At 53.2% G+C, this 69,356-nt stretch overlaps 3 protein-coding genes across 9 annotated transcripts in view; 2 read left to right on the top strand and 1 right to left on the bottom strand.

Moving 5' to 3' along the window:
- Positions 1-9,296: 9,296 nt before the first annotated feature.
- GRID2IP (Grid2 interacting protein) lies at positions 9,297-40,529 on the bottom strand. Its single transcript, XM_052635806.1, has 22 exons — positions 40,110-40,529; positions 32,754-32,908; positions 25,335-25,583; positions 25,028-25,113; positions 24,166-24,235; positions 23,582-23,676; positions 23,128-23,311; positions 20,403-20,557; positions 18,884-19,021; positions 18,528-18,625; positions 18,239-18,356; positions 17,129-17,487; positions 16,305-16,724; positions 14,088-14,175; positions 13,260-13,337; positions 12,247-12,443; positions 11,776-11,931; positions 11,564-11,650; positions 10,635-10,764; positions 10,422-10,540; positions 9,570-9,734; positions 9,297-9,368 (listed from the first exon to the last, which is right to left on the bottom strand). Exons 1-22 carry the CDS (start codon positions 40,521-40,523, stop codon positions 9,297-9,299), a joined length of 3,633 nt encoding a protein of 1,210 aa, XP_052491766.1. The 5' UTR covers positions 40,524-40,529.
- A 17,745-nt stretch (positions 40,530-58,274) lies between these two features.
- Positions 58,275-66,841, top strand: ZDHHC4 (zinc finger DHHC-type palmitoyltransferase 4). 7 transcript variants are annotated; one of them, XM_052635815.1, is made up of 8 exons: positions 58,275-58,336; positions 58,774-58,908; positions 59,527-59,653; positions 60,621-60,694; positions 61,879-62,057; positions 63,729-63,953; positions 64,787-65,031; positions 66,488-66,841. In XM_052635815.1, exons 2-8 carry the CDS (start codon positions 58,883-58,885, stop codon positions 66,776-66,778), a joined length of 1,167 nt encoding a protein of 388 aa, XP_052491775.1. In that variant the 5' UTR covers positions 58,275-58,336; positions 58,774-58,882; the 3' UTR covers positions 66,779-66,841. The 7 variants fall into 7 exon arrangements, with proteins under 7 accessions (XP_052491775.1, XP_052491778.1, XP_052491773.1 ...); XM_052635818.1 differs by having other exon boundaries at positions 58,774-58,941; positions 59,527-59,650; positions 63,729-63,854; XM_052635813.1 differs by having other exon boundaries at positions 58,774-58,941; positions 59,527-59,650.
- A 1,381-nt stretch (positions 66,842-68,222) lies between these two features.
- The window catches only part of INTS15 (integrator complex subunit 15), an 11,447-nt gene continuing 10,313 nt past the window's right edge, over positions 68,223-69,356 (top strand). Inside the window, exons 1-2 of the mRNA XM_052635808.1 lie at positions 68,223-68,447; positions 68,866-69,087. Of these exons, the coding sequence (XP_052491768.1) occupies positions 68,256-68,447; positions 68,866-69,087 (414 nt within the window). The 5' untranslated portion in view covers positions 68,223-68,255. The remainder of the gene's footprint in view (positions 68,448-68,865; positions 69,088-69,356) is intronic.

Raw genomic sequence — 69,356 nt, 5'->3', positions numbered from 1 at the left:
CAGTAATTTGGCTCCTGAACCAGCATTATTATTAGCGTTAATTATTAGTGTCCATTTACACAGCATTTTTCAGAAATATCACTTGGTATAAGAAAAAGCTAATCAAGATTTTGAGATGAATTTTTTTTTGCAATGAATTTCTTGAGCAAATGAGAAATGGGTCTATATTCTTGATACAGGTGTACATCTGCTAAGTTGTTAATATTTGGGGAGACTCTTAAATGGTCTGGGTAACTAATGTGTAAGTTACCAAAACTGCAAGTATTTTGCATTTCAAATACTTCCACTGACTGGTAAGTGCAAAAGTCTGAGACTACTCAATATTATTGGGGGCCACTTACTAGCAACCAGACCGTTGTTAAACCAAATGATTTGTATAGTGAGAAGTTGCCAGATTGTGTAAACATTTACATACAGCACGTACTTGTGTATTTTGGCAATGGCTGGGGTCCTGTCACTTATTCTTTGTTTTTTCTTCTGTAAGAGAAAAAGATTCAGAGCACACGACCGCTTATCATTCTTAGAGATAAATGTATAAAATGATATTCTATCAGAGCAATACGAAGTTAAACACTGAAAGTGCTTTGAAAATGCTGTCCTCTTTCCAGCTCTCCATCCATTTTGGGTAGAGTTCTGTGTGTATTTTTATCAGTACATACAGAGTAGACTTTGTGAGCTTTTTTTTTTTTTTTTTGCTAAAAAATCATGGCTTGTTGGATCGTATTGACTGAGTCATACCTAAGAGATTTGTAATTTCTTTTCACTCTTTTCTTGACCTTCTGAGATAGGCTTTCAGTCCTAAGTAAGCATTGTCCACACCTTCTGTACACATTTCAATTGGCTGTGTAATAGAACGACATGAAATTGTACTTCTTTTTCTCTTGTTTCTTGAGGTTTTTTGATGTGGAACATCTTAAACTCTTTACTGAGTTTGTAACAATATTGCTTCTGCTTTATGTTTCTTTTTTCTTTTTTTTTGGCCTGGAGGCATGTGGGATCTTAGCTCTGCAACCAGAGATCTAACCCCCACCCCCTACATTGGAAGGAGAAGTCTTAACCACTGGATGTCCAGGGAATCCCCCTCTTCTTCCTTTTGCATGTAAGTTTGTGGTGAAAACATGCATTTCTGAATGGGTATGAGGTCAGATCTGAGATTTATTTCTGCATATTATGTATCTGAACCCATGGCAAGACTATGTGTGGATACGCACACGTATGCAGATACACACATGGCATCTGGTCCCATCACTTCATGGCAAATAGATGGGGAAACAGTGGGAACAGTGTCAGACTTTATTTTCTTGGGCTCCAAAATCACTGCAGATGGTGACTGAAGCCATGAAATTAAAAGACACTTACTCCTTGGAAGGAAAGCTATGACCAACCTAGACAACATATTAAAAAGCAGAGATTTTACTTTGTCAACAAAGGTCCATCTAGTCAAGGCTATGGTTTTTCCAGTGGTCATGTATGGATGTGAGAGTTGAACTATAAAGAAAGCTGAGTGCTGAAGAATTGATGCTTTTGAACTGTGGAGAAGACTCTTGAGAGTCCCTTGGACTGCCAGGAGATCCAACCAGTCCATCCTAAAGGAGATCAGTCCTGGGTGATCCAAACTGAAACTCCAACACTTTGGCCACCTGATGCGAAGAGCTGACTTATTTGTAAAGACCCTGATGCTGGGAAAGATTGAAGGCAGGAGGAGAAGGGGATGACAGAGGATGAGATGGTTGGGTGGCATCACCGACTCAATGGACATGGGTTTGGGTGGACTCCGGGAGTTGGTGATGGACACGGAGGCCTGGTATGCTGTGGTTCATGGGGTCACAAAGAGTCAGTCACGACTGAGCGACTGAACTGAACTGAACTCTTGAATACTATAAAATTATTTGAAGAGAATGCTGCTGTTGACAAGTGCGCAATCATGTCCCACTCTTTGCAGTTTCATGGGCTATAGCCTGCCAGGCTCCTCTGCCCATGGACTTTTTCCAGGCAAGAATACTGGAGTGGGTTGCCATTCCCTACTCAGGGATTTTTCCTCACCCAGGGATCAAACCCACATCTCTTGAGGCTGCCGCTTTGGCAGACAGATTCTTTACCTCTAGCACCACCAAATGCCTTTACCAGTCAGGATGAATGATTGCTTAAAGACCCTTGATGATCTAAGGATAACTTTCTTATGAAGCAGATTCAGTGGCTGATAACAGACACTTAGAAATGGTAAAACAGATGAAATGGTTTACATTGGCAGGAAATCCAGTCTTTCTCTTGGGGTTCCCCTCCTTCTGGGGGAGCTTCTGGGGATCCATGAAGGATGTGGTCATGTGCTGGAAATCTGACACCTGGGCCCAGCTTTTATGCTCAGAGCCATCACTTCTGCCCTATTTGTGTTCTCTGAATCACTCGATAGAACACGCACATACAAGTCCTGCTGACACAAGTAAGGTCACCTGACGGTGACTGCCCAGAGCTCAGAGCAGGAGGGCAGGGCTTCCAGATGGGAGCTGTAATTCCACTTCAGAGGCTCTTCCTCAGGGCCCGGCGTACTTTCTGTTAGTGGGGGAGACCCCCAGCTCCACCCCAGAGGGCTCTCCCCTTCTTTACTTCCCAGGCTTTCTAGCTCCTAGGTGCGGGACATTGGGGTCAGCCATTTCCTTCTGTGGAAACCTCCCCACTAATTCTGCAAGGTTCACACACAACCAGTGCTTTTATTCAATGTTGGGGACGTCAGGACTCCAGTTAAAATCTCTTTAAAATATCTTCACTACCTCTTAGAGCACAATCCAGATAAAGATTTTGCTAACTTGTACAACCAAACAGACCCTTAAGCCAATGGTCTGCATCTTAGCACTTGGCTTCGTGGTGACATCCCAGTCCCTACGCCGCTGCCAGCAAACCCTGCGCGGGTCCTGCCTTTGCATGCATGCACGCTTGGTCATGTCCAACTCTGCGACCATTACAGACTGCAGCCCACCAGGCTCCTCCATCCATGGGCTTTTCCAGGCAAGAGTACTGGAGTGGCTTGCCATTGCCTTCTCTGGGGGATCTTCCTGACCCAAGGGTCCTGTGACCAAGTGGTCCATAATCTGGGTGAATTTCCTAAAACAAAGGGCATCTTCAAAATGATCAGCACTTTTCCATCCAGAAGCCAGAACTGCCAACTAGCCTCAAACACCTCCCTTGCTAACATTACTAATGAATCAAGTCCCTTTTGAGGGAGCACTCCCCTCCACTCCAGGGTAGTCTGAGTCAAGTGACCGAGATGCTTAATTTCAGCGGCTGCGAACTCCCAGCTGGGCTCCACCTGGCTCACAGAAATGATTTATTCGGCTCATAACTGATCATCTCCCTTAAAGTTTTGAATTGGTTGCCATCATTCCATTAGGACATTTGAAATAATCTGGATTTCTATCTTCCTTTGAGAAAGTCTGAAGACCAGGTAATGCAAGTCCTGCCTTCCCAAATGGAAGTCTACTGGCTGGAGGAGGCAGGGTCCCCCCCCCCCCCCAACACGTACGCAGACAGCGCACACCTGCCTTCTAGTCTCCCTGCGGCCCCCACCTGCTCCTCCACTTCAGTCACCTGTCACCCTTGGCCATGAGCTGTTTCCTTGCTCCTCCGCAGGCTGCGTTCCTCATCCAGCCTCTGTGGACCTTCCCTCCATAAACTTTGGCCTTAGGGCTTTGCAGCCACGTGGCCAAAATGTTTCACGGAAAGGAGCCGCTCCGTTTTCCTGAACAGCTTGGTCGCCCCCACCTTGATGTTATTTCGATTTAATTTAATGGGCGATTATCAAACCCTTGCTGGAGGCAAAGGCCAGAAGCAGCCGGGCTGATGGGAAGTCAGGCTGATGAATGGGTTATCAGTGAATAGACATCTGCTAGAAGCCGACTGAGCGACTTCACTTTCACTTTTCACTTTCATGCATAGGAGAAGGAAATGGCAACCCACTCCAGTGTTCTTGCCTGGAGAATCCCAGGGACTGGGGAGCCTGGTAGGCTGCCGTCTATGGGGTCACACAGAGTCGGACACGACGGAAGTGACTTAGCAGCAGCAGCAGCTGAAGCCTGGGTGTGTGAGAATTTGCCAAGGAGGGCAAACAGTGCCCGGTGCTTCTTAAACAAAGGTCAGTGAAGATAGGGATAACGAGCACTTCCTGTGGTTTCCTGGTCGGGGGGACGGCAGCTGCAGTGGATGATGGCAGAGAAAGCCAGGCTGACCGGTTCTGAGCGGTGGGTGGACGGTAAGGACGCAGAGGTGGCAAGTGTAGACAAGACGCTTCAACAGCTCTGCAAGATTTGGTCTAAAGGAGGGAGTGAGGGGACCCGAGCCACTGGGCGCTAGACTCTTCTTTGAGGGCTGCAGCTAGAGGGGTGTTTATTAGTGAGAGGGAAAGAGCCAGTGGAAAATGCTTCGTGGTCACATGTGCGTTGGAACCCCTGGGAGCTTGGGGAGGAGGGGATATGGCACAAAGAATTAGCGACAGACTGGAGTTGGGAGAAAGGCCTGGGCGGTATGGGATGAAGGTGAGGGCAGGGGCACCGAAGTGTGCAGACGGGGGAGGAGGGGAGAGAAGCTGCTCGCCCGAGCCCTTCCTCTCTGGAGCACCCACTGAACTCGGATCTCCGTGGCTTCCTTGGAACCAGCCCTGTTAGATCCATGGCACCTGATAAGGAGGCGACACGGGCTGAACTGCGTCTCCTTCCCCAGATGCCTGTGTGGAAGTCCTGGCCCCCAGCACCTCAGAAGGTGACTGCATTTGGACCTAAGTTCTTTAAGGAGGTATTGGGTTGGCCAATAAGTTCGTTGGTGTTTTTCCATAATAGCGTACAGAAAAACCTGTACAAACTGTTTGGCCAACCCAATATTTAAGCTTAACGGAATCATAAGGATGGAACTCTAATCCAGTGGGACTGGTGTCACTATAAGAAGAGACACCGGCAATGCCCAGAGCAAAGGCCACGTGAGGACCCTGAGGAGCGGCCACCTACGAGCCAAGGAGAGCAGGCTCGGGAGAAACCCAGCCTCCCGAGACATTGATCTTGGACTTCCAGCCTCCAGGGCTGGGAGAGGATAAATGTCTGCAGGAGACACAGGAGACACAGGCCTGATCCCTGGATCGGGAAAGTCCCCTGGAGAAGGAAATGACAACCCACTTCAGTATTCTTGCCTGGAGAATCCCGTGGACAGAGGAGCCTGGGGGCTATAGTCCATGGGATAGAAAAGAGCTGGGCACAAGCGAGCATGCATGCATGCATTCGTTCAAGCCACTCAGCTTAAGGTATTTTGCTGTGGCAGCCTGAGCCGACAGGAGCAGAATGGGCTGCGAAAAGAGGCAGGGCTGTCTTTCTGTTGAAGTTGCCAGCATCAGTGGCCCCTGGAACACTCATAGACGTTTTGCAAAATCACATAAGCACAACAAAGAGGTGGTTTCCACTCAGAGGATGGGCTTGGGATTTAGACAGACTTGACTTTCCATCCAGCAAGTCACGTAACCTTCCTGAGTTTCAGATGTTTTATTTGTAAAAAGAAGATAACAAAACCCACCTCAGAGGGTCACTGGGAACGTAAAGAGATATATATAGAAACATGGAGCACACTACCTAGTAACCATTATCGGATGTTATTAGAGAAGGTGGTATGTGATTGGGCCACTCTGTTTTCTAGTATTGTTGAGAGGGAAATCCATTCCTGCTTGTTACACTTCGTCATTTAGTGAGGAATGGGGGCAGGGAGTGGGGTATGGCACACAAATTGGCTCACATATAGGGCTTCGTGCTGACTCAGGTGAAGAATCACCGTGAAATATAACCCTGGGAAACCAAACTCAGAGAGGCCGACATCTGCACGCAGCATTGCGCCTGGCACATGGGAGGCAGTCAGGCCATACTGGCGAACGTGTTTGTGAATGAAGAGAATGCACTGAGGTTAAAACACTGAACATCTGTAACCATCTGTTGATTGGTTCACCCTCTTTGTGTTGCAAGTAACAGAAACCCATTCAAACCAGCCTAAGCCAAAAAACTAAAAGAAATTTTTTTTAAATTTACAAACAGTGGGAGGGGGGCAATTTGTCAGCTTGGAAACTGGAAAGTCAGGATGTCTGCTTCAGGCACAGTTGGATTCAAGGGCAAGATGGCCGGAGTGGTCTTCTCTCCTTTTCTTCTGTACTGGTTTACACCCAGGCACGTGCCTTCCACGTGGTGGTCCTGGCAGCTCCTTCCAGGATCCCACCCTCTATACACCCAATGATACATCCAGAAGAAAGGGGCTTCCTTTCCAAACACTTCTAACTTGAGTCTTGAATTGACTCTCAGCCGCCTGGCCAGAGTCCCAAGAACCAGTCTTATCCACTCAGCAACATTCCAAGGCCTGGGGGCAGAGGAGGGATAATTTCCCCAAGGAGAAATAGGGAGCTTCCCCCAGCAGAAGGGACACTGGCTGCTAGGCAGGCACAGATCGCCGTTGCCCCCAGACTGACAGCATCTGGAGAGGGGTCCGGTGACTCAAGGGTGACTAGGTGAGACAGAAGGACAAGCATGGTGCTTGGAGGACACACGAGCAGGGTGAGCAGAGCTCTGCTGGGTCTGGGGAGGGCAGGGCCCTCTGAGGAGCGCAAGGAGGCCGGGAGGCCCCCAGGACGCCTGGCCGTGGATGTACACAGCAGACTGATGGCGATGGGCTCTGACTCTACCCGACCCTGAGCCCACACCCTCTGCCGTGTGGTTTTGCAGCGTCTCTCATCAAGAGGGGCTTCCCTTGTGGCTCAGTTGGTAAAGAATCCACCTGCAATGCGGGAGACCTGGGTTCGCTCCCTGGGTTGGGGAGATCCCCTGGAGAAGGAAAAGGCTACCCACTCCAGTATTCTGGCCTGGAGAAGTCCATGGATTACATAATCCATGGGGTTGCAAAGAGTAGGACGCGACTGAGCGACTTTCACCCATCCACCCCCTCTCATGAAAAGGGGAGTCTATTTTCCCTCCCCTAGAATCTCTGGCTGGGCTCGTCACTTGCTTTGACAATAGAATGTGACAGAAGGGATGGTGTGACAGTTCTGAGGTTAGGCTTTCAGGGCTTTTCTCTGCCTTTGCTTCTTCTCCTGGGCCCTTGCCTTTATCATGTGAACTGTCCTGGGTATTTGGCTGGAGGATAAGGGACCACTCGAAGCCATCTCAATGGTCCCAGCCAAGGCCCCGGACGTGGAAAGAGCCCCGTGTGACTAGCAAAGCTGACCACTTACCCACAGACGACTGCAGACACATGAGTGAGTCCACTGGGCCCAGGTCAGATTAGAACTGCCCAGGTGACCCAGGGACTCAAGAGTGGTAGTGGCTGCTGTTTTAAGTCACTGTTTTGGGCCAGTTTGTTACACAGCATTGTGTGGGAAATAAGTAACAGCTACAAGGCATTACAGGCTCCCCTGGTAAAGAATTACAGGCTCAGATGGTAAAGAATCCGCCTGCAATGCAGGAGACCTAGGTTCGATCCCTGGGTCAGGAAGATCCCCTGGAGAAGGGAATGGCAACCCACTCCTGTATTTTTGCCTGGAAAATTCCATGGACAGAGGAGCCTGGTGGGCTACAGTCCATGGGCAAAGAGTGAGACGCAACTGAGCATGCACACACAACGCATTATGGGGAGAAAACCCAGCTAGCGATTGGCTTGTCCACCTGGGTCCCCTGGCATGGGGCTGGATATAGCTGGAGAGGTTTCTAGTTTGCAGGAAAAATGCCATACAGGGCCTGGAGGGTCATGCTCATTCATAGGCGGTGCAGTCTCTGCTCTCTACAGACCTCACACAGGGACTTTAATGGACCTTCCGACACGTTTCTCATAGACAAAGGCTTACGAAACTTATGAAATTTATCCAGCTTGAGCTGCTGGGCAGAAATGCCCTCCACGAGCCACCTCTGGGTGCATATCTCCCACCTGAATCACACAGTTTGGTTTAGACATTTCTATATGGTGGCTGTGAGTGGGACACAAAGAAAGAACATATGTGGGGCTGGTGGGTGACTGGGAAGAATTGAATGGGTCCCCAACACTGTCCAGGGGTAACACCAGCTACTCAGTCACGTGGGAGAAAGAACAGCCCAAAGGGTGGGCTCTAAAGCCAGTTCCAGGCTTCTCTGGAAGAAAGTCAGGGCAAGAGGTAGCTGGAAGCTGCCGACCCAGGGCTTGTCAACCAGAGAATGGAAAGGATGGAACAAAGAAAGGAAACCGATGCCCCCAGCACCCGCCCTGCTCCTAGCATCCAGGTAACTCCCCCCTGCATCCTGAGATACACATGTAAAACAGACTCTGGGACCCCAAATCTGTCCCAGACTGAATGCCTGAATGTGGCCTGTTCTAGGGATCACCACCACCCGCCCAGGAGAGAAGCCCGGCAACCGGCCATCAGGTCCTGTTTATCCATCACCTAAACACCTTTCTGTTCTCTCAGCCCCTACTTAACATCCCCCTCCTACTCCCAGACTTCCCACTTCCAAGTGACCACTTCTAAACTGGATTTCAGTTTCTCAGTGGGATAAAACCTCGATTCTGCAATCTACCATAAGGATCTTCTGAATCCTTGCCTGTATCTCTGCCCAGCTGCTCTCCAGCATGCCTGCCTCGGTTCTGGGCTGCAGTGGACTCAAGCTTCTTTCGGCTTTCGAGGCGGATTCTAGGTGCGCACGCCCCTCCCCCACCCCGCCCCAGGTCCCTGCACTTGGGGTTCCCCTTCCAGCCGGCCAGCCTTCTTCCAAGCAGCCCCAGGTGTGGCTTGTTCAAGGGCATCTGCCTCCGTCTCCACAGTCCGAGGTCTGCGGGCTCTGTGCTCCGTGAGAAAGTCTCCTGGGCGCGATCGGAGCCGGCTCAGGATAGGTTCAGACGTCCTTGCTTGGGGCCGGGCACGGTCAAGCCAAGTGGCTGCGCTAGTGCGCGGACACCGCCCTCGCTATCCCCACCTCCTCGGACCCTGAAGTCCTGAGGGCCGAGAGCGGGGCGGGACGGGCGGGACGGGGGTGAGGGGAACAAGGAAGCGCGGGAAGTCGGCGGGCGATTCACCCGTACCGGGGAGTCAGCGCGCAGGCTCCGGCCCCGCGCTCTCAACTCTTGGCGCCCAGGCTCTGCCCTGAGAAGGGGTCCCCGCACCTTCGCGGGCGGCTGGAGCTGGACGGCTGAGGTAGCTGGAGACGCGCGGGTGGCTGGGCCCCACTCCGCACCCGGACCGCTCGGGGCCACGCGGGGCGGCGTCCGCGCGACCCTCTCGGGCGCAGCCTCGGGCGTCCGTCTCCGCGCGCGGGCTGCCGCCGTCACCAGGCCAGGGGCGAAACCATCCCCGAGCTGCGCGGGCCCTCGGCTGCCTGCAGGTCGCCGAGCGCTCGCTGGGGACGGAGGAGCACGTGGGGACGGGCTAGGTCAGCGGTCCCCGCGCCCCGCCCACGGCCCGGGCGGACACCTATGGCCCCGCCCAGGTGGGGCGTGTCCTTCACCAGGGCCCCTTTCCCACCTCCGGCTTCACGCGGGATCCTCCTTCCTTTGACCTCGGGCCCTGCCCTCTCCCGGGGCCTCCCACCCGGGCTCACCTCGAACTTGCTCATGAACTCCGCGAAGATGCCGAAGAAAGCCTCGGAGGTGGTGGCTTTAGAATCTTCCCCGAAGAAGGCCAGCGCCTTGCCCAGCTCCTCCATGGCCTCTCGCTGCAGCCCGTCCAGCGCCCGCAGCAATGGCTGGGCCGTCTCCAGGAAAGACTGACGGCCTCTGTTAAGGAAAGGGCTTCGGGCCCCTGGGGCAGGTACTCCGGCAGTGACCCAAGCCAGCGGCCTTACTGCCCCAGGGCCGTTTGTTTTCCTGGGCACCATGCCCCCGTCAGAGGCTCCTGGCTTGTCCTGACACCCGCCACACCCGGCCCAGCCTCACGCCGTCCACTTGCTCCCCTCTCTGTGGGGCAGCTCTCTCTGCTCTCCTGGCTCTGCCCAGAGGCTACCCCATTCTTCCCCAGCAATCCATGGAGGCGGGCCCCTTATTACTCTCAGCCTGTTCTCCCTCTCTGTCCTTTTAAAAAAAACCTATAGCATTTGTTACTACATTTCCCCTCCTGACCGCCTGTGGCTAGTCAGACATGACAAACCTCTCCTTGTATCTTATGACCGCAGTCTGGGCTGCCCCCCACCCCACCCCGCCAAGAACAGACGGGGCAAGGGAGTGGCTTTAGGCCAACCAGAAGAGCTCCTTCTCAGTTACAAACAGCCTCGCCATAAGCGCTTAGATTCTAAACGGCCTAAGATGGACCCTCTTCTAGAACCCCTGCACCCACAGCAGCCTCTGCCCAGACTTGCCGCCAGGACATGGAGTCTGCACTGGTCGCTGGAGTGATGGCCAGCTCTCCCTGACCCCCACCCCACCCCTGAGTCCACTGTGGCCCTGGGACAGGATACCGCCATGACCACAGCAAACTTGTCCTCGCTGGAGGGGGACATGCTCTGGCACGCAGCCTGGATCTCACTGATGGTGCCATGGAGGTCAGCCAAGTCGCTGGTCAGGGCCCGTTGGTTTACTGTAGGCAAGGCGGTAGAGCCTCATGGGGACTGCCCAGGAGGCCAGCCCAGGACAGTGGGGGCTCTGCCTCCCCACCCACCCACCTGGCTTACCTTTGGCTGCCAGGGGCACAGTGGGCAGGTCCTGAGCAAAGCCCAGGAGCTCGGGGAAGTGCTGGCTCAGCGATTTGGCGAGGATGTGCAGGAAGGTGGACTTCCCGTCCACTGTCTTCGTGGAGTTCAGCTGCAAGTGACCCCCACACACATCTTCCTCCAGGACCACATCTGACTCCTGATCACAGGGGCTCAGCCCTGCTTCCCTGGACTGTGGCATCGGTTCCCCACCCCCGACACTCGCCAACTCCAAAGCTTATAAACGGATGGCTAGTAGTCCTTACTCTGAAGCTCTTATCTGCTGGGATGTCGCGAGCTTGTCCCCTGGCCCAGATCTTTGAGACCCCCATCAGGAACCAGTCCTTCCCATCCCCAGCTAGGGGAGACACCTAGGTTCTTTTTGGTCCTTGTGAGTTTGTTCTTGTTAGCAGATGGAGCCCAAGATTTTCTAACCCCAGCGAAAGTGGGAGCATCATTCACGGTTTTTCCCTTTTGTGGTTTTCTGGAACCATTTGTGGCCCAACTGAGCCTCAGACACCCTAAACTGTTCATATCTAGAAACAGACTTGTCCTCCCTCTCTTAAAAGAGCAACCAAAGGTGTTGTGGTGGAAAGTCCGAGACACACAGGGGTAAGGCTGGACATCTGAGGTGTCCTTTTTCTGGTTCTAGATCTTTCTGGGGTAGGACTGGCCTGACGGTGGTTCTGGTGTCGAGGGTGTCCAGGCTTCCTCCTGGAGCCTTCTCCCCTGTCCCCTCCTCCCCCACCACTCCGTCTCTCCAAGGCCTGCAGAAGCCACCTTGCTTCCCCACCCTTTCAAGCCCCAACCTTTGCTTCTGTTACATGCTGGCTTCAGGTAGCGGCTCTTCCTGCCGGGGAGCCTCAGTGGTAGAGCAAACAGATGGACGACTGCCTGACCCGCCCCCTCACCTCCGTCAGGAAGTTGATCTTGAAGCCCGTGGTTTTGTTGGTTTGAGGCTGTCCATCGTTGAGATAGTTGCCCATGGCCAACACAAACTGGGGAGGGAACGAGAAGGCAGGTCCTCCCCCACTCCCTGGCCCCTCTGGTGATGGGCCTCCAGGCTGGAAGCCCCAGGGGCCAGAGGGGCAGGCAGACTGATCTGAGAGGGGGTGGCCCTGACCTCCAGGATCTTGGCAAGCTTCCGGCTGTTCTTGAGCTCGAGGGAGGCCTGGCGCAAGCACTCCAGGCTGCCCCGGATCTCCTCTGTCTTCTCCTGGAGGGTGGCCTGGAAGTGGAGGCTGCGCAGGCGGGTCTTGTATTCGGGAACCGATAGCATCTACCAGAAAGGCACGGCCAGCATTCATCCATGCCGCCGGGAGGCCCTGCCCCGGGGCAGCCTGGCGGGAGGGTCAGCGCGCGGGCCCGGCATCCCCTTAGGAAAATAAGCACGACCTCTAGGGAGCACCCTCATCCCATCTCCCCTGGACCCCGAGTGAGACCTGGCCGTTAAAGGTGTAAGACTCAGAGAGGTGTGAGCGTGGGGCCGGGAGGGGAGCGGGACGCACGCATAAAAAGAGAGCGCCGCGACAGAGGAGGCCAAGGCCCCAAGGCGGCCGCCCCTGGCCCCGGGCGGGTGGCCCGGCCGCAGCACCTGCAGGACGAACTGGTCGGGCTCGCTGAGGCGGCCGGGCGCCTCGCGGTAGGCCTGGTAGCGCTGCTCCTCGTCGGCGTCGGGCGCGAAGAGCAGCAGCTGCGCGAGGTGCGCGGGCTCCAGGCGCCGGGGCTCCATGCTCATGAGCACTTGCCGCAGCTCCGCCGGGCTCAGCTTCAGGTGCGCCAGCAGGATGGCTGTGGGCGGGGCCGCGGGGTGAACGGGGCGAGGCCCGGGCTGCTGGGCGTGGCCTCGGGGTGAACGGGGAGGGGCCGGGGCTGCTGGGCGTGGTCTGGGGCGGGACAGGAGCTGGCCCAGAGGACCAGAGGACCAGAGGACCAGAGGATCCATCCTGCGACCCTTAGAGGGAAGCGTTCTCCAGGAGACAGACCTAGATTGAGTAGGGCCTGTGGAGCTGCAAGGAGATACAACCAGTCCATCCTAAAGGAAATCAATCCTAAATATTCATTGGAAGGACTGATGCTGACACTGAAACTCCAATACTTAGGCCACCTGATGCAAAGAACTGACTCATTAGAAAAGACCCTGATGCTGAGCAGGACTGAAGGTGGGAGGAGAAGGGGACGACTGAGGATGAGATGGTTGGATGACATCACCAACTCGATGGACATGAGTTTGAGAAAGCTCTGGGAGTTGGTGATGGACAGGGAGGCCTGGCTTGCTGCAAGTCCATGGGGTCGCAAAGAGTGGGACACGACTGAGCAACTGAACTGAACTGAACTGTGGAGCTGGGGCCAGGGAACTAGCGAGGGTCTTAAAGGGGCGAGCAGAGGATGCGGCTGGAGGCAGGGCCAGAACTGGGAGCAGATCACAGGATGGGGGCAGAGCCAAGCCCCCGAACCTGGGAGGGAGCGTTCACACAGCCTGGTGGCAGGTGCTGTCCCCCACGGCCCGGTCTCTACTATCCACTGGGGTGAATCCGAGGCTCTGTGGCCCCAAGGGGTCGTGTCCTGCCCCCCACCCCCAACCCCTGGGCCTCTGCAGCCCCTCACAGGTATTGTAGGCCTTCTTGTGGGACAGGATCTCCACCACCTCCTTCTTCCTGAAGGGCTCAGGCCCCGGCACCGGCTCTGGAAGGGAAACTGATGGTTTAGGGAGGGGAGGCTAGGCTGAGGCTACTGGGAGAGAGCCCAGGAAGGGTGTGGCCTCAACCCACAGTCCCGAGGTCCCCGACCATGGACTTGACTGAATCAGCTCCAGGTGTCCTCACTCTCCTCACTCATGGACTCTGGAGTCCACCCTTGCACACTCAGTGTGTGTGGTGTGTGTATGTCCCTCCCCCGTCCTCTCTCCCCTGGGCCCTTGGGCCTGAGCCGGCACCATCAGGAGAACTGGCCACCTGGTGACTGTAGATGCTGCCTGGAAGGACAACAGTCTCTCTCTTCCATCCCAGGACCACTGTCCACACACACAGTATCCTAACGACAGGGAGACACGCAGAGGCCGGTTAGGGGAGAGAGAGAGGCTGGACGGGGTATCGGCCTACCTGATCCTGACTTTGAACAAATTACCTGGCCTCTCTGTGTTTCCTCATCAGGAAGCTGGGGAGATCTCAGCCCCGACCTTACACAACTGTCACAGGATTAATGTAGAAACAAGGGTGTGTGGCATTTGGTAAGCATGCTATACCTGCCAGTTATTACCATCTCCAGTATTGAAGTGGGGAAACTGAGGCTCTGAGATGTTAAATAACTCAGGGACTCAGGAAGTAAAGGGCAGTTTGTTCAGACCTCGGGGCTCTAAGCCCTGGGACCCCCCACAGAAGGCAGTAGGTGGGCTGCCGCAGAACCTGGCTTCCCTCGGCCCCTGGGGCCACTCACTGGCGGCCTTCTGGGTGCCGAAGTGGAGCTCCAGGTCGAGGTATTTCACCATGTCGCTCAGCTTATCGTAGTCGGAGTCCTCCCCGAGCTGCGAGGGAGGGGGAGGTTCAGAGTGAGCGATAGCACTGGCAGCTGGGTTGCGGTCCCCCACTGCCCCCCACCCTCTGAGGGCAGCCTGGGCACTCCCGGAGGGAAAGCCTCCACCAAGCCCTGGCATGAACCCGGGGACGGGACGGGAGGAGACTACAGGTGAAGCCATTGATAAATCATCCAAGTTATCATTGGGCGGTGAGCTGGCTCCTCTTGTGGTCAACAACACTCAGACCTGGAACACTCTCCACGCAGAAGCCAGCAAGTTGCACTGGAACAGGGGGTACCGGGGTTGTGAAGGGGCTGGAGCCACCCAAGGAGGCTTAAGAAGGTGGCCCAGGGGTCCGGGGCTGCTCTGAGGTGTCCTTTGCTGGCAGTGAGTTCACCAGAGCTGCCCTGGGTCCCCGAAGCTGGGGAAAAGGAAGCAGGGAAGTGCCAGAGGCTAGGAACCGGCTGGGTGGCTGTGATGACTGATCCGGATGAGAGGTGACAATCTAGAAGGCCCATGGCTGCAGGGGCTTGGCCAGATGCCTGACCCGTGTCCCTGTGTCCACTGAAGTAAACCAGTGGAAGCATCACTCTGCAGAGCAAGACTGCAAGGCCCATCTGAGGCTGGTAGGAGTCTCCAGCGGACCCAGGAGGTCCCTGTTCGTGACTTTGTCCGGCTGACCACCCTTATTAGTAACATGAGAAGGTTCCCTGGAGATGTGGGCTGATGCCAACTTGGCTGGGAAGGCAGGAGATGGAATTGGGACCCAGGAGGTGGCAATGGGAAAAAAAATGACAAGCATGCTCCAAAGGAGAGTGGCTGCAGTAAGGACATGTTACTTGGCGTCCTAGGAAGAGGAGGGGACTGCGTGGAGGAACGATGGCGAGAAAGAGTACTGAGATGGGGCAGCCCCCGAAACTGGAGGGTTCCTCGGCCAAGTGAGGAGTTTGATATCCAGGTCAGAGGAGATGAAGGCCGTGTTTTCTCCTCTGAACTGGTGAAGCCCCTCTGGGAGTTCCATTTGGGGCCTGCCCTTTGACAGACTGTGGGGCTAGGAATCATGTTCTAGGGCAGTGACCCAAAGAACAGGGATGGGGTGGACCTGGCTCATCCGACGGGCTGGTTGACCTGTGGATAAGGAAATACACCTGCTCTGCCTGATTTCAAAGGGCGGGACAGAAAGCAGGGCATGGGAATCCTGGTGAGACAAAAATTCCAGAGCAAGGCAAGGATGGTTGGTGAAAACCGTCCAGTGAGGAAAGGGATGTCTCGGCAGATAGTGAGCTCCCCATCAGTGAAGGTGACCAAGTAAATATTGGCAGTGCTGTTTGGGAGGAAACACGCGCATCACAGAGAAGGGGTGGGGGCTTCCCTGGTGGCTCAGGGGTAAAGAATCCTCCTGCCAATGCAGGAGGCATGGTTCGACCCCTGACTGGGGAAGACCGCACAAGCTGTAGAGCAACGAAGCCCATTCGCCACAACTACTGAGCCTGTGCTGGAACCCGGAAGCGCAACTGCTGAGCCAGGACACCCTAGAGCTTGTGCTCCGCCCCAAGAGAAGCCACTGAGATGAGAAGCCCGGGACCGCCACTGGAGAGTAGCCCCCATTCTCCGAAACTAGAGAAAAGCTCGCGCAGCAGTGAAGACCCAGCACAGCCAAAAAGAAATAAACTGCAAACAGTGAAAGGGGAGAGGCTGCTGCGCAGGGCTTTGGACCAGCCGCCCTTTTCAGAATCCTCTGGTCTCCGCTCCTGTGAACACACTGCGCTCGGCAGGCTGTCAGACTGCTCAAACGTCTGTGACTCGCTAACCAGCTGCCCTTCTCTCAGCTCCAAGAGCCTAAGGGGACCATTCAAAATCTCGAGTGATAGCTTTCATGGGTGAGAGCGGTGCCTTTTCTGGGTGTCCCCAGCATGTCACCGGCTCAGGGACACTGACTGGGCTTCGGCGCCTGTGTTGACCACTGAGGGTGAGCGTGTCCCTGGACCGAGCTCTCGTTCGTCGTCTGCTGAGGATGGGGAGGGCCCAGGGTTGGTCAGCTGATGTTGGAAGAGCCCCAGAGGTGGACCTTGTCTTCACCGCTGCTGCCCGAACTTCCTCCCCTGGTGCAGAATGCTCAGGGTCCCCAGGTCACCTACCTGTCCCCAGATGGTGCCTTCTGAGTTCTCCACCTGCTCCCACCGCAGGCGCTTGACACTCATGTGGCTGGTCTCGCTGCGGCGGTGGCCCAGGCCCCGGGGAAGCATGGGGGGTGCACAGGGGACGGGTGGGGGCAGGGGCGGCGGGGGCGGTGGGGGGACTGGGTGGCCGAGCTGGGCGAGGGGCTTGGGCAGCCCTGGAGCAGGGCCCCGGGGCCCGTCCGGGGTGCGGGAGCTGCTGGGCTTGGGGTCATGGAAGGGCAAGGGCGGTGGGGGCGGGGGGCTGAGGGGGGGCGGGGGGATGTGGTCGGAGAGGGAGGAGTAGGTCAGGGAGCTGCCTTCCTCGCTGCTGCTGATGCACTCGCTGGCGCTGCTCCTCTCGTTGGTGATGAAGCTGCCCTGGTCGTCGTGGAAGCTCATCTGGGGAGACAGCCAGGCGAGGGGAGGGCCAGGCGGGGCCCCGGGGGAGACTGGGGCAGGGGCTGAGGTGTGGAGGACCGGAAGGCCCGGGGCAGCGGAGGCACGGCCCCGGGGCTGGATGGGGTCGTCCGGGGGGGTCAGCCTGAGGCTGTGGGCGGGACAGCCTGAGCTGGCTAGGGAACCTGAGAACCGGTACATGGGGTGGCCTTGGGTAGGGGGGTGTTGAAGCTTGAGCCAAGGGTGGGATAGCTCCAGCTGGGGAGCGGGGTGTCCTGGGAGACAGGGACGGGATGCCTAGGGCACAGCCCTCAGGGCAGCAGGCCTCTGGCAGGAGCCCTGGGATCCCAGTCCCCTTATAGGCCCCCCTCACGCCTCCCCCCACACACACGTGCCTGTGTGCTCACCTCCTCATAGTCATTCTCGGGGCTCAGGAAATCCTCCACGATGGTGACCCGGGGGCCCAGCTGCTCACTCAGCGCATCCAGGAAGCGGTCGGTGTCCCGGCTTCGCACAGGGCGGGAGAAGGCGAAGAGCTTCCGGCGGCTGGAGGGGCGGCGGCTGGGGTCCGGGCTGGGGGGGCTCTCGGCGCAGACGGGCCCGGGGCCCGGCTGAGGGGAAGGTGCCCGGCTGCTGTCCAGGCTGGCGTAGGGGTGGGACTCGGAGCTGCTGGGGGAGGCCAGGCCCTCTGAGCACAGCGGGTAGTAGCAGGGGGAGGGCAGGAGCTGCTCGCTGGGCCATGAGATGCTGGACCGGGTCCTGGGCCCTGCAGTGGGGGGCAGGCCGTGAGGACCCCTCTTGGGTCAGTGCCTGGGTTCCAGCGCAGGCTAGGGGGAGGGTGCCAGGGCAGGTGGGCTCTGTGCCCCTGGGCACCTTTCTTTCCCTCTCTGGACACAGTGCAGGAAGACTCTGGTAACTCTGCCCCTCCAGGTCTTCCCTGAGGGTGATCGGAGGCCATAGTGGATGAAGGGCATGCTGCTGGGCCCAGGACAGGCAGACCCTGCTCATCCTGGAGAGGATTCCAGGGTCCTACCCGGAACCCACTGAACACAAGACGAGGGCGAGGGGGTCTCCAGACCAAAGTCTCGGGGTACCTCCCATACCCAGCAAGCCTTTGGCTCACAGAAGTATCACCCAGGGGTTCTGCCTTCGGAACTGCAGAGAAACCGTTGTGCGAGCTTCCAACTTTGCAGCTGAGCCATTCACAGAGCAACGCACTCTATCTAGTCTATACAACAGGCCACACGCTGACTGAGGACCCCACCCCTTGGGAGCAGCCCTCCGCTTTTCCAGATCCACAGTGGGGGCGAGGATCAGAGAGGGGACACAGGAGGGGGGCCAGGACAAAGCGGATCTTGATGGCCTCTAGCCACGGAGGCTGACTGGGTTCCCCAGCATTCAGTCCCACGGCCACGGAGGAAAAAGGGGCTCCGGGGGGGGTATGCCTGGGGGTATGCCTGGCCAGCTGGCCAGGAGGCAGGAGAGGCCCTTGGGAGCTGGGGCTGGAGAGCCTCTACCTGCTGGGCCTGCCGCGCTGGGCAGTGGCGGGGAGGTGCGGGCTCGGGAGCTGGTCCCCATCTTCCCTTTGAAGCTGCTGCTCAGGCGGGACTCGAGCTCCGCGTAGACGGCTGACATCTTCCCGGAGAGGCGAGGTGCAGGTGAGTCCTGTCAGCCCTCACCTCCCCCCACACACGGCCTCAGGGGCAGGCCTGGGTGGTCTGGGAGGGCAGGGTCTGCCCCACCTCCATGGGCCACCCATTCCCAGCTCCCTGTTGACACCAGGAGCAGGCGGAGAGAGGGTCTCACCATCTTGGGGTTGGGCGTCTCGGGGAGGGATGTGCCGTCTCCCGCCTGGCGCTCGCCTGGGATGGGAGGAAGGGGCATCTCTGGACAGTCGCTGGGACCTGCCAGGGGAATCAGGAGGGCCGAGTCCACCACGGGGCGGGGGTCTAGTGACTGCCTCTGAGCTCTAAGGGTTAGACCCCAACCCAGGCCCTGGAGAAAGAACAACCAAGCCCTGCAGACCCGGGGGGAGGAGGCAGCGGCTCAACCCATTCGGGGATGTCTCATCTGGCCAAGCCCATTTTGCAGGTGGGAAAACTGAGCCCTGGTCCCGCCCTCCTCCCCAGCCCCGCTTGCGGCCTGTTGGTCACGGGCCTCACCACAGCCAAGGCTGGCCTCCAGGCCCTGGGAGCGGAGGCTGCGGCGGCACATGGAGGAGGCCCTCAGGGAGCTCCGCGTCTGGGGCTCAGGTGCCGGCTCAGGCTCCAGCTCTGGCTCCGGCTCGGACTCGGGCTCTGCTGTGGGACCAATGGGAAACGGGCTCCTTTTTCTCTCAGCCGGACAAGGAGCCTCCGAACACAGGGAGGGCGAGGGCGCCACCTGTGAGCCCGGCCCTGCTTTCAGGGGGAGCCCTGGGACGGGAAGTGGGGTGCCCAGCACAGGAGGTGCCCCAGGTAGTGCCGGCCTGAAGACAGAGGCCGTGCGGAGCGGGTCACAGCCCCTTACCCAGCAGGTCCTTTATCATGACAGGAGCCTAGGACCCCTGACTCCAAGGTCTCCACACCTGACGCCACCGCCCGCAGGGGTGACATGGAAGATTCCAGGTCTGGACAGAAGTGTGGGAGGGACGTCTGCTGCCCAGTCTGCATCTGAGTTCACACCCTCTCCCCCCAAGCCCCAGTCGTGGGTCCCCAGGGCGAGGGTCAATGGGCGCTGGGGGAGGGGGCACGTAGGGGATGTGCAGGCGGTCCAGAACAGGTGCCCAAGGTTTGGCCCCCTTTGGATGCCCGCAGCCCACGTGCTGAGGTGTGTGTGGGCAGCAGTGGAACGGCATGGGGGTCACAGGCTGCACAGGGACCCTCAGGCTCTCGTGTGGGTCTGCGGGCTTCAGAGCCCACCAGGCAGGGTGAGCTGGCCGTGTGCTCACAATCCAGGTCTCTAAACAGTGCCCACGTGGGCTCCTTCATCTGTGCCACCCTCCCTGGGGTGCAAAGCACAGCCACTGTGGAAGCCCTCACATGCGGGCGAGAAAACCAGAGACCCCTGGCGTTAGATGTGTGTTTGAAGTCTAAGGTGGGATTTCCCTGGTGGTTGAGTGGCTAAGACTGTGCTCCCAAAGCAGGGGCCCCGGGTTCAATCCCTGGTCAGGGAACTAGATTCCACGTGCCGCAGCTAAGAGTTCACACGCCGTAACCAAAGATCCCACATGCGGCAGGGAAGATCCGGCACAGCCAAATAAACAAATATTTTTAAACAAGAGTCTAAGGTTATCCTGCTTTAGGGATCAAGCTGGGAAAGTGCATCTGTGGAGCCAAGCAAGGGACCAGCCTGGGGGTGTTGGGGATGTATCTACAGTCGAGTCTGACTCTCTGCGACCCCATGGACTGTAGCCCACCAGGCTCCTCTGTCCATGGGGTTCTCCAGGCAAGGATACTGGAGCGGGTTGCCATTTCCTACTCCAGGGCATCTTCCCGACCCAGAAATCGAACCTGCGTCTCTTTGTGTTTCCTGCTTTGGCAGGTAGAGTCTTCACCACTGGGCCACCTGGAAGATGCTAGCTACAGAGCACAGGGGTGCCTCTGCGAGTGGGAGGGGCCAGGCCGGCTGTAAAGCCTCCCTGCTGAGAACAGGCGTCTGGCTCCTCGCCTGGTGGGCGGGCCAGGGGGCGGGGCCGCTCACCGGTCATGGCCGTGTAGCCCAGGAAGCAGGCGATCTTCTCCTGGCAGAGTTCCTGCTCCTCGTAGGTTAGCAGCTGGTAGATGAACTGCCAGAGGACCTGCTTGGCCGGAGTGTCGAGCACCGGGTAGACATCGACGATGAGGGTGTCGATGTTCCTGGTGGGGGAGGGGGGGTGCAAAGCGAGGAGTTCGTGACTCAGGGGCTCACCAGAGCGGCCAGGGTGGGGGACGGGGGCCCTTCCTCTCCTTCCCCAGACAGAGAAGTGGGCGGGAAGGCTGGCTCTGCGGACAGCCTGCCGGACTCAAATCCCAGCTCTGCCACCTGCCAGCCAAGTGATCCTCTCCAATTACTCATTTCTCTGTGCCTCAGTTTCCTCCTCTGTAAAATGGGAGACAAAAGAGTTCCCTGGCGGCTCAGGGGTCAGGACTCTAGACTTGCACTGCTGTGGCCCAGGTTTAATCCCTAGTCGGGGAACTAAGATCCTGTAAGCTGGGTTGCTTGGCCGGGGCAGGGGAGCGGGGACGGGGCGGGGAGTGAGGGGAAAGCATCTACCTCACAGAGCTGTTGTGAAGATTAAAATGGATAGAACAGGGGTGTCCCTGGCAGTCCAGTGGTTAAGACTCCACACTGCCAATGCAGGGGGCACAGGTTTCTCTGGTCAGGGAACTAAATTTCCCCATGCTGCAGGGCCAAAAATTTAAATTAAAAAAAAAAAATGTATAGAACATATTTGGAAAACTGACTCAAGGGACTGGCAAATGATGGCCCAAGGCCCCAAATTTGGCCCTCCACCTGTTTTTGTAAAGCAAGATTTACGGGAACATGGCCACACGCACTGGTGTATATTGTCTATGACCATTTTCAAGTGACAACAGCAGAGCTGAAGGGCTTCAGCTTTCAGTGGAGACGGTATGGCCTGCAAACCCTAAAATGTTTGCTGTCAGGCCCTTTCCAGAAACAGTTTGCTGATCCCTGCATTGTATGGAAAAAAATAAAACTGATCCTCACAGAACACCACATATAAAGATGAACCCTGGGTGGATAAAAGACCAAACTGTGCAAGGTATGATTATAAAACTAACGAAGATAACGCAGGAGATTTCTTTTAACCAAGGAGCAGGGAAGGACTTCTTGAATAAAAATTCAAAAGCCAAAGCCATAAGGCCCCCTATGCGTTGACTGTGATGATACAAAATCAAGAAAACCTGGAGCTGATAATACTAGATATAACGGAAGTAACGAGAGAATAACAAATGGAAGAAGATATTTACAATGTCTAAAATCAACAAGGAATCGGTATCTGAAACATACAGGGAATTCAGGCCAATTTCAAGTTTTGCTTTTTGGAATTTCCTGTAATTTTTCCCACATATATTTGTTCCATGGTTGGTGAAATCTGGAGATGCAGAACCCACAGATACTGAGAGTCAACTGTGGGTGTTATAACTTGGATGAATACTATTGTTTAGTTGCTAAGTCATGTCTGACTTTCGACCCCATGGACTGTAGCCAGGCTCCTCTGTCCATGGGATTTCCCAGGTGAGAATACTGGAGTGGGTCACCATTTCCTTCTCCAGGGGATCTTCCCGACCCAGGGATCAGGGTCTCCTGCGTTGTAGTTAGATTCTTTCCCACTGGGCCACCAGGGAAGCCCGAGTGAATGTTGAAAACGTGCCAAATGAAAGAAGCCAGACATAAAAGTCCACACACTGGGGCTCCCTGGTGGTCCAGTGGTTAAGAGTCCGCCTGCCAGTGGAGGGGACATGGATTCGATCCCTGGTCCAGGAAGAATCCCACATGCTTTGGAGCAACTAAGCCTGAGAGTCACAACCACTGAGTCCGTGCTCCGCAACAAGAGAAGCCGCGGCAACAAGAGGCCCACGCACCGCAGCTAGAGCGTAGCCCCTGCTCTCTGCAACTAGAGGAAGCCCGTGCGCAGCAACCAGGACCCAGCATGGTCACAAATAAATAAATTAGAATTTTTAAAAGTGGGAAAATAATTATAAAGAAGTCCACGTGTCATATGCTTCCAGCATTTGAAATCTCCAGAACAGGGAAACCTACAGAGAAGGAAAGTAGATTACTGGTGGTTTAAGGTGAAGGGGGCGTGCGGGAGGGTGACGGGGTGGGAACAGCTGTGAAAAGGTTGGGACTTCCTTTGAAGGTGATGAAAATGTCCTTAAACTGAATGTGGTGGTGGTTACGGCACATTTGTGAACATTCTAAGAGCCAGCGCGTTGTACACTCAAATGCGTGAATTGTATGGTATGTGAATTATATTTCAACAGACATATACATTTTTGTTTAAACCGAAAAAGGGGATGAAGAAGTAATTGGCTTTGCAAAGACCAAGACAATGACCCTTTGGGCTGAGGCATGTGATAAACATTCCTGCTGCCGCTGAGGTGGGAAAAGAAAGATGCTACTCCAACCCGAACAGGGTTGGGCTGGTCGTGAGTGCTCCTGGGTGGGTGTTTCGAGGATCCTGCCAAACACACTGCAGGGGCTCACTGTCTGCTTCAATTTACAAAGAGGGCTGGGACCTGGCCAGGTCATGTGGCTAGGAGGTGTCAGAGCTGGGGTTTGTTTAGGGCAGCCCAATGCCCCTCCCCCCCCCCCCCACTCTCAGGAGAAGCTCAGGCAGGTGAGTGGTGGTGAGTCCTGGCAGGATTTGGGTCCACCCACACCAGACCCCACCCAGCCCCCGCCACCCTGGGGTGACCACCTGTGCTGGAAGAAGCTCTCGAGGGCCCGGCAGACCCCGTAGCGCTCGGGGGGCGTGAGCAGGTGCTCCAGCTGCTGGCTGAAGGTCCTCCCCTGCACTCGGATACTGGACGGGAGGATCTCTGCCACCCACTGCAGGGAGGCGAGCGCCGACGACGGGTTGGGGGAATCCATCGAGTCGGAATCTTCCGGGGCGCAGGCCACAGGAAGGAGACGCACAAGTGAGCCGGCGTCCCCAGGCCAGGCAAAGCCTGCCCTTCGGCTGGGGCCAGGGGACCTCCCGAGCTGGGCTGAGTGCTGAGGACGGGGCTGGAGGGGGAGCCCTGAGGCTGCCCAATCTGGGGAGGGAAGCTGCAGGGGAGAGCAGAGGCCTCGGTGGACTCGGGAATCCCACCCCTGGTGACCCAAGTAGGGGCTCCAGCGGCCAAGGTGGCCCAGGGCCACGGGTGTCTCACCGCTGGTGAATGGGACGAGCCCCTCCTCCACCACCAGCGTGGGCATGGCACCGCTGCCCTGGAGCATGGACACCACCTTGTCGTGGGAGCAGTTCCTGCCAAGCAGAGGTGGCCCCGGAGGGCCGACCCAGCATGACCCGAGTGCACAGCCAGCCGCCGGACCCCCTTGTCCTGCTGGTGGAGGCCGCACGGCGAGGCCACAGGTCAGCTCGAAGCCAGCGCCCTGCCTCGCCTGAGCGTTAACCTCCTCTGCAGGAGAAGCTCCAGGCCCAGGGCCAGCTGGACACTTGTGGGTACAGGAGGCATCATGACCCCAGCCCCCCTGGGTAGGTCCCCCCCCACTGCCAAGGGAATGACACACACGATCTATTCAACTCTTCACCCCAAGCATGGAGCCTGGGTGTCTCCCGGTTTGAAGGATGATTTGACATCCTGGAGGGTAGGAAGATGGATTCACGACTTCCCATAGGAGGGGGAACAAACAGGGGACCAACTGGTCCGAGGCCTGTGGCCAGGATGTCCCAGGAGTCAGGAGTCCTGGGGGCTGTTTGCCACTCAGCTCCATGTCCCCAACAGCCTCTGACCTCATGTCCAGTCCATTGAGGAAGAGGATCCGGTCGCCTGACTTGAGAGAGGCATTGTCAGCCGGGCTCCCTGGAAGCAAGGTGAGAGGGCGGGTCAGCTGAGCAGGGACCTGCCCCCGGGAGCCCCATGTTGTTGTCCTGTTTTACAGGCAAGAGAATGGGTGGGTGGCAGAGATCAGAGGAGCCTTTCTCACAGATCCATGCACCAGAGATGTGGGATGCAGAGGGGCAGACGGAGCTCAGCATCAGCAGGTGCGCCCATGGGGATGGGTCACTGGAAGTGTCGCGCTCAGGGAGGGGCTGAGGGGGCAGGACAGGCCCAGTGACCCCGCCCTGTGGGTGGTGACAGGGTGGGAGAGCTCAGTGCAGTGCCAGGAGGGAGCCGTGTTCCCCGCAGAGAGCATCCACGACGGAATGTGCTTCCTCCCCAAGAAATGAGTCTTCCCTCCCCCTGCCGACCCCTCACTGGAGGGGCGGCAAGGAGGAATTCCTCCAGATGTCTCCATTCCACAGGGGCAGGCCAAGGGTGGAAGAGGGGAGTCCCTGGAGTCTGGATCCTGGGAAGAAGCCCTGGAGCCCTGCAGCCTGCCCAGCAAGTGCCCAGTTCTCAGTGGGCAGTGGGCACAGGGAGGGTGGCGTGGGGGCCCAGGAAAGGTCTGAATGGAGAACTTGGCTCTAAGGTGACCCTGCTCTTGGAGGGGGTTAGCCCGGACTGGGGAAAGTGTGTGATCTGGGTCGGCTGCTCTGGGACACTTAGAGGACACAGGCTCCTCAAGGTTGGGACCTGAAGAGGGGAGCAGCTGCTGACCATCGACCTCACAGGCTCCTTTGCCCCATTCTGAACAACCCACCCATCCCTCACCAGGCAAGACAGACTCGATCCAGACGGGTCCATGGCCACGCAGCGTGAAGCCGAAGCTCTTGTTGCCCTTGTAGACTCGGACTGTCCTGGGGAGAAAGCAGGGGTGGGGTGGGGGTCGCTCAGTGTGCCTTTCTCTGGGGAGAGGAGCCCGCGGGGAGCAGGGGATGGCAAGGTCCCGCGTCCCGCTCCCCTTAACCTCTCCTGGACCCCAACCCCTAGGTGCCCCTGCTTCGCCCCCGCGCCTTCGGCCCGGGTCTCCATTCCTGAGCCCACCGACCACGAGGCGTCCGCAGCCCGTCCCGGGTACCTGCGCGCGCCCCCGGGGCCCGCGCGGCCGCCCAGCAGAGAGGCGGCCTTGCGCGGGGGCGGCTCGTCCGGGCGGCGAGGGGCGGCGCTGGCGCGCGTGGACACCAGGAGGCGCTCGGGCCGCTCCTCGCTGCGGCTCCGGCGCAGCCGCTGCGCTCCGTGCGTCCGCCGCGCGCGGCACAGCTTGCCCAGCAGACCCTGAGACACCACCTCGTCGAAGCGCGCCCGGTGCTTCTTGGGGATGAAGATCCTGCGGGCGAGGACCACAGAATCGGCAGACTTCGTGGGCGCCGTGCTGGGCGCTCTCCTCCGCCCAGGAGTGGCCCGGGGCATCAGTGTCCCCCTCGGGGCCTGGACTCGTGCCCTAGTGGGCCCGGGTCACCCGAGGGCCGCGGCGCCCAGCTCGCTCCACTTGGGGAAAGCCTCCTTCCCCAGGTCCCCGTTACTCTGGCCTCAGCGCCCTCCAAGACCTTCCATGGGCCTGTTCCTTCTCTCCCCTTTGTCTTCCCATCTGGCTTCCCCGGAGTCCCTGTCTCATGCCCTCACACCAGCCAGGCCAAGCCGCAGCCAGCGGTCCCCCGCCAACCACCTTCTCCCTGCCTGATTCCAGGAGAAAACCGAAGCCACCACCCGCGCTGGCGTCAGACTTCACCTAGACCCTCAGGAGACTCCCAGCCCCGCCGCGGGTCTCTTGGCAGCCCTCTCAGCGCGGGCGGGACCACGGCATCCAGTCTTGCTCCTACCCTTTGACCCAGCCTGTGGCCCCCGCCGGCACACTCTGCTGTCCTAGCTGACCTGGCTTCGCCCTTCAACACCCTTCCTCCAGTTTAGTCCAACATGTTTTAGGAAGTCCCTGCTATCAGTGCCAGCCAGGCACGGGGCTTCAAAGCAGAAGGCACTGCGGTTTCTGCTCTCTGAGCAGTTGACCTGGAAGTGACGAGAGGCCCCGGGGAGGCTCGCACGGTCCCCTGTTGAAGTCCACACCCCGGGACGTTTCTGTGGTGCCCCTGGGTCTCCTCTGTAAGGTGGGACGCTCTCGGAGGACTGGGTCTGTAGCTCGGGTGTGAGCCACGGTGACCCGCCAGGGCTGAGCAGAGTTAGGGCTCAGTGAAGCAGGAAAGAGGGTGGTCCAGCAGTGGCCCCCCACACCTCTGAGGAATGGCAGTGGTCAACATCCTGGGGCTCCCTGGCCCCTGGCAGAGGATTCTCAGGCTCAGAGGGAGTCCGTCTCATTCCAGGGCTATGTGGCTGCCCATGGTTGAGGTGGAACCCGGGCTCTGGGCCTCCACACTGTCACCAGGCTCCATGGAGGCCCCTTGAAGTTCTGGTTGCTAGTGAGGCCTCCCTGGCTGCGTCCCAAGGCTCCTTTCCCTGTTCTCTGGACCAGGAGCCAGCGCCAAGGGCATCGGGGGAGGGCAGGGAGCAGTGGCCTTGCAGCCAGCGGACATACAATCCCTCGGAGGTCGCCTGATGGCCCCCACTCAGCTCCCTTGATCTCTGTGGGTAGGTTTAATTAGGGCAGGTGGCTGCCTGGTGGGAGGGAAGGGATGTGCATCCTTGGGGAGGAGGGTGCACCCCCCGCCCTGCCCCATGAGCTCTGGTGCAGATCCAGACGTTCCAGGCAAGAAGAAGGCAAGAATGATGGCCTGCTCGGCTCTGCCAGGAGAGCCATCACCCGATACACTCATCCTTGCCCACCCCAGCGATTCCCGAAAATCCAGCGCCTCAGCCATGTTCCCTGGATGGTCTTTCAAGGTCTGCAGAGCCAGACGTCTCTGTCTCCTGGCCTGCATGGTCCCCGCCCGCCTCCTGCCCAAGCAAAGCAGAGATGACAGGTGGGAAGTATCTGCTTCACCCTTTGGGCTCCAGCCTCAGGCTCTAGAATGTATCAGCCCAACAGCCACAGCCCCTAGTTCCAATCCTCTAGCAGCAGTTAGAAAGGGCCTCCCCCACCCCCACAGTGGGAACCAGGGTGAGTCACCAACTGCCCAGGTGGGAGAAGGCTGGGTACCCTCTGCCCTCCTCGGTGTCCGTGGGGCTGAGATGGGAGCCTAGCCTGCCTGGTGTGCCAGATACCCTTCCTGGCTGGTGTGGGCCCTCCGTGCGCCTCAGTCTGGCCCATGCACTCCAGCCCTGGGTCTGCTTGGAACTGACAGTCCCGGCAGATCCAGGTGCAGTGGGGCCTCATAGACCACTGTGGCTGATGGATCGATGCCCCTTTGAACCACGGCCTGACTACAGCTGTCCCCAGACTCCCAGGTCCCTGCTGTGCCGGCAGGTTTCTCTGTGGCCACGGGGCTCTTTGGGAGGCCACCCAGTGACCTTGCACTCAGAGTTAGTCTGTTCTCTTAGGGGGCCAGGTCCAAATCCAACTCCAGATTCTCATCGGGGGTTCCCACAAGGCCCTCTCTCTCTATCACCGTCTGTGCCTCGCTCTCTGTCTAGTTCCCTGGATCTGTCCAGTCACACGAAGGAAAGAGAACTTTTCAATTCCATCCTTGGTCCCCACCCCGCATCCCGACCCCTAGGGCGGCGGGCCAGTGCCCACAGCGGGGAACCCCCTCTTTAATACCCTTCGGGTTTATGTCCACCCTCCCAAGCCCCTGCCCCCAGTCAGGCTGGCTCGCTGGGTACGCACCCAGAGCAAGGAAGCCCCTCGGTGCCCGAGCCCCACCCCTTTTCAAGTCAGCCGGAGGCGGGTCCGTCGCACCAGGGCGCGCGGTTCCCGGGGGCTCGGTACGCGCGGTTCGGGGAAACTACCGAAAGTGCCGAGAGAAGCCCTGGTCCTTCCCCATCTGGAGCTGGCGAAGGCGGCGCGCCAGGTGCCGATGGCCCAGGGGTGCGGAGCCGGGAGCGGAGCGAGGGCGCGGCGACTCCACGCGCCTCTGCAGGGCGAGCGCGCTCAGCCCCTCCCGAGCAGGCTGGGCCCGCGGCCCCGCGCCCGCCCCTCTCGGGTGGCCCCGCCCCGCCCCGCCCCTCCGGGAACGCCCGTCTGCTCCTCGCGAGCTGGGGCCGTTCGAGCCGCCCCTCGGCCTCCTCTGGCCCCCGTCCACGAGCCCTTCCCCAGGCGCCTCGCCTCTGATCCCTCGGGCTGCGGCGCCCCGGAGAGTCCCCCGCACTGGCATCGAGACCGATCCCGACAGTTCAGAGGAAGCTCCGATTGCCTTATGTAGAGTCTAGGAAGGCTTTCTGGAGGCGGTGGCCTTTATGCTAGGACTGAAGGACTCAGCCGGTGTTAGCCAGGGAGACCTTCCCCACTCACCCAGGGGGAAGCTCCAAAGAAGAGGCTAGAGAGGGAGGCCTTGAAAGCCCTTGTCAAAGCTCAGCCTGCACTCATGAGAACAGAGAGGAGCCATGGGAGGGTCTAAGGGTTTAAGAGGAGGTGGAGGGGCCCTGAAGGTTTTGGTACACCAGGGATGGGGCGATGCTGGGAGGGGCACAGTGAAGGGTGTTAGGATGGGACAAGCGGCCAGTCTCTAATGAGCAGTAGAGTTAATGAGACCTGGGGGCAAGTGAGGAGGGGGCAGGTGAGGGTGATGGTGGGGGAATAGGGGGTCTCCCTGAGATGAATGTGTTCTACTGGAGAGGAGAAGCCAGAGCCTGTCCTCACTTGGGGTCCCCCGGGGCCTGGCCTCAGCCCTGCTCACAGTGAGCACAGCTCCCTGCATCCATCGGCCAAGCACGCTCACCGTCCCGTCATGACAGAGCCCTTCCTGGTGGTCGTGCACCAGCTGTGACGGCCCAGCACCCGGAACCAGGCCCACCCGAGGACTGTGACGACTCCATGTGTCTGTGGGCACTGGAGCTGTGACCACGGAGATGCTCCTACTTGAATCTGGACACAGCCAGCCATGCACACACTGCTGTGGGGCCACCTCAGAGCTGGCACCTCTGACCCAAAGCAGCACGGGGTGGGCCGGACTAGCCTTTGCTGAAGCATCTGCCCCAGCAAGAGGGTACTACCAAAGGGCAGATCACACTCGGGCAGGGCTTCTCAATTGGGGGTGACTTTACCCCTCAGATGACATTCGGCACTGTCTGGGGACACTTTTGGTTGTCACAGAATGACAAGCAGGAGGAGGGAGGAGGCCAGGAATGCTGTAAGCTAAGTACAGGAGAGCTCCCAACAACAGAGAATCATGTTGTTGGTGCCGGGGTTGAGAGATCTCTCTAGGGAGAAAGAGACCTTCCCGAGAGTCAACCAGTTTAATCGAGCATGTGCTAGACCGCCTGCCACTGCTTCTGACACGCTGGCACCAAATTTTCCAAGTTCTCTGACACTTGTCATTAAAGCAGAAGAGGGTAAAGGAGGTGCTGGAACCCTAAAGCCCAGTTTCTCAATGAATCTCTTTGATGCTTGTAGTTGGCAGAGTCTATTTACATGCTTTCCCACCAAGAACCCTGCTGGGAACACATGGAAATGATCAACCCTGTTTTATGGAGAAACTGTTGAGGTTAGTGAATCTGCTCAAGGTCACACTGTCCATGAGTGGACTGGGGGTTCAAGCGAGGTGTGCCAGGACTCAAAACCCAGGTTCCCCAACCACCTCAGTAGCTCCCCTCTCCCCTCCCTTCCCTTCCACCCGATTCTTCCCTTCTTTGCCTGTTCCCTGAAACACTAGCAGGGCACGAAGCCCACTTTGCTTGCCTGTTCCCTCTCAACCGCGTCACACTTTCCAAACTCCCTGGCCTGTCCTAATTAGAAAGTCATTTTTATCACTTCATCAAACTGGGATCCCTTTGGGGACAGACCCAAATCAGGCTCTGAGCCACAGGAGTAGCTGCCATCGTAAAGAAAGATAAGACCTTCTACTTACATCGCTGCCACTGACCCAGATCTCACCCTCACGGCTACACTAAGATGAAGAGGCCACGTTGGCCAAGACTGATGCAAGTTGCGGATGGACATGCTCCCCGGGTGCACTGTCCTGTAGGGCGGCCACCAGCCAGAAGGGGCCACTCCATACTTGCTGTGTGGCTGGTGAGACTGTGAAGCTGAATTTTAAATTGCATTTTATATTCATTAAGTTTCATTTTAAACAGTGACATGTGGCTAGTGGCTACTGCTCTGGCTGACCCAGCTTCATGTTCTCACTGCTTCTTCTTTCTCCGCGAGTCCTCTGCTTTGGCCCCTGGACCACCCTCAGAAGCTGCACGGTGATGTAGGTGGTCCCAGCCTTGGTCAAGCGTGCACACGCGCCTGCGCAGGTGTATCTCCATCTACGCTGTGCGTCCTCAGGTGGCCAGGCTGTCGCACTCCACTCCCCTCAGTTTCAGGGTCAGAGCCCTACCAAAGCGGGGTGCCTCACAGCTAGGCACAGTTGGTACCTGAGATTGGGTTCCGCAAGGCGGCACTCCCACCTTGGCATTCTGGGGTTCCCCTCTGTAGCTGGATGCCTGGCCCTGATGACCTATCTTCCCTCCTCGACAGGACACATGGCTGCACCCCACTGGTCGCGGTGCAGCCCTGAAACGGCCGCCTCCTCTGGGCGGCCTGCCCTGACAGCCCTGTGCTGCCCTTCGGCTGGTGCTCAGCTCTCAGAATCACAGAAAACCGACTCTATGCCATTCCTCCGTGCCTTCTCGGAGCTCTCTCGGGAAGGGGCTGCGTGGGGATCACCACTTGACCCCTAGAATCCAGTCCATCAGCCCCTGGAGCCCGGTGGTGGGGGTGGGGAGTGGGGGATAGGGGCGGAAGCCACGGCTGCCAGGGGACCCCTCTCTCTGCAGAGCCCAGCTGGGCGCCGCCCCCTCCTCCGGCAGCCTCCCCAATTTTCCTGTCTCATTGACACGCGCTGACAACAGAGGCTGCTGTTTCATCTTCCCCAGCGGCGCCTCCGGGACGCTGCAGGGACGGGGCATCCCCAGGGGTCCAGAGTTCCCGCTTCCCAGGCTCTCAATCGAGCACGCCCCAGGGGGCGCCTCCTCCGCCCCCCGCTTTTCCTGACCCGCTGCCAGCAGCTCGGGACGAGCGGTGGACGGGAAAGGCAGGCACGGGGGTGTCCCAGGAGGCAGATCGGCTGGTCCGGCAGAGGCGGTGAGGACGGAAGCCTGGGCAGCGCCGAAGGGAGGACCGATGAGGCGCACCGCGAGGGCCTCCGGCTGCTAAGAGCCGTCAGACACGCGTGCCAACTTCCCCAGGGACAGCCTGGCCGCCGGGCCCCTGGCCCAGCCCTGGTGCGGAGGGGCGGGGCTGCCGGCCCCAGGCAGCCCTTCTGCCCCAGCGCGTCATCTCTGCAAATTTGTTTCTAGATGTAACTTTTTTTTCTCTCGGATTTTCCCGGCAAGGGGCAGACCCCTAACTCACCCAAGGCAGCTCATGGTGGCCTCTTTCGGTGGCCTTCTGTGCTCCGCTGCCGAGCGGAGGCGCGGCGACCGGCTTGGGGAGTGGGGGTGGCCAGCCCGGTCCCTGACATTGGCCAGGCCCAGAGGGAGGGGCAGGCTGCGGGGTGAATGGCAGCGAGGGGAGGGGATGGGCTGAGCCCAGGAGGGGGAGGGGCGGGCTGGGGGAGCCGGCGCCCGCCCTGGAAGCAGGGGGTGCAGAGCCAGCCCCGCAGGATCCTGGTGGGGAACACTCCACTCAGGGCCAGGGAGGTCTGATCAAAGCCGTGCAGTGCGGGGCAGAATGATGGTGGAGGTCAGGGGGCTGGGGAGAGTCCCAGACCATTTCAGATGTCACAGGACCTACCAGGAGATTTTTTCCCCCCTGAGGGATGAATTTAGAGTCCAAAGCTGAGCAGAAAGTGCTCAGTCAATTGGTTCATGTTCTTGTGAATGCTACTCATGTGCTGTATGACTTTGGGGCAGTCCCTTAACCTCTCTGAGCCACAGTCTGCCTCTGGAACGGGGATAAAGATAGTACTGGTGGGATTCAGTGAGAAAGTGTTCCTCTGGGGCCCTGGTGAGGTTCTTGGCACCCGGCTGGCATCATCAAAGGGCAGAGCGAACACATTATTACTAGGATGCAGGGGTGGGGGTGGGGTACCGGGGATCAGGATGGGCCCAGCACAGTCCCATTCCTGCGCCGAACCGTGACACAGCACAGCTCCTGGCCCTCGAACTGTGCCATTATTCCCTCTCATGAAGAGCTAGGGGCATCTTGGTGATAACGTTGGAGGCTTCTGTGGTCTGGGTTTGGGACAGAGCAGGGCAGCAGGAGGTGGATCTTCTCTGTAGCCCGTCCCAGCCCAGCAGTTGGCAGCCCTTCTTTCTCACTCAAAGTGACACCCTGGCAGTGGCAGCACCAACAGCTGCCCTTTCCAGGGTCAGCCTTTGGGGTCACTGACACAAAACCCTAGTTTTGGGGCAATGGGGTGTTTGGGGTCCAGCTCAGGGGCTGACCACGCAGCAGCAGCAGCACCTGGGGTGGGGGCGGGAGAACAGACACCCCTGCCCGCCCATCCCGACCCCGAATGAGTACCTGAGGTTCTCCAGGAGGGGCCCGCGGGCCTCGGGGGGCAGCACCAGGGTGAGTGCCCACACCAGCTCGTCCACCCGTTGCTCCGCTGCGAACCGCTTTAGAGCAGCAAACACCTGCTCCTTGGCGGTCGGCTGGTCCCCCAAGATCTCGTCCACCTGCGGGGAGGGGTCTGATGAGTGGCCCAAGGGCCCCAGGGCAGAATGCTGGGGAATGAGTCTCCCCCTCTCCCTTCCTCCCTCAGGACAGCGGACGTGGCAATGCTGCCTGGGCCCCGCTGTGCGCTCCTTACCCAGACCCCGTTAGACCCCACAGTGGCCCCCACGAGGTGGGCCGGGCCAGCGTCTTCACTTCTATCTAAGGGAACTGAGGCCACTAGAGGTAAGATGTCCTGGCCAAGGCCATAGGGTCAGGACCCAAACCCAGAGATGGCCCATCTATTGACTATTGTGCGGATCAAAGGAATCGATCCAGGAGCTTAAACACGTGCCAGGCGCTCGGTAATCGCTAGTTACTGTTGTTGTAATACTCTACTTCCTTCCACCACACTACGAGCTGAGAGATCACACGAAGAACGCTCTGGCTCCACGAGAAAGCCCCAGAGCACGCCTTGCTCCGCATTCTTACTCCGTTAATGCTCCCTCCGGATCTGTGTTTTCTTCACCTTTGTGTACACACCAGCTAACGCGGGACACAGCACATCTGCTCAGAGGATTCTGTATGACCACTGGACGAGGGCAGCTCAGTGACAGTGTCCACAGCCTAAAACTGCACCTGCCATTTTACCCCACGATCCTGCACCTGGGAACGTATCCTCGACGTGTCCTGACAATCTCACGATGTGAGTGAAGAGGCTCACCCTTGCCTGGTTTATGATACTGAGATGTTGGAAGTAGTATAAATATCTGACCTTATGGGGTAAACAACTGTACCACATCCACTTGGGGAATATTTGTCTTTCCTTGGCTATGCAGCCAAGATGGAAGGAAGTCCCAAATCAAGCGGGAGGCAAGACCTTGGTTCTAATGGTGCAGCCTCGGGCAATTGGAGGCTGTTGCCCAGGGGCTTCAGTTCTTGAAGGAATGATGCGGAGATGTGGAGACATGGAGCTCACACAGGGGTGTGACAGAGCCCTGTAGTGCACCCTGAGCAGACTCATCCTGAAGGCTGCTTAGGACAGTTGTGTTCTAGGTTGCACATTCTTTCTTGGTTCTAAGCCGAGGAGAAGGGGGTGACAGAGAATGAGATGGTTGGATGGCATCACCAACTTGATGGACAAGAGTCTGAGCAAACTCCAGGAGATAGTGAAGGACAGGGAGTTATGGTGTGCTGCAGCTCATGGGGTCACAAAGAGCTGGACATTACTTAGCAACTGGACAAGAGGAGGTCTCCAGTGCTGACTCTATGAACTGTCCCTCCCCCAAATTCCTTTTCTGCCCCAGTGAGTAGAGTCAACTTCTGTTGTTTCATAGCCAAGTTCACTCCATACTCTTCAATATTGGGTACCATTGATTCCAGGGTGAGCACTTTTTTTTTTTTTTTTTGCCAAACCGTGGGGCAAGTGGGATTTCAATTCCCTGACCAGGGATCGAACTCATACCCTCTGCATTGAAAGGTGGAGTCTTAGCCACTGGGCTGCTGGGGGAAGTCCCTGTATTTTAAATTTTAGCATCTCTGAGATCACTTTGTGTCCTGTGGCTCGCTGTCATTCCTGTGCACGTATGAATTTTGTCATAGGTCTCATATTGTTACTTCCGCAGAGTTATATACATACTAAATATGTCCAAAGAAGTCTAAAAGCCCTCTATCAAATTAAGTGACTACAATTAACTACAAATTAAGTGACAAGAAGATAAGGAAGCACTTATCATGGGTTAGGTGGCTTGCAATTGACAGTGTCTAAGGTTTGAGGTAGTGTGGTACCATTTGGTCAGACAGAATGATGCTGTAGGTCTTTATTTAAAGACTGTGGTATGAGGAGTGATGGCTAACGAGTTCAGGCCTTCTTTCTGGGTAGTTATGATTATGCTCAGTCGTGTCCAACTCTTTGCAGCCCCATGGACTGTAGCCTGCCAGGCTCTTCTGCCTGTGGAATTTTCCAGAAAAGAATATTGGAGTGGGTGCCATTTCCTACCCCAAGGGATCTTTCCAACGCAGGGATCAAACCCTCATCTGTGTCTCCTTCATTGGCAGGTTGGATTCTTTACCACTAGCACCACCTGGGAAGCCCTTCTAGGAATGATGAAAATGTTCCAAAATCGTGGTAATGGTTGCACAGCTCTGTGAATATACTGAAAACCACTGAACACACTTTTAATGAATAAATTGTATGGTATGTGAATATATCTTGATAAAGCTGTTATAACATAATGGAAAGTGTTTGTGAGAGACAGGCAAGGTTTCAAATAGAACACACAGTGTTACATTTTTATCAGAGATAATTATACACACATCTGCATAGGGAATATGCACTGAAGTTTATAGTGATTTTGATTATTTTTACATCAATGCTTTCCTTTTTTTTTTTTAATTTGGCCATTTGGCACATGAGATCTTAGTTCCCTGACCAGTGATCGAACCTGTGCCCCCTGCATGGAAGCTTGGAGTCTTAACCACTGGACCACCAGGGAAGTCCCTAGGTTTCCATTTTATTTTTTAGGCAGTGAGCTTATATGACTTTTACAGTCAGGAAAAGGCATGCATGTTATCGTTGTTCCCTTTCCCTCTTTATTTTTTAACTGTTGTAAAAATGCACATGACATAAAATTTATGTGCCAGCAAAGGTCCATCTAGTCAAGGCTATGGTTTTTCCAGTGGTCATGTATGGATGTGAGAGTTGGACCATAAAGAAAGCTGAGCGCCCAAGAATTGATGCTTTTGAACTGTGGTGTTGGAGAAGACTCTTGAGAGTCCCTTGGACTGCAAGGAGATCCAACCAGTCCATCCTAAAGGAAATCAGTCCTGAATATTCATTGGAAGGACTGATGTTGAAGCTGAAGCTCCAATATTTTGGCCACCTGATGTGAAGAACTGACTCATTGGAAAAGACTCTGATACTGGGAAAGATTGAAGGCAGGAGGAGAAGGGGATGACAGAGGATGAGATGGTTGGATGACATCACTGACTCGATGGACATGAGTTTGAGTAAACTCCGGGAGTTGGTGATGGACAGGGAAGCCTGGCGTGCTGCAGTCCATGGGGTCGCAAAGAGTCGGACGCGACTGAGCGACTGAACTGAACTGAAGATAAAATTTACCACTGCAGCCATTTTAATACGTACAGGTCAGTGGTATTAAGTACACTCACCATGCGGGATAACCATCACCACTCTCCAGTTCCAGGACATTCTCATCCTCCCAAACAGAAACCCTGCCCCCATTCAGCAGTCACTCCTCATCCCCCCTTCCCCAGCCCCGGGGAAACCACTGATCTATTTTTCAGCGTCTCTGGATTTGCTTGTACAGAATATGTCTCATGACTGGAATCTTATACCATGGGCGCTTTTCTGTCTGGCACTGTTACTTTTTTAATGGAGCAGTTAACCACTGTCTGTCCACACTCCAGCAGATTCCCTGCCTTGTTAGTCGAGGGTCTGGGGGTGCCTCTGGGTGCTGACATCCTGAGCCGACCCTGAAGCAGGGGTGGGAGGCTGGGCGGCTGGGTGAGCCCGGGAGATGGCCATGCGTCTCTCTCAGGCCCATGTGGGTCCCAACTTCAGCCAGAGCCGGGGCCATTCATTACCCCTTCCACTCACCTCCAAACGTATCAACAAGCCCAGCATCTTTCCCCTCCACCCCCCACTCTCAGACGATGAAGAACCTGCCCCCTTCCTGGGCAAGGCCAACTCACAAGGCCACCGAGTCACCAGAGTCCCCACTCTCTCTTCCTGCCACCTACTTGTCACTCAGCTCTCAGCCTGAAAGTTCCCTCCTCAGGGAGCCTTTCCTGACCACTTTGATCAAGTGGCCCCCAAGACTCTCTCATCTCCCTGTTGATTTCTTCCCTTCAGTGATCTTCATCTGAAATAACTAGTTTATTGAATTGTCCATCGACTCAATGGATGTGAGTTTGAGCAAACTCTGGGAGATAGTGAAGGACAGGGAAGCCTGGCGTGCTGCAGTCCATGGGGTCACAAAGAGTTGAACACGACTGAGTGGCTGAACAGCAACAGCATCGCTTTGTCCAAGTGCTTCATTTGTTTCCCACAATGCGTGATGGCAGGCTCCCCTCTTGGTCCTGTGCACAGCTGTGTCCCCACTCCTTGCTGGTCAGAGGGCCGTGAGCAACAACTGCAAAACGCATGGATTTCAGCGACGCTACTGCCTCCTTCCCTTTGGCTCATACAAATTGTTCGCTTCTCTCCCCGCCTATAAATAAATCAGTAAACTCCTCCCATGACTCCACAACCCTATCAGCCTCTTCTTTCTGTCCAGAGCCGTTGACCCTGGCTATTTTCATACAACTGTGCTGACCCGCTGCAATCCCCCCCACCCTTTGCCACAAGCGCTCCCTGACGCCGCTGCTCTGGCCAGGGGATCCCAGACGGCCCTCCAGCCCATGGTTTGCCCCTGAACTTCAGAATTGTATATACAACTGCTTCCTAAATGGCAGCACAGTGGATGAGGAAAGGCTTCCCAGAGAGGGTGACATCACAGAGTGTGAGCAGGTATTAGCAGGCGGCTTCGAGGGCACCCAGGCCCAGGCCACGTTCTGTGCACGGCTGAGTCCTAGCAACTGCACCCCAGATCTCCTTCACCAGACGAGATGGCCCGAGATGCAGACCTGACATCTTACTCCTGTCCGGGCCGAGCACAGGGCCTGGTGCACTCAGGGTGCTTTTACAGAGCTCAACCAAAGAGCTGTAGGCGGCCGGCCGTTCTCAAGGTGCGTGGAGTAGGCTGCAGTACCAGTCACCCCCTCCTCCAGAACCCACCAGGCCCAGGAAGGTCAGTGGCTTTGAAGCCAAAGCCAGCGGCAGCCTCGTTTCAAAGGAGAACATGGCTCTCTGGAAAGATGTTTTATGTAAGAAAGAGGAAAAAATAGCTCCTCCCTCCTGGGGCCCCACCACAGTGCGGTTTTGGTGTCAGCTATTACCCAGACGCTCTCAACCTACATCGAAGCATGAGGCACCATCACGGGACACTAATGGATTTTCTATTAAGTATCAGGCTCTGCAAGGAGGAAAAACTGGGGCAGGGAGAGTGCTGGCGAGAACCCGAGAGCTGATTGTCGGAAGCTGGTGGGGGGCTCCACAGCTGCCCTTGATCTTCTGGAGGTGGTCTTTTCTGGGGATTTATGGAGCTGCTTGGCGAGCTCTAACCAGAATCCACCACTCCCTGTTCCCCTTGTCAGAGAATGTGCCGAAGCTGGCCTGGGCAGCTGGTCAGACTCCTCCCTAGGCCGCAGCCTGACTTTGTTTCCCCACTGAGTCCGCTCTGCTCATCTGGGAGCTCTGACCACCTCCCCCCTCTGACTTCCCAGGGATTGGATGGCGTCTGGGGTGGACTTCTGGGTCTACACTGAGTCATCTGGGATGACTTTACCAGGTGAAATGAAGCAGACTTTACCAGCTGCTATGGTCTGAATGTTTGTGTCCCCCCCTCTCCAAAATTTGTGTGCTGAAAATTGAATACCCCGGGTGATGATGGTATTAGGAGGCTGGGCCATTGGGAGGTGACTAGGTCATGAGGGTGGCGGTCTCATGAATGGAATTAGTGCCCTTAGAAAAGAGCCTCAGGGATTTGCTGGCAGTCTGGTGGTTAAGACCTCATCTCCCAGGGGGTGCAGACTTGATCGCTAGTTAGGGAGGTAAGGCATCCCACATGCCTCTTGGCCAAAGGAAACCAAAACATAAAACAGAAACGATGCTGTAAATTCAATAAAGACCAAAAAAAAAAAAAAAGGTTCACATAAAAAACCTTTTTTTGAAAAAAATAAAAATAAATAAATAAAAGAGCCCCATAGAGATCCCTTGCCCTTTTCATCATGGGAGGACAAAACCAGAAGTTTGCAATCCAAAGCAGGCCCACACTCAAGCATGCTGGAGCCCTGTTCTCAAATCTCACGCCTCCAGAGCTGTGAGAGGGAAATCCTGTTGCTTATAAACCACCCAGTCTGTGGTAGTTCGGTTACGGCAGCTGGAACAGATTAAGGCACTGCTGCTGCTGCTACTAAGTTGCTTCGGTCGTGTCCGACTGTGTGCGACCTTAGAGACGGCAGCCCACCAGGCTCCCTGTCCCCGGGATTCTCCAGGCAAGAACACTGGAGTGGGTTGCCATTTCCCTCTCCAGTACATGAAAGTGAAAAGTGAAAGGGAAGTCGCTCAGTCGTGTCCAACACTTCACGACCCCATGGACTGGAGCCCACCAGGCTCCTCCGTCCATGGGATTTTCCAGGCAAGAGTACCGGCGTGGGTTGCCATGGCCTTCTCTGATTAAGGCACTAGGGCTCACCAATGTTTCTAGAGGCTTCCCCCATAGCTCAGCCGGTAAAGAATCTGCCTGCAATGCAGGAGACCTGGGTTCGATTCCTCGGTTGGGACGGACGATCCCCTGGAGAAGGAAATGGCAATCCACTCCAGTATTCTTGCCTGAAAAACCCCCATGGACAGAGAGCCTAGCGGGTCCATGGGGTCGCAAGAGTCGGACACGACTTAGTGACTAAACCATTTCTAGGTCTTCCCGTCTTCCTGGACACACAGAGGACTACATTTCCCAGCATCCTTTGGGAGCAGTAGTGTGATTAGTTCTGGCCAATGAATATCCACTGAAAATGCAGGGATTCGCTTCCTGGCCGCCCCCCACCCCACCCCGCCCCGCTCACCCTCGGAGTCCTTAAGAGTTGATGGACAATCTTCTAGGCTCTCTTCTTCTACAGGGAATCTTGGAGCTTCATATTGAGATGGAGAGAACCTTCTGGGTTGAAGGAATCATTCTATGTTCTGCATTCTACTAATATTATTGTCTGTATTCTATTCATCTACATTTTGATCAGGCTGGTGGTTAAAAGGGTGTATGCCCTATGTAAAGTTCATTAAACTGTACACTTAATGAATGTACTTTACTGTATATCTGTATTACCTTAATTAAAAAAAGAAAAAGAAAAGCCACTCCCACAAATCAAGCAAACGAAAATCACGAAAATTTAGGACAGGACTGGAAGCTTGAGCATCACTATATTTCTGATAAATCTTTCGTGAGATGTTTCCTTAGCTCCAGGCTCCCACTCCTGGCCTGAGGAAGGCCTGCCTGGCTCCTGACGCTCCGGGCCCACGGGGCCCAGTCCTCCAGAACAGCGTCCCTAGAGCCCCACCCCAGACCGCCTGTCCCTTAGGACCCTGCCCCGCCCTGCGCGCCCTACCTTGCGGCTGAACTCCTGGGCTTTGCGCCTACGCTCTCGGTGCACGGCGTCGGGGCGCTTGCGGCCGGCCAGGCGTAGCAACTCGCGGCCCAGATAGAGGCCGCGGCTTGAGCGCGGGATCCGTAAGGCTGTGGTCAGCGGCTCGAAGCCGGAACCCGCGCCGGGGCAACCGATGGGGCCGGGGAGCACGCCCAGGCTGGGCGGCACGCGCGGGCAGCGCCGGGCCAGGCGCACTAGGCGCTCGCGGCTCAGGCCGCCCACAGCCAGCCCCTCCACCTCCAGGATCTGATCCCCGGGCCGCAGACCCCCGGCGTGTGCGCTGCTCCCTTCCACCACATCCAGGACAAAGCAGGGACCCGAGCCCCCCAGCCGGAAGCCGAAGTCCTCTGGCCATCCCTGGTTGGTGGCCGGCATGGCAGTGGTGGCCGTGCAGCTGGAGAAGGAGAGAGAGGTCACAGGGATTCCTTGCGGCCTTGCCCACAGTGCTGCGTGCCGCTCAGACTCAACGCATGTGCCAGTCTGAGCCACTATTCTTCCTCTGCCTGTGTGTGGACCATCAGTTCTTAGGATATCGCCTGACCTCCTGGACCCGGCTGTGCCTGAAAGTCACCAGTTTCAATGTGACAAAAGGACTTCCCCTCGGTAGTTAGGAGTTCACAAACTCCTGCTGACTTTGCGGGTTATTTGCCTTTTGAATTGATCTTCTTGAGGAGCTATGATATGGCTGCTTTGTGGGGGGGGGGAGGGGGTCGTCCTTCGGGCTCCTGGCTCTAGGACAGGCTCAGGGGAGGGGAGGTGGCTCTATTCTCTGAAAGCAGATGATGGCATGGGCTGGAGACACAAACACATCGGGGGTGGCAAGGGTGACTGTCCTGGATGGAACAGTCTATCTGTGTATTTTTCCATATGTCTAATGAGAGCAGGGATTCCTTACAGGCATCCATGGATGACCTCTGAAACTGTAGGTAAGATATGATGTAAAGGCTTAGTTTTCTGGGGGAAGAGTCCGTAGTTCTAAGGAATTCTAACCTCTGGCTTAGAAGAACCTCTGGGGGCTGGATTTTGAAGGCCCTGGTTTTGGTCCCCCCCTCAGCCTTCTGAAGATGTTTAGACAGCCCTCCCACCCACCCTGTGGGTTTTGTGTTCCTGTTGGCTCCATCTCCCAGGAGCTGGCCTCTCCCAAGACACTCTTGGAGTTGGGGGCAGGGAGGAGGCCCCAAGCGTATCACGGACTGGGGAGGAAAGGCCTTGAATGACATCCAGTGGGACCTGTCACCTGCCACCAGAGGGCTTGGTGTGAGAACGCCTCACACTGGGTCGGGTGGGGCTGCCACACCCCGAGGCTGGCAGGCTCACTGCCGAGCCCACGCGGGGGCCCTGGTCCTCCTCTGCCAGGCAGTGGTGCTGCCACGGAGCCTCAGGGACACTTACCTTGTCACATGGGGGCAGTGAGGGACTCCTGGGTCCACTGGGCCCAGGTGGGGTCGGGGCATCCCTGGGTCTTGGAGGGGCCTGAGATCAGTTCTTGCCCCGAGAGTCAAGCAGTCAGCTCGTGCACAGGCAAAGGCGGGCTGGCTGGAGACTGATGGGGCCAGGCCCCTGCCCCCCTTCCACGTGCATACCGGCTCTGACCGGTGACCTGCAGCGGGGCTGCTGCTCAGAGGCCAGAGCAGCTTGCTCCCAACCTGTCTACACCCAACCTGGGGAGCCACAGAGCTGAAGAGGCTGCCGGCACTCAAACCCCTCGGGGCTTTTGAGATGCCTCCAGCCCTCCAGTGCGTCCTCAGCCCTGCAGGTTGACCTAAGCCCTCTCCCACCCATGTAGAGCTCCCCTCTTTCCCCTTCACCTGGAAACAGGAATCCAGGCTCCCGACAGGGCTCACCAGGGGAGGCATCCCAGGCTACCCATCCCAGAATCTTGGGTACCGCACCTCCCTCTGGGTTTGCTCACCTTCCTCCCTGGTGATGGCAATGGCTGTGGGGACAGAGCACGGCGCTGGCGGGACACCTGGGGACGCTTGCTTATTGCCAGTCCTCTGCTGCTCAGGGCCTTGGCACTGGTTACTAATGCATCAGAGGTGACAGCTGGAGTTTCTAAGGCAAAGTGATCCTCTGAGTAATCTGAGAAGGCCCCCGTTACCAGGAGGACCAGCAGCATGGCTGGACAGCTTGGCCAGCACCCAGAGTGGCTGGCTCCTGCTGCACGGTCCTGGGGGGATGCACAGGGAGGCTCAGGCAGGAGCCAAGACTGACCAGAGCTGGGCCTGGGGCTGGGTCCACCCCTGAGGCTGCAGAGCTCGGCAGGTGCGTCAGGAGGATTCAGTTGGGCTGTTTTGGGGGTTCTAGGGGGGGTTCACTCAGTCCAGTGATGGCAGAGGGGACCACTGAGACTCACTGAGGCATGATCTGATCCCCACAGAGGACACCACTGCCTGAGCCCCACAGGCCAGGCTTAGTGGTGGGAGAAGGGGAGACCCAGGCCAGAAAAAGAGCTTGGGATGAGAGAAAAGATGCTGACCTAAGCAATTATGGAAACGAGCGGGGTCTGTGAGACGAAAGGCAAAAGGAACCACACATAACACTGTGCTCTGGTCGGTAAGGGTGGCCCCTGCAAGGGCGCAGGTTAACAGTTCTGAAATCACGCCATACATGCACATGGGTGTTGAGCGATTACGTCCGCAGACCACGGGAGCCGGATTCCTCTGCGTTGTAGTGGGAGGTTGCAGACGAGCCTACAACAGACAGAAACGTGTACAGATATGCGCATGGACACAGCTTAGTGGCAGTGGCCGTGCTCAGTTGGATCTGACTCTTTGTGACCCCATGGACAGCAGCCCGCCAGGCTCCTCCGTCCACGGGATTCTCCAGGCAAGAATACTGGAGTGGGCTGCCATTTCCTCCTCCAGGGACTCTTCCTGACCTAGGGATCGAACCTGGGTCTCCTCCATGGCTGATGGATTCTTTACCACTGAACCACCTGGGGAGCCCACAGAGGTTAGTATCTGCACTTAAGTTTGCTGGCTCTGTCAGCTGAGAGGACTTGGAAGCAAGGATGTTCCCCCCAGCAATGAGCACATCCAGTGTGAGAGCTTGATTTCTAAGATTCCTGCCCAGAACAAGGAGCCCAGGCTCCTTGGAGAAATGGCTGATTCTAGGGCTGGGGTGGGAAATATAGGAGGTGAGCCTGGACCATAATCTGGTGCCAGAGAGTAAGCACGTGTGAACACACACACACACACACACACACACACACACACACACACACACCCACACCATGGGGTTTGTCAAAGGGACACAGAAGCCAAAGGAAAGGGCTTCCTATAGCCAAAATGGGAACAATCTGAGCAAGAATGCAAATCATATAGACTTGGGTTGTAATATAAAGTATAAAATAAATATCAACAAGTTTACACTAATATAAATAACTGGTTAAATAAGCGAGGAAAAGAGACAATCACCTGGACAAGCTACTTCTCCTTAAAGGAGAACTCCCACCCTTAAGTGTGGGCTGTACTTGGCGACTTCTTTCCAAAGAGGAGACAGTACTTCACGGTGGAGAAGACTGATGGACATGACCTCAGTCAGGTGGTCAAGGTCATCACCAGCAGGGGAAAATCAGGTTGACAGCAAGGACCTTTTATATGATTGACAAGAATGGCACTTTGCCTGTGTGGTCTTCCTCTGCAAAACCTGTAACCAGTCTGCCTATGAGAGAAACTTCAGGCAAACCTACATTGAAGGACGTTCTGAAAATACCTGACTCTTCAAAATGGTCAAGGTCATCAAAACCAAGGAAAGCCTGAGAAGCTGTCACAGCTTGGAGACCTGGTGACTAGATGCAGCGTGGGATCTTGGGATGGAGAAGGCACTTTCGGTGAAAGGTAAGGAAATCTGAATTAGCTAATAATGATGGATCAACATGAGGTCTTCAGCGGTGACAAATGGACCATAGTAATGTGAGATGACAGCAGTAGGGGATGTTGGGTGCAGGGTAAGAGGGGACTCCATACTGTGTCCCAACTTTTCTGCAAGCCTAAACCTGTTCTAGAATTAAAAGTTGATTTTTAAATCGTTTTCTCAGGATGTGGGGGATGGGGATCAGAGAGATTAGAAGAGGTCCTTAGCAGGTCACCATGATTGAGCTGGATGGTCTCCAGAGTTTGCTTTAACCAAAGGTGCTCCAAGTTACTGTGTGTGTGAGTGGGTGTGTATGTGTGAGATGGGTGTGCTCTAGTGTGTGTGCTCTAGTCTCGTGTACATTATAAACTCTGCTAGGATGATAACAGTATATCCTCATTGGGAAAAGCAACAACAACCCATGAGTGAACAAGAGTGTCCCCAGCCTGGTGGAAGAGTGACTGAGGCTGTAACTGAACTCATCTTCAAGCACAGCTCTGAATGCGTTAGGCTGCAAAACTGTTGTACTGCATGGTAACTGGACATAAACCAAGGTGGTCACATGGCTGATTTACTTGGGCTGCTCTTTCGTGCTCTTGATTAACAACCTGGTGTTTCTCTACGTGGTAAAAGAATGGATTCCCTGACACCACTGATGGGAACGTAAAATGGTACAACCATTACGGAATACTGTCTGATGACACCGGTCCCACTCTTAGGTATATATTTACCCGAGAGATATGGATTCAGTGAACATGAATCCATTGACAGGTGAATACATAAAGAAGGTGTGGTACTACTCAGCCATAAAAAAATCATGAAATAATGCCATATACACCAACACGGATGGACATAGAGATTGTCATACCGAGCAAAGGAAGTCAGAAAGAGAAAGGCAAATATCATACGGCATCGCTCACGTGTGATCTAGGCATATCCAAATATGAACCTAAAATCTGATACAAATGAACCCACCTAAGAAACAGGAACAGACTCACAGACATAGAGGACAGACTGGCTGCCAACAGGGAGGTGGGGGTAGGGGTAGGGGTGGATTGGGGGCTTTGGATTAGCAGATGCAAACTATTATATATAGAATGGATAAACAACCAAGTCCTACTGTATAGCACAGGGCACTATATTCAATATCCTGTCATAAAGCATAATGGAAAAGAATATGAAGAAGAATCTGTGTAGGTATAACTGAACCCCTATGCTGTATAGCAGAAATTAACACAACGTTCTCAACTATACGTCAATAAAATAAATTAAAAAAAAGACTTGGACGTGAATGTTTATAGCAGCACAATGCACAGAAGCCAAAGACTGGAAACAATCTAACTCATCCATCTCCTGGTGAACTCATCCATCTCCTGGTGAATGGAGGGACAGATTGTCGTCTGTCTACACGCTGGAATGGAATGCTGCCCACCCCGCATACCGCCCTCTTTGGAAGGATGTCACTTCAAGGTGGGGAGTTATGCTCTGCATAACTTATCTGGGGTTCTTCTGTATGGGAGACATACTTCTCCTCTGTTGGCTCATTCAATCGCTTGTATCGGTATGGACTCATGGATATTTTACTTTACACTTTGTTTTATAGCCCAGAACTACATTATTTATTTTGTGGCTCAGATTGTGTATTTTACACTGTCTTATTCCTGGTACTACAACACGGGCCAGGCTCAGCCCACCCCTAGAATCACCCCTAGAATCAGCTGTTTCTCCCGGGAGCTCTGGTTTCTTTTCTTGGAGAATGATGTTAAAAACCCAGACCTGGATGTGCTCGTTGCTACTGGGGTATCCCTGCTTCTGGGCCCTTTCAGCTGACAGAGCATCGCACGCGCCTTCTCACATAGTCTCCACTATTTCCCAGTTAGGTCACCATCTCTCCCGCTCATCCCTTTCACTGAGGTTATTTCATACATTTGTACTACAGTTTCATTTTGGTGGGTCACTTCTGTTATTTCATCTTGGGATGCCCTAACTTACTAAATGAAAAGAAATTTTTTTGGCTACACTCTGCAGCATGCAGGATCTTGATTCCCTGACCCAGGATCTAACCCGTGCTCCCCGCATTGGGCGTGCTGAGTCTTAACCACTGGACCACCAGGGAAGTCCCCTAAATGCTTTTTAAAATTTGCATACATTAAGGTTCACTCTTCGGGCTATAACTTTCCATGGATTTTGATCCACGTTTAATGTCACGTGTCCACCATGCGGAATTTCATTGCCCTAAAATATCCCTTGTGTATCATCAATCTTTCTGCTCCCTCAGTCCTCGGGTAACCATTAATCTTTTTACCATCTCTTTTTCAGATTGTCATATAAATGGAATCAAACAGCCTTTTTTTTTCATTTAGTAATGTACATTTAAGATTCATCCATGTTTTTGTGTCTTCATAGCTCATTCCTATATATTTTTGTACACTATTCCATATTATGGATGGACCACCATCCATTCACCTGTGAAGGACATCTTGGTTGCTTCTAGGTGATTATTAATAAATCTACTATAAACATTCACATATAGGTTTTTGTGTAGACATAAATCAGTTGGGTAAATACCTAGAAATTGTACACAAATATATATATTTTCATGTGCTTTTTGCTACCTGTGAATCTTCTGTGGTGAGGTGCATGTTCATATATTTTGTTATATATTTTGTTTGTTTAAAAAAACTTTTTGTAATTGTTGAGTTTTAAGAGTTTTTTCACTGTGTATTTTGAACACAGGTCTTTTATCCGACATGTGATTTAAAATATTTTCTCCAGTGGGTAATTTGCATTTTCACTCTCTCAGTGTTATTCCCAGAGCAAAGTTTTAAATTTGAATAAAATCCAGTTTACTAAAATTTGGGGGTGGGGGAAATTACGCTTTTGGTGTTGTATCTAGTAACCCATCCCCAAACCCAAGGTTGTGTAGATTTTCTCCTAATTTTTTCTTCTAGCAAATTTTGGAAACATACAGCCCAACCCCAGTTCCCTGTTAAGAATACGCTGTGGGCCTTCCCTGGTGTCCAATGGTTAAGACTCCGCCTTGCAATGCAAAGGACACGGGTTCGATCCCTGGTCTAAGAAGATCCCACATGCCTCAGAGACGAAGCCGGTGGGTCACAACTAACGAACCCAAGCTCTGGAGCCCTTGAGCTGCAACTACTGAGCCGTCACGCCACGAGTGCCGAAACCCCGCGTCCTGGAGCCTGCGCTTCACAGCAAGAGAAGCCGTGGCAATGAGAGGCCTGCACAAGACACCCAGAGAGTAGCCCCCGCTCGCCGCAGCTAAAGAAAGCCTGCGCACAGCAACAAAGACCCAGCACAGCCAATAAAGAAATAATTTCCATTTCTAAAAGGGTATGTTGTAGTTGATCAGACTTCCCCTATAAGAAGAGGCTTTTATCAAACATGACTGCAAACACCACAAAATGAATGCAGTTGGTTATGGGCTGAATTTCCTCCCCTCAAGTTCACATGTTGAATTCCTAACTCTTGTACCTCAACAATGTGTCTGTGTTTGCTGATAAGGTCTTAGAAGGGATGGTTAAATTAAAATGAGGCTGTTAGAGTGGCCCCTAACCCAACCTAACTGGTGTCTCTACAAGAAGAGGACATCTGGGCACAGAGGGATGACCAGGAGCTCACGTGCACGGACGAACGTCCATGGGAGGACACAGCGCCATGTGCACGGATGAACGTCCATGGGAGGACACAGTGCCAAGGACAGAGGCTTTCAGGAGAAACCAGCTCTGCCAACACCTTGGCCTCAGACTTGCCAGCCTTCAAAACTGTGTGAAAACAAATGTCTATTGTTTAAGCCACCCAGTCGGTGGTATTTTTTATGGCAGCCCTAACAAAATTACTCATTGCCGTAGTAAAATTTCATCAGAATGCTTTAAGAGGCTTTTCATTCAGGATGTGTTAGGAGTTGGGGAAGTGGCCTCGGCCAAGGAGAGCAAATGTGGGGAGGCAGTGATTGATTGGGAAGACCCAGACATCAGTTTAAAATTGGCTGCTGTCTTCCTCTCTCCAGGCCAAGTCTATCCCGACACATCCGGCCACTCAGGACTGAGGAGGCTGAGACCGACTGGGCAATTAATATCTTGCAATCACATCATGTACTCCTACCCGAAGCCCTCTCAGTGTACTGCACTGTGCAGTAGGACCCTGGGTAACAAAGGCAGGGGAGCAGGTGACAGCCTGCAAGAGGATGGAGGGGTTGGTCCAGATGCCTGTCAATCCCCGTGACATGAGAGCTGAAGTTGACCAATGTCATAATGGAATTTTGAGGGGAGGCTTGATGACTAGCATAGGGTCATCAACTTGGCCAGTGCGTTAATGAGGGTGGTGCGTGCTGGCTGCGGTGCCAAACGACCCGCAGTTTCAGTAGCTTAACATAATAAAGTTTTATTTATTGCCTACATTACAGTTCAGCGTGGATTGAATGGATTTCCTGGGCCAGGGGTGGGGGCTACCTCCAGGAAAAGATGCCGGGCTCCAGATCCTTCTATCTTGTGATGCCAACATCTTAAACAGGTGGTCACCTCTGTAAAAGCCATTATATCAATGGAAGGGGAAGAGACTGCCAGAGGATTGTGCAGGAATGTTTTAAGGGCATGGTCTAGAAGTGACCTCCATTTCTTCTGCGTGCTTTTCAAAGCCCAGGAAAAACTTCAAAGGAGCCTGGGAGATGTCACTGTCCCTGTGCCCAGGCAGAGGAAGCCGTGGGGTGAGCAAAGGACATTGTCCCTACCACAGACAAGCTCACTCATTTTCCTACCCAGTTTGCAAATGTTGGGGTGCTGGGGAAGATGCTGGGGTGGGGAGTCAGCCTCCAGAGAGTCGGGAATGCTGGCTGCCACAGCTGTTTCAAAACAAGTTCAGAGGAGGAGAGTTGGCTTAGTGACAAACAGGCCAAAAGCTGGGGGCTTACTTGCCCATGAATCTGGGGTGAATTAAGGATGAGGCTTGTTGGGGTCGCTCTTTGGAGAGCAATGCGGTGTGATGAGCAGCATTTGGGACTATAAATCCCATGGCCATGTCATAGGAAGCATTAGTGGTACAACAGTGGAGGACAAAGTATTAGCCGTCACATCCAGATCCAGGCAGGCTTGACTCTGCTCAGCCCTTGGCACGAGCCTTGGCCTGACATTGCGTGCAGAGCTGGTCTGTGAGCCAAGTGCTGGCGGGAGTCTCTCCCAACGTCCCTGCTTCCACCGGAGAAGTGAGGTCAGCCCACTGGCACACCTCATCTTTCTCGACTTCCTTTCCCCTGGATCTTGCTTCCCCTCTACTCACTTGAAACCTTTTGTTTGTCGAGGTAAACCACCTCCAGCCCTGCCAGGAATAAGACCACACTCATCCTTAAAGAAACGTGGCAGCGATTTGGAGGAGTTGCCCTTCCCATCCCTTATACCTGCTGTTCTTCCCCCAATAGCCAAGGCAGCTTTAGGAACTTGGGGTGTGTGTGAGGGGCCGGCAGTGGGAGATTTAGCCTTAAAAGAGCTCTTTTTGGTCTTTCAGCCTGCTAAGTAGACTTTAGTGTATCTGTTGAAAAAACTAAGGTCTGAACTACAAACTATTTGTGTGTGTGTGTGTGTGTGTGTGTGTGCGCCAAGTTGGGGATTTGGGAATGGAATAAAAATTGCAAAAGTTTATGGTTTAAACCATAAATCATAGAGTGGGACTGCCTGAACTGGGACTAAGAGCCTCTTTCACACCCCAAAGAAGTAAGAGTTTGAGCAGCAGGTGAGAAGGGAGGCTCAGGAGGAGCAGACTCATCCCCCCCGCCCCCAACTCAGAACCTGGGCCACAGGAGCCAAGCTCAGTCCAGTTATGGTGAAACAACGGAGACTGCCTTTGGCGCCTTGGACTCTTGGCCAGCTTGAACGCCTCTCAGCTGCACACACAGCTCTCTCGACACCCTTTACCACTCCTGGGAGCACCATCAGAGTAGGATGGTCAGGGTGCTGCACAACCTCATTGTGTCGAGTGCGTGACAGACAACAAACTGTGTACCCCAGGGGCCTCGCCGTCTGGTCCCTGGGCTTCGGGCTAGTGTTTGGAACCACTTCAGAATGCCAGGCTCTGGGTGCCCCTCCTCCAGACTGCAGAGTTTATAAACTGCTAATGCTGCAGATTCTGGAGCTCCATCCATAGCAAGAATAGCTGCGTGGTGGCTTGGGGACCAGAGGAGCCCACGGAGCCTGGTGCCAGGACAGGGGGCACCTTGCTTCCCAGACGCTCATTCAAGGCCCCTGCCACCCATCTCCTGGAGATGTCAGGTAACATTTCCACCTGCCTGCTGGCTTCCGTGGCCCTCTGGGTTGACCATCCTAACGTGGCTGTCTTTCCCGGCCCCTTTCCTGCTGCCCCCGTGATGCTGGAGAGCCTCGGCCTCTTCTCTCTTTATGCCCTCTTGCTCTTCCTAAGAAATCGCATCTGTCCTGGGCGACCTTGCAGGGCTGTGAGGCTGCAGCTTTGTGGCTAGAATTTCCTCCCTCTTCCTTTGAATACTCGTTTTCTTGAACTTACAGCAGGAGACGGCTTGCCAGGAAGGAATTTTATTAATAGATTTGCCTTTGAGTCTGGGAGATGAAGGGCGTCCACTGTGAGCTCCTGCTATGCCCCAGGCATCTCCTGTTCTCACAGTGCAGCTTCATTCATCCTGGGCTCACTCTTTTTTTTCTCACTTTTAGTTCCATTTTGAAGTATAGTTGATTAACAATGTTGTGTTGGTTCCCGGTGTACAGCAAAGTCATTCAGTCATACACATATCCATTCTTTTTCAAATGCTTTATCCTGGGCTCATTCTTAACTGGTGGGACATTTTCAACACATTGCTCTTTTCATTCCAGATATGACACCTTATTAGGTATCCATGTATTGAGTGTCTCCCCAGCACCCATGTCCCTTTCTAGTACTTTCTAGTATTATCCAGGTCTCCATCTGGAGTCTTCCTCTCCCCTAAGCAGCCAGCCTCTATGATTTGGGAGAAATTTGATCTTCCCTGCAGCCTCAGTGGTGGTGGTGGTGGTGGAGGGGGTGCTTGTTCAACTCACTAAAAGGCAAAGTCTATTTTCCCAGCCTCCAAACTGGGTGCAGGAGTTAGCCTCTGCCTCAAGCCAAGCAGAATGAATCTTAGTACTATTTGGAATACCCAGGTAAACCTCCCTACTCTCCCCCTCAATGGAAGTGAATGTGGAAGCGTGAATACCCAAATGTAGCTGGCAGCCATCCCAAGAGGAAAGCTGGTCTGAGGATGAAGCTGATACTCAGCTGACAGAGTGAGTGACAAAAAGGACCTTTGTCCTTGATGATGCCATTGAGCTGCTGGTTCAAACCATTCCTGAAGCCTGTCCTGTCTCTGGATATTCCAGTGGCAGAGGTCAAGTCTCCTTTGCTTGCTGAATTCCATTTCAGTTGGGCTTACTATTACTTGCAACATAAGGAACTCTAATACCCCAAAACTTTACAGAGGCCAGAAATACCTCCCACGTTGTTCTCCTGTGTTGGTCACATTCACTAACTTTGAGGGCTGCATCTGTATGAGTGGCCAGGGTTGACTGAGTGTCCTTCACGTGCAGTATCTCATTTAACCCTTACAACAACCTTCGTAGTCTCTTACCCTTACTTGAACTGATGAGGAAACAGGCTCAGAGAGGTTAAATAAAAACCACACAGCTAGAAGAGACTGGAACTTGGGAAGCCAGATTCCTGAGCTCATCCTCTTCTGTTTTAAAAAAATATTTGTTTATTTGGTTATCCCAGGTCTTAGTTGCTGTACGGGTGATCTTTAGTTACAGCACGTGAACTCTTGGTTGCGGCATGGAGGATCCCCAACCAGGGATCGAACCTAGGCCCCCTGCACTGGCAGGTGGATTCCTAACCACTGGACCATCAGGGACACCTGATAACTTTTAGGTATAGGTATACATACTCTCATTTGAGAGATACCACAGCTGATGGTGAACTGCAGGATTGGTAACCACAGTAACAGAGCATTTGGGGTGAAGAGAGCTGAAGAGGGCACTGGCTCAAAACCATTCAGAAACAGTCAGGAATGGAGGTTCTGCCCTGACCACTCTTTTGACCTTGGAGCTGAACTCACTTACCTTAAGGGGCAGCAATCAAGGTAGCCAAGGCCAACTGGAAAGTGTAAGTTGGCCAAACCTACGTTATCTTCCAGCTGCTTAATGGTGACATGTATGGCCCAACCTACTGGGCAGAAGAATTTTTGTTTTGGTTGCTATCCAGGATATAGATTTTCCTTCGGATAAAATTCATCCTTATTCTTTCATTGGTTCAACACATTTTTATTTGAAAATCTGTTATGAACAAGGTGGGGCTTCCCAGGTGGCACTAGTGGTAAAGAATCCACCTGCCAATGCAGGAAACACAAGAGATATGGGTTCAGTCCCTGGGTCAGGAAGATCCCCCAGAGAAGGAAATGGCAGCCCACTCCGGTATTCTTGCCTGGGAAAGCCCATGGGCAGAGAAGCCTGGCGGGCGGAGTTCAGACATGACTGAGCGACTGAGTGCACAGACACACATGTGAACGAGGCACTACGGGTACAATAGTAAGCAAATACAGAACCAACGCTTGCCCTCCAACAAAAATACTGTCATTATGTTCTTTTAAGTCTTTTCCTGTATTCTTCCATTGTGAAATTCTCCCTGACCAATAAATCACTGCTTGCAAACAAGGACCATGTGCTATATTTGTCTTTGCAAGGCAAATATGAAGTCCGGTACCTCATTTCCAACTGCTGCTTCAGTCATTCCCTTGGGGATAAGAGATGGTGGTATACAAGGCAGTTGAGTCTGTCAACCGATCTCGTAGCAGGTAAAAAGTGACACCACAGGTCCAGTTTCAGGGGCTGACAGGAGGGCTTCGGAATGCTCCAAGAGGGATTCTCTGCTACAGGCTTCCTATCCACTTGAATTAAATTTTTGGTTTCAGGCAGTGTTTTCACATGCTATTCATAAACTTGTGTCAAGGTTCATGCTTGGAGATTTTGAAGAAGAGAAGGAAAAAATAAAATGCCAGTAACACACGAGTTTCAGGAACAAACTGATCACTGAGATGTAAGTCCTGAAGAAATAATTCAACTGAAAAAAAAAAAGCCTATGCATGTGAATGCTCGTAAATCTCTACAATACTAAAAAGTAGGAAACGGTACACATGTCCAATGATAAGGGTAGATTAAGTTCACTATGTCATATCCTTGAATAAAAATTAAAACTATCTAGGTAGAGGAAAAGCAAAAGGAATCAACCTGCCAGTGGAGGAGATGCAAGAGACCTGGTTTCAATCCTTGGGTTGGGAAGATGCCCTGGAGGAGGGCATGGCAACCCTCTCCAGTATTCTTGCCTGGAGAATCCCATGGACAGAGGAGCCTGGTGGACTATAGTCCATGGGGTTGCAAAGAGTCAGACACAACTGAAGCGACTTAGCACGCACTCACGCAAGGGAAAAGAGGCACCACTGAACAGGAAACCTGTTGTTGCTAAGTCGCTTCAGTTGTGTCCAACTCTGTGCGACCCCAAAGACAGCAGCCCATCAGGCTCCCCATCCCTGGGATTCTCCAGGCAAGAACACTGGAGTGGGTTGCCATTTCCTTCTCCAATGCATGAAAGTGAAAAGTGAAAGTGAAGTTGTTCAGTTGTGCCTGACTCTTAGCGACCTCATGGACTGCAGCCTACCAGGCTCCTCCGTCCATGGGATTTTCCAGGCAAGAATACTGGAGTGGGCTGCCATTGCCTTCTCCAAAGCATAAGGAATCAACCGGCCAGTGGAGGAGATGCAAGAGACTTGAGTTCAATCCTTGGGTTGGGAAGATTCCCTGGAGGAGGGCATTCTAATTGGTTTTGAAAAATTACTGTGATAAGGAAGATAGGATTATCCTGATTGGCTGAGACCAATAAAGACCCACTCCTATTCTCCAAAGAAGACACATAGATGGCAAAGAGGTGCATTAAAAGATGCTCAACATTACTAATTATTAGAGAAATGCAATTTAAAACTACAATGAGATATCACCTCACCCCAGTCAGAATGGCCACCATCAAAAAGTTTACAAACAATAAGTGCTGGAGCGAGTGTGGAGAAAAAGGAACGCTTTTATGCTGTGGGTGAGAATGTAAATTGGTTCTGCCACTATGGGGAACAGTATCGAGGTTCCACAAAAAACCAAAACTAGAGCTACCATGTGATCCAGAAACTCCACTCCTGGGCATATATCCAGAGAAAACCACGGTTTGAAAGGATACATGCAACCCAATGTTCACTGTGGCACATTGTTTACAACAGAAAAGACACGGAAGCAACCTAAATGTCTAGTGATGCTCAGCATCGCTAGAAACCAGCCAGTTGTAATTAAGACAGCCCAGCACAGCAATCGAGCACATTGATATTTTAGCCCAATGGCCTGGGTTTGAATCATGGCTCTCATACATTTTAACTCTATGGCTTGACGGGAAATTGTTTAACTTCTCTAGGCCTCCATTTCCTCATCTATAAAAGTGGTATAATAATAATAATAATACTTAATTCATAGTAAGTATGAGAGCTTGCACCTTGGAAGAAAAGCTATGACCAACCTAGACAGCATATTAAAAAGCAGAGACATTACTTTGCCAACAAAGGTCCATCTAGTCAAAGCTATGGTTTTTCCAGTAGTCATGTATGGATGTGAGAATTGGACTATAAAGAAAGCTGAGTGCTGAAGAATTGATGCTTTTAAACTGTGGTGTTGGAGAAGACTCTTGAGAGTCCCTTGGACTGCAAGGAGATCCAACCAGTCCATCCTAAAGGAGATCAGTCCTGAATATTCATTGGAAGGACTGATGCCAAAGCTGAAACTCCAATACTTTGGCCACCTGATGCAAAGAACTGACTCATTGGAAAAGACCCTGATGCTGGGAAAGACTGAAGGTAAGAGCAGAAGGGGACGACAGAGCATGAGATGGTTGGATGGCATCACTGACTCAATGGACATGAGTTTCAGCAAGCTCCAAGAGTTGGTGAAGGACTCCTGGGGTGATGGATTCCTGAACTTCCACAGGAAAGCCAGACATGCTGCAGTCCATGGGGGTTGCAAAGAGTCGGGACACGGCTGAGCAACTGAACTATCTCATAGAGTTACTATAAAAAGTAAAGGATAAATATTTAAAAACTTTAAACTACTTAGAACAGCACCTGGAACATAGTAAGTGCTGAATAAGTGTGTGGTGAACAAATAAATAAAATGCCATTTAACTCATGTTAAAGGAGCTGATCTGGGAATTCCCTGGTGGTCCACTGCTATGGCCTGGGTTAAGGGTTCAATTCCTGGTTGGGGAACTAAGATTCCACAAGCATTGTGGCGTGGCCAAACCAACAAACAAAAAGGACCTGATCTCTTAAATGTTTGCAAGGGTTTGGAGAAACAGGCTCTTCCAGACATTTGAAGTGGAAGAGCAATTTAATACTATTTATTGAAACTAAAAAACTCATGGGGTTGCAAAGAGTCGGACACAACTTAGTAACTGAACAACAACAACAACAATGACAACAATGTCTATATATTCTGGGGCCTAGGAATTCTACTTCCTGTAGCTGTCCTAGAAAAATATACCTACTTGTGTGTGATGAACTTCATGAAGGTATTTTCACTGCAACACAGTTTCCAATAGCAAAACCTGAAATTGACCTAAATGTTTAATAATAGGACCATTACATTTAAGGTTGCAAATTGATGGCCCTTAGGCTAAGTTTGTCCTGCACCTATGTTGTGCTTAGCCTGAATACTGTTTCATAATCTTGAATTAGTTGCCAATATTAAAAATTTAGATTTATGTCATAAAGATCCAGGTTTTCAAATATTCTTAAAACACTGGCATTCAAGTTAACAATCCTTTGGTCTGTGTGGCTACTTCTGCTTAGAACAAAACACACCTGCTCCACTTCGTCACCTTATTGAATTGTTGCTTGCATATCCCCTGTAGGCAACAGAGTTTGAGACTTTGGCAGCTATATTATGGCTCCGGCAAATAATGAATTGTGTGAGGTAAATACAATATAGCAGATGATTATGTAGTGGTGTGAAGGATCACCAAGACATGCTTTGGGGTTAAAAAAAAAAAGAGCAAGCAAGAGGTAGAACCATTATGTATACCATAATGCTATTTTGGTAAACAAAAAATTATGTATTTGTATGTACACACTATAATGTAAACTATAAAGTTTAGAGATCTTTCCATTTTATTGTTACGTCCCCAGTACCTAAAACAGTCCCTGGAGTATACTGGGTTCTTAATACATAGTTTTATAATTTTATTTTGGCTGCACTGGGTCTTCATTGCAGCATGCAGGCTTTCTCCAGTTGTGGTGCCCTGGCCTTCTCTTATTGCAAATGGAGTACAGGCTCAGTTGACCTGCAGCATGTTGGATCTTAGTTCCTACCAGGGACGGAACCCACATCCTCTGCGTTGGAAGGTGGATTCTCAACCATTGGACCACCTGGGATGTCCCTCAATTTGTTGTTGTTTAGTTGCTAAGCCATGTTCAACTCTTTTTGAGACCTGCCAGAACTGTAGCCTGCCAGGCTCCTCCCCCTCCATGGGAATTCCCAGGCAAGAATACTGGAGTGGGTTGCCATTTCCTTCTCCAGGGGATCTTCCCGATCCAGGAATAGAACTCACGTCTCTTGTTTCCTGCTTGGCAGGCAGATTTTTACCACTGAACCACCTGGGCTTCCCAGTCCCTCAATACATTATTTGTTTAATAAGTACATAGAAGAGGGAGTCAGAGGATGAAACGGCTGGATGGCATCATTGATGTAATGGACATGAACTTGGGCAAACTTCAGGAGATGGTGAGGGACAGAGAGACCTGGCGTGCTGCAGTCTATGGGGTTGTGAAAAGTCGGACATGACTGGGTGACTAAACAACAGTGTATAAATGTATAAAGAGTTGTGGAAGATACACACTAAATAAGTGATTAATTCTGTCAAAGTACTGAGATTTGGGAGGGGTGGTGGTCAAGGGAGTTTTCGTTCTGTATAGTTTGACTCTTACAAGGAGAACACAATATAGTATTACTTGCATAAATTTAAAAAAATTAAAGAAAAGCAGTCCAGCACAATATACCCAAGTAATCAAACCAAGATTTAAAGTGAGGCCCAACTGAAACCATCTAAAAAAAATGAATGGGGTTAAAAATAAAACTTGGTGCTTTTGAGTGATGAAAGCTAATCAAAATACTTAGCTACCAGCTCAGAATTAACCAGTAGGGTGATGAGTCCGCAGAAAACACTGATGAAATCCGTCCACTCCGCATACTTGATGAGGCTCCATCCATAACCACAGTCCTCCCTGGTGCTATCATATTTTCTGATTTTGGGGTTTTGTTTCTCGATTCTGTGTCCTCAAGTTCATGAATGCCTTTCGCATAATGTATCAGAAAGTGACCAGCTTGGGAAGTTTTTTAAAAAGGAAAAAAAAAAAAAAGAAGAAGAATTAGTAAGCTGGGGGTAGATAGCAAAGACAGGCAAAGAGAAGCGCTTTAATGTCAATGTTTGGAGATCACAAACATTTTCCCTCAAAGGGAGGATAGGCCTGGCTCATGTTTTCAGAGGCATCGAGAATAGACCGGTCTCAGCGGATTCTGAGGTGTCAGGGCAAAGGAACCACCCTACGGGGGCCTTCTCAACGCTATGTTTGGAAGCAGCTTTTCTCTCTCCAGGTTCAACTATCATTAAACAACCTTCCTTCTTATCGTCCATATTTGGAGTCAAACAACCCTCAACCACCCAGGGGCAGGATGTTCAGAGCTGTTCCGACACAGCAGGAGCAAAGCCAGTGGAAAGGTTCAGACGAGTCCAAACGGTGCAACAGGCAGAAAGCAAAGCAAACTCTGTTCATCACGAAGACACAGTGTACGAGCGCGAAGGTGTGTCTGTCCTGGGCTGCCCCGGCCCCTGCACGGCTGGGAGCCCGGCCCTGACTGGGCTCTACTCAGGTCAGCGGGTGGCTGTTTGCTTCACAACACCGGCGTCCTCAGCCGCACCAGGCCTGGGACAGTCTTTTGTAAGATTTTTGGCAACGGCTCTCCAAATCTGGACCTCCAGCCGTCGGTCTGGAAGTGCCCAATCGGGAAACTACAGACACCTCAGAGGGAGCAGAACGCCACAGACAGCTTCGCCCCCGCGGCCTTCCACAAGCACTTCCGCCGGAAGTCGAGCGGACCAACAGTAGCGTCGCACGTTGACGTCACGTGTCCGCCGGAAGTCTGGGGACGCGCCCTGGAGGCGCCAGCCAGGACGTAGCTGGTTGGTGGCAGATCCTGGCGGTAAGTCAGCCTCCGCTGGGGTGTTAGGTACCCGGGCTGGCGCAGGGTCGTATGTCTCCCCATCTGACCAGTCCTTTCCCGTTGTGTGTGGGGCTGCCCGGCGCCCAGACACCCTCCGTGTTCCCTCCGATCTTTCTAACCCCGCCCCCCAGCCCTGCTTTGGCTCCCGGGGAAATGGACGGAGCTGCTGGGATCTTCGGACGGAGTGTAGCCTCGGGAATGCCCTTCTGTTGGGTCCCCAGCGTGGGCTCCTTAAGTATAGGGATAAACACCGAGATCCAACTCTCTTGGATTATTTCTTCCCGATTAGCTTTTTGCCCTCTCGAAATCTTAAAGGGGGCACAATATCCTCTGACTTTCACATTCTTTCCCACAGTAGAGTCCGCCCCCGACTCCTAGTCTGTCATATCTTGTGTGTTGAATTGGTGTCTCTGCAGCCAGATCCAGCCTCCTAGGGGGACCATGTCTCCTGTAGCTTTGGGTGCCACTCGTTGCGTCAGGCGCACGCCGCTGCGCAAGATGAGATGCCGTTTGAGTTCTCCGTGAATGTTCGGAGGAGGAACGCCAGAGCTGTACGCTGAAAGCTATCCAGACAAAAGAAATATGTAGGCTGGGGACCCCGAATCACCTCGTGAGAATTACTGCTCTTTATTTCTTCTGTCTTATCTCGTGGAGAGTTTCCAGTTTGGTTATCTCATTGGGAAGTTCTGCCCAGAATCATATCTGCCAAGGCCCAGAGTAGCCGTTACCAGTTTCTTAATACTGACTCTGGTCCCCAAGGGTGGTCCCTGATTGTTGGGGTCACTGGCCTGGAGGGTTGCTTCATAAGACGCCATTACTGATCCTGACCCCTGACCTCCTCTGCTGGACCCTCTTTCCAATAGTATTGCCAGCAGATTCTCTTGGGTACATTTCATATCAGTGTGCTACTTGAGGGAAGACAGATGCTTTCTGCACATTCTTCCCCACTGATTTTGGGATTTGCAGGCAGGAAATGCCACAAGGCAGACCACAGTGGTTTGATTAGGAAACTCTTGAAGGGTGGCCAGCTGAGTAGCCCCACTGAGAGGCAGTTCGTGGTTGAAGGCTGAAGAATTCTGTTTGAGGAGCCACTTAGGGAATCAGTGTCGGTGAATATGCGCTGGAATATATCTCTCAGTAGCAGCCACACTCTTTCTGTTCTTTCGTAGCCCCAGGATGGACTTTCTGGTTCTCTTCTTCCTCTACCTGGCTTTGGTGCTGCTTGGTTTCGTGATGATCTGCGTGGGCTCGAAAACCCATTACTTGCAAGGCCTGATCAGCAGAGGGGCACAGGTAGCAGTGATGCTTGGAGACCACTTGGATACCACCAGTCTGAAAGGCTTGGGCTTCTTGAGTGGCGCTAGTGGTAAAGAATCCGCCTGTCAATGCAGGAGATAAAAGAGATGCAGGTTCAAGCCCTGGGTCCGGAAGATCCCTTGGAGGAGGGCATGGCAACCCACTCCAGTGGTTCTTGCCTGGAGAATCCCACGGACAGAGGAGCCTGATGGGCTACAGTTCACGTGGTCACAAAGAGTTGAACACGACTGAGCACGCGCACGCACGCACGCGTGCACACACACACACACACACACACACACACGGCTCACCAGTTTTCCATCAGAACGAAAAGGTGATGCCATTTTTATTTGTTCGTTCACTTGCTCTTTCACTTATGGCAGTTGTGGTATATTCCAAAGCTATCATTCTCAAGACTGGCTGTTTTTCTCTGGATTTGATGCCTGTAATTGGGCATGGATGTGAGAAGTGTATGCATGGAGGGCCCTGATGGGTGAAACTGGGGCTTGTGTGAACAGAAAGCTGAACATCAGGCTGCCCACACTCCTCCAGGGATCAGAGAGAGCAGAATTGGGGTGAAACGCCTTGGGAGGGAGTTGGCTGGGAGGGACCCAGGCTAATTCCCAGTGGACTCTGGGACCTAGGATTGAATGCAGGGCAGGGAAAGGTTTTGTTAGCAGTTCACATTAGCGTCATCTGATCCAGCCCCTCTGCTCACTTCCCTTTGCCTGAAGACCCCCAGTTGGTGCCTTGTGTGAGGTCAGGGTAGAGATGGAGGAGTGGGCATCAAAGGAAGGCTTGCTGCAGGAAGCCCTCCTCTGTTCTCACTTAGATCAGTTCTCTGCTCGTAAGCAGAAACACGCCTTAGTATTACCAATATTGCCGGGTGAAAGTGAAGCATCTAATTTGTTTAGGAGTTGGGGGCGGGTAACGAGAAATGAAACTGAACCTTTCTCTTTTGTTTTAGATATTTTCATATATAATTCCAGAATGTCTTCAGAGAGCCGTGCTAAGAGTGCTTCATTACCTCTTCCATACAAGGTATTTCTATTTCAGAGTTTTAAGTATTAATAGTATCTTCTATCGGAGAAGGGCAATGGCACCCCACTCCAGGGTTCTTGCCTGGAGAATCCCAGGGACGGGGGAGCCTGGTGGGCTGCCGTCTATGGGGTCGCACAGAGTCGGACACGACTGAAGTGACTTAGCAGCAGCAGTAGCAGTATCTACTATTCTGTTTAGCTTGTTAGCTCTTGCTGTCCTCTGGCTTCAAGAGGTTCCTTGTTCGTTTCCAGCGTGTTACAGGGCACGATGCTGGAGGGATCAAGAGTCCTGGGTTCAGACCCTCTACTCATGGATAATCTGCCTTATATCTTTGGGGTTTCAACATACCTAATTTTAAATAGAAATATTTAAAGAATGAGAAAATATTGACACGGATTTCTATAAAAAGAAATGTATCTAATACTGAGACCTCAATTCCCAACAAAGATGATGATGATAATTGATAACATTTATTGAATACTTGCTGTGTGGTAGGCAGTAGGTGAAAGGTTTCACATGATTACTTTTATCTCGAGCCCAAAAGAAGTGGTGTCCCTTGGTTCACTTTCCATAGCATCAGTTCAGTTCAGTCGCTCAGTTGTGTCCGACTCTGCGACCCCATGGACTGCAGCACGCCAGGCTTCCCTGTCTGTCACCAACTCCCGGAGCTTGCTCAGACTCATGTCCATCGAGTCGGTGATGCCATCCAACTGTCTTATCCTCTGTCATCCGCTTCTCCTCCTGCCCTCAATTTTTCCCAGCATCAGGGTCTTTTCCAATGAGTCAATTCTTTGCATCAGGTGGCCAAAGTATTGGTTTCAGCTTCAGCAGCAGTCCTTCCAATGAATATTCAGGACTGATCTTCTTTAGGATGGACTGGTTGGATTTCCTTGCAGTCCAAGGGACTCTGAAGAGTCTTCTCCAGCACCACAGTTCAAAAGCATCAATTCTTCGACGCTCAGCTTTTATGGTCCAACTCTCAGACCCATACATGACTACTGGAAAAAACATAGCTTTAACTAGATGGACCTTTGTTGGCAAAGTAATGTCTCTGCTTTTTAATATGCTGTCTAGCTTGGTCATAGCTTTTCTTCCAAGGAGTAAGCGTCTTTTAAATCCATAGCATGCTACAGGTTTTTCACAGAGAAGCCCCTGTGAACAAGTCGTCTACCTATTTCTTCCAGAAACTACACCTTCGTTATCCTGCATCTCATCTTGCAAGGGATGGTTTATACCGAATACACCTGGGAAATATTCGGCCTCTGTCAACAGCTGGAGTTCTCTTTGTATTACCTTTTTCTGCCTTATCTGCTGCTGATTGTAAACCTGGTTTTTTTCACCCTAAGTTGTGTAACCGATCCTGGTAAGTTGAGGCTCTTAATATAGAAACTGGTGACTGCTCAACTGTCCGACTCGTTGACAGTGTTACAAACAAGTAGTGATCCCTCTAAGGGCTTTGCAGAAGATTTGCTATGTAAGGTGTGCCTGAACGTTCAGGTTTGTTTGTTGTAAATTTTACTTATTTATTTATGGCAGCGCGGAGTCTTTGGCGCTACTCGGGCTTTGCTCTCGCTGTGACGAGTGAGGACGCCTCTTCGTTGTGGTGCGTGGGCTTCTCTTGTTGCTGAGCACAGGCTCTAGGGCCCATGGGCGTCAGTGGTTGCGGTTCCTGGGCTCTAGAGCACGGGCTCAATAGTTGTGGTGCACGGGCTTCGTTGCCTTTGAGGCATGTGGGATCTTCCCGGGCCAGGGATCGGACCCATGTCTCCTGCACTGGCAGGCATATTCTTTACTGAGTTGCCAGGGAAGCCTGACCTTCCATTTTGAGTGTTTTCTAATTTTATTTTTGTCCTTCACGCACACAGGTGTACTTTCTTTTAACTTTATTTTTTGCTTCTTTGCCTCACAGATTATTTAAAACTATTTAAAAATTGCCATACACTTTTATTTTTTGATACTTTCACTTAATTGTATTATCTACAGAGCTTTCAGTCCGTAGGATACATTTTCTTTTAAATGGTTAGTGATATTTGCATTATGTCCAGGTATGTGGTCAGTTTCTGTAAATAATCCATGTGTTCTTAAAGAGTATATATCATCTAGTTCTTGGATACAGGCAACTGTATAAGTCCATTAGATGAAGATGTTAATTATGTTGAGATGTTTTAATATTCATACTAAATTTTTTTGATTGTTTACTCAGAGAGTATGTGATCTCATTCTAATGGTAGGTTTGACAGATTTTTTTCCTTCACATATTTTGAAGCTGTTAAATATTTATGTGTATAATAGTTATACATACTCAGGAGTATTGAAGTTTAGGATTAGTATTATCTCTGGATTCTTTTTTCTAAATATAATGAGCCTCTCTGTTACTAGTAATGCACTGTTCTCAAGGCTCCTCTGTCTGATATTATTACACTGTTTTTTGCTGGATACTTGCTGGGTATTTTTTCCCCATTCTTTTATTTTAACTTCTATTTTTGAAAGACAAAATGTACACTACCTAATGAATAGATAAAAAGAGATATACCTCTTCAGTGGAATGTTACTCAGCCATAAGGAGGAATAGGTGCTTATACATGCTGTAACATGGAAGAACTTTGAAAACATTATGCTCAATGAAAGAAGCCAGGTAAAAAAAGACCACATATTGTATGATTCCATTTATAGGAAGTGTTCAAAAAAGGCAAATCCATAGAGACAGAAAATAGATTAGTGGTTGCCAGGGGCTGTGGGACTAGAGAGAAGTGAAGATTGACTGTTAAAGGATTTCTTGTTGGGGTGATGCAAATGTTCTAAAGCTGTTTGTGATGGTTGTACAACTCTGTGACTATAAAAACCATGGAATTGCACACTATAAATAAGTCAGTTGGTTTTATGAACTATATCTCAATAAAGCCGTTAATTTAAAAAATACATTATTTGGAATACTGAACATAGCAATGTTAGTTGTATTTTGCCAGGACAGATTGCTTGAACACCCAGTCGACTGTATAGCTCAAAACTGACAACTTGCCCTTCCTTTTCTCAGGTACCATAACAAAAGCAAACGAATTACTGTTCCTTCAAGTTTATGAATTCGATGAAGTGATGTTCCCAAAGAACGTGAGGTGCCCTACTTGTGATTTAAGGAAACCAGCGCGGTCCAAGCACTGCAGTAAGTCTTCCTTGGCGCCTCCAGCTCTGCCCTCGCCCAGCAGACAAGTGGGTTCTGTCTGTCAGAGAATGTTACATCGTCTAGAAGCGGCCGCTGCTGGTAGGGACCTGATCGTGGTTTCTTTAACATACCTGGGGGTGAAGCCTTGTGTTCTCATGAGCAGCCTTCAGCTCTGGGTCCAACAGCCTGTCCTTGGTGGCTGGGCTTGCTGCCCAAGAGATGCTTCTGTGGGATGTTTGCGTTTGCTGACTTCAGTCCTGGCAGAGCCTACCCTCTTAGGGCATGCCCAAGATACTGGATCACTGCTGTCCAACAGAAGTGTCCTGTGAGCTGCGTAGGGGATTTTAAAGTTTCCAGTAGCTGCACCGCAAAAGTAAACAAGAAATAGACAAAATTAATATTATATGTTTCATTTAACCTAACATACCTAAAATACCATCTTAACGTGTAATCAATATAAAACATAAAAATATCACTCATGGATTGTTTATGTTCTCTTTTCATATTAATTCCTTGGAACTCAGTGTGTGTTTTATATCACTGGTACATCTCAGTCAGTAAACATCAATTTTTTATTGGACATTCTTGATGTGTATTTAGAGTTCATAAAGTTTATAGTTGGAAGAACTGATTCATACACCCAAGCTCTTCTAGACATTGGTAATAGTTTTTCAGTGACTGAGGCAGTACCAAAACATCCTTTTCCTTTAATATCCACATCTACATTGACATGGTTCATCTTTATCCAAAAAATTGATGTGACTTTTAAGTGGAAGCATGAGCTTTAAAATTTTTACCCCGCGGTTCTGGCGGCAGCAGCTGCCATTTCCCCCGGCCTTCAGTGCTCATGCCCGTGTGTTGCGTCCTCGGGAGGTGTGCCCGGTGTCCTTACCAAGGACCTATGGGGCTGTGGCTCCCCTGTTGCTGTGCAGGTGTGTGCAACCGGTGTGTGCACCGGTTTGACCATCACTGTGTATGGGTGAACAACTGCGTCGGGGCCTGGAACACCCGGTACTTCCTCTCCTACCTCTTGACGCTGACGGCCTCGGCTGCCACCATGGCCGTGGTGAGCACCGTGTTCCTGGTCCGGCTGGTGGTGATGTCAGACGTGTACCTGCAGACCTACGTCGATGACCTCGGCCACCTGCAGGTTGTCGACACTGTCTTTCTTGTTCAGGTAACCGCATCGCGGGCTGTTTGCAGAACAGCCACTGCAATCAAGGTGGTCTTCTGCCCATCACTACAGACCCTCGGTGGTTCCCCTGATCCCCACAGCCTCCTCCCCACATCCCTAATGCCCGGCTCCCACCCATCTGTCCTCTCTATCATTGTGTTATTTCGCGATTGTCACCTCCGTGGAACCCTACAGTGGCAGTTAGGGGTTGGTTTTTTCCACTCGCCACAGTTTCTTTGAGATCCATCCAGGTGGTTCTGTGTGTCAGTAGCTCGTTCCTTCTTCCTGCCGCACCATATTCTATGGTGTGGATGGGTCAGTTTGTTTTATCAGTTACCCTTTGAGGGACATTTGGGTAATTTCCAGTTTTGGACTGTTACTGCTGAGGCTGCTATGAACTTCCATTTATAAGCTGCTGTATGAAAATAGGTTTTCAGTATGATTATGGATTGTAGGATAAGTCCATTTTAGGGTGTTGTATGTGTGTGTGTGTTATGCCCTCTAATTATTTGATACTAGGATAACACATTGTAACTATATGAGGTGACTGATGCGTTATCTAATGTTACTGTGATGATTTCACTGTGTAATATAGATAATCATGTTGTATATTACATTGTTACACCTTAAACTTTCAGAATTTTATTTGTCAGTTATATCTCTATAAAGCTGGGAGTGAAAAGAAAATTTGAACTATCTTGGACGAAAATAACTGGAAATTATTCCTCTCCCAACAATTTCACTCTCCAGAGGCAAACACCTTTATAGTTTGTTGTTTATTTCAGGCTTTTTTCCCCCTGTATCTGTTTTATATGGCCATACACCTTCACAGAGTTAGCTTTATTTTTACACAAACAGGATTCCATGGTGATTTTTCCATTTCGTTTTTCTCAGTGGGCAATATATTACCAGCATCTTTTCCAAATTAATGCACAAACATTGACCTCACTTTAATGGCTCCTTATTGTTCCATAGCATAACTATCCCAGAGTTTTGTTCTACCTCCTGGATGGACATTTAACCTGTTTCTTTTGGGAAGAGGGGCTGCTGCTACAGTGAATACCCTTGTACATGTATTTCTGTGGTCATATTGTTTTCAGAGAGAAACTGATCTTTTCTGTCTGTCTGGACTTTATGTTGATGTATGAACTAAGATCTGCATTTATTTTTATTTTCTGCATAGCCACCTGGCATAACACCATTTCTTGAGTGCCCTTCCCCTTTTCCCTCAATGTACGCACTCCGTTTATCCCATATGAAGTTCTTATACACACCAGGATTTCCTCTTGGGCTCTTTGTCTATGCCTTCTGTGTTTCTGATTGTCCTCAGTGGGTCAGAGATGGGGGAGCCAGGGAGGCAGCTCTGCCATGTGTGTGGACAAGACCCTGGCTGGTGGGGGTGACCCTGACTTAGGTCACAGCCTGGCTGTCTAACATGCTGCTGCTTCTTTGTCCCCAGTACCTGTTCCTGACCTTCCCAAGGATCGTCTTCCTGGTGGGCTTTGTCGTGGTGCTGAGCTTCCTCCTGGGGGGCTACCTGTGCTTCTCTCTGTACCTGGCTGCCATTAACCAGACCACTAATGAGTGGTACAAAGGCAGCCGAGCCTGGTGCCAGCACTGTCCTCACATGGCCAGGCCCCCAGCAGCGGAGCCCCAGGCCTACCGGAACATCCACTCGCATGGGCTTTGGAGCAACCTTCGGGAGATCTTTCTACCTGCTACTGCACGTTATGAGAGAAAGAAGAAATAGGGATGGGAAGAGTGCTGCTGCCTTTTAAATATAGTATACATTTATTTATACACATGGATACGATCTAAGCATTGGTTTATTTGTTTTTCTGGTTTCTGCTGTGTTTATGAGTTGGCTTTCAGTAGCTAAGGAGAGGAGGGGAAATTAGTATTTGCTGGATGTCTAATCCTTGCCAGGTACCCTGCTAATAAACCCTTTTATCCTCTGTTCATTCAGCTGGCTGAACAGAGCATCTCTGAAGTCCTGGTGCCAAAGGACTCAAAGGTGACTTCTCAGAGGTTCCTCTTGACCTTGGTCTCCGGCTGGGGACCTAGATGGGAGGGGCCTCATGGCTGTGTCCACCGATGTGCAGGAGGGTCCCTGTGATTTGGAATTGTCCCTGGATGCACCCTCTTTGATGTCCTTTCCATCGTCCCCAGGGAAAGACCATGGTTTTTTTTTTTTTATGTCCTGACCCACATCCAGCATCCTCACCTTGACCCACCTGCAGGCCAGGATGGGCCTTTTACAGGAAGCACATCTCTGTGGCCTCTTGCCTGCCCTCCACTGGCCTCTTGTGGCCACTCAAGTCATTTCTGCCCTATTTTTAAAACCCCGAACTAAGCCCCAGTTAATTCATTGCAGAAAGATGAACGCAAGGAAAAAGAGATTCACAGAAGGTGCTGAGGGCTTTTAGATTTTCAGATCTTAGTCTTCAGGAGCAGGATACCGGTTTCCTGCGGCCCTCCCAGGCTGGCCGCGCCGCTCCAGAGGGCACTGGGGAATAGGAACTGCGGCGTAGGGGGTGTCATTCCGCGTCATTGCAGCCCTGAGAGCTAAGACTAGATTCAATCTTGAAAGTGAATGAATGGCTGAGGCCTGAGCCAGGGCCCTGCACCACCACCCTGTCCTTGGAAAAGCTCAGTGAAATCAGACGCGCAAGCTTTGAACGCCGCGTGGAGAAAGCGAGGGGAGCTCCGGGAGGGTCTCTGGGGCGTGGGTGGGGGGCACCAGGCCCTGGGAGCCCTGGCCGGGGGTGGGGGGGGTGTGGCTCCCCTCGGCAGGGGCGGGGTCAGGGTGGGCGGGGCCGCCGCTTCCGTTCCCGCGGGCCGGGCCGCCAGGGGGCGCGCCCCCTGAGGGCGGGCCCTTGCCGCCGCCCGCGCTTGGCCCTTGCGGGCCGCCGTCGCCGCGCTCAGACTCCGCTGCAGCGCGGCCCCGCGGCGTCTGGTTCACAGGACTGTCGGTGGCGCTGTCGACGCGCAGCTGTGGTGCCCGCCGGCTGCCGGCGGGGGCAGCGATGGCCCCCTGAGCGGGCCCGAGCGGGCGGCGGCGGCGGCGGGCGGGGGGTGTCGCGGCGCAGGCCCGGGGTCGGCGGGCGGAGGCCCGGCCGCGGCCTCTTTGTCTCGGCGGCGGCGGCGGCGGCGGCTGTCGCGTCCGCGGGGGCCCCGGAGCGGAAGTCCGTCGGCGCTCCCGGCGACCCGGCCGCCGCGGCCGCACCATGAGCGACATCCGCCACTCGCTGCTGCGCCGCGACGCGCTGAGCGCCGCCAAGGAGGTGCTGTACCACCTGGACATCTATTTCAGCAGCCAGCTGCAGAGCGCGCCGCTGCCCATCGTGGACAAGGGCCCCGTGGAATTGCTCGAGGAGTTCGTGTTCCAGGTGCCCAAGGAGCGCGGCGCGCAGCCCAAGGTGCGCCGGGCGGCCGGCAGGCTCCCCGCCCCGATCCGTGAACCCCGGCTCCCTTCTTCCCTTCTTCCCTTCCTGGTGACAAGCGTAGACCACACCGCGAGCTCCCTTCGGAGCAGCGGCTCTGCCCTAGCCCTTGGCCTGGTTCTTTCAGCAGCTGCCAATTTGCCCTTTTTACGGGGTGTGTGACCCCCACGTCTCCAAGGTTTTGTTAAAGGAAGAGACCGTAGGTCACCGTGAATCCCACAGGGTGATGCATAATGACGCAGAGGGACATTTCCCTACGTTTAACAATCTAGTTCTACTCCGTGGGACCCGGGCTTTAGGAAGGTGATAAGTTCCCTAAATAGTGTGTTTTCTTACCGTGTGAATTAATTAATACACTTCATTTCTCCCCACTTCTCCCGGATTTGTTTTACAGAGATTAAATTCACTGCAGGAGCTCCAACTTCTTGAAATCATGTGCAATTATTTCCAGGAGCAAACCAAGGACTCTGTCCGGCAGATTATTTTTTCATCCCTTTTCAGTCCCCAAGGGAACAAAGCGGATGACAGCCGGATGAGCTTGTTGGGAAAACTTGTCTCTATGGCAGTGGCTGTGTGTCGAATCCCAGTGTTGGAGTGTGCAGCGTCCTGGCTCCAGGTACTTCTGCAAGTCTCTGAAGATGTTTCTTTCATAGCTCAGTTGGTAAAGAATCTTTCTGCAATACAGGAAACCACAGTTCGATTCCTGGGTCGGGAAGATCCCCTGTAGAAGGGATAGGGTACCCACTCCAGTATTCTCCGGCTTCCCTTGTGGCTCAGCTGGTAAAGAATCCCCCCGCGATGCAGGAGACCTCGGTTTGATCCCTGGGTTTGGAAGATCTCCTGGAGAAGGGAACGGCTACCCACTCCAATATTCTGGCCTGGAGA

This window comes from Budorcas taxicolor, chromosome 2 (genome assembly GCF_023091745.1).
Source record: "Budorcas taxicolor isolate Tak-1 chromosome 2, Takin1.1, whole genome shotgun sequence".
NCBI lineage: Eukaryota > Metazoa > Chordata > Mammalia > Artiodactyla > Bovidae > Budorcas > Budorcas taxicolor.
Note: the sequence above shows the minus strand (reverse complement) of the source record. Positions and strands in the feature narration are given on the sequence as shown.

Coding starts and splice junctions, on each gene's coding strand:
- GRID2IP (XM_052635806.1), bottom strand. CDS start 40,523: ATGCCGGCCACCAACCAGGGATGGCCAGAGGACTTCGGCTTCCGGCTG. Junction 24,236..25,027: donor GATCGAGTCTGTCTTGCCTG/GTGAGGGATGGG, acceptor CCTTGCTTCCAG/GGAGCCCGGCTGACAATGCC. Junction 9,369..9,569: donor AGTTCATGAGCAAGTTCGAG/GTGAGCCCGGGT, acceptor CTCCGTCCCCAG/CGAGCGCTCGGCGACCTGCA.
- ZDHHC4 (XM_052635812.1), top strand. CDS start 58,883: ATGTTCGGAGGAGGAACGCCAGAGCTGTACGCTGAAAGCTATCCAGAC. Junction 62,058..63,728: donor AAGTTGTGTAACCGATCCTG/GTAAGTTGAGGC, acceptor TCCTTTTCTCAG/GTACCATAACAAAAGCAAAC. Junction 63,954..64,786: donor TCTAGAAGCGGCCGCTGCTG/GTAGGGACCTGA, acceptor GTTGCTGTGCAG/GTGTGTGCAACCGGTGTGTG.